The sequence below is a fragment of the Dufourea novaeangliae genome, unplaced genomic scaffold, assembly GCF_001272555.1.
Source record: "Dufourea novaeangliae isolate 0120121106 unplaced genomic scaffold, ASM127255v1 scaffold146, whole genome shotgun sequence".
NCBI lineage: Eukaryota > Metazoa > Arthropoda > Insecta > Hymenoptera > Halictidae > Dufourea > Dufourea novaeangliae.
In genome coordinates this window covers 758,884-830,972 of record NW_015374023.1, presented here as the reverse complement: position 1 = coordinate 830,972, position 72,089 = coordinate 758,884, and the positions used below count along the sequence as shown (strand labels likewise).

General features: G+C 42.5%; 1 protein-coding gene across 1 annotated transcript; it reads left to right on the top strand.

Annotated features, from left to right (window-relative positions):
* Positions 1–40,878: 40,878 nt before the first annotated feature.
* LOC107189156 (alpha-2B adrenergic receptor) lies at positions 40,879–43,638 on the top strand. Its single transcript, XM_015577631.1, has 2 exons — positions 40,879–41,304; positions 43,045–43,638. The coding sequence occupies exons 1-2, from the start codon at positions 40,879–40,881 to the stop codon at positions 43,636–43,638; spliced, it is 1,020 nt and encodes a 339-aa protein (XP_015433117.1).
* The last annotated feature ends 28,451 nt before the right edge of the window (positions 43,639–72,089 follow it).

Below are 72,089 nucleotides of genomic sequence, written 5' to 3'. Positions count from 1 at the left end.
TTTAATTTCAGATTACCGAGCGTATCAGCGTGACGTATATACGATTCGCGCTGGGGAATTGAGTCCCAAATATATACATATATGTGTATATATTCCAGGAAACAGTCCAATTCGGTGATTAACCGAACGTTGGATGAAACGAAACTATATTTCTATGCAATCGCTGTTTCGTGTGTTCCACTTGGCCTTCTGAGAGACTGGGAATTCAGTCAACGGTATTTACCTTGAATTCTTTGTATTAACATTAAGCAGCAAAGGTCCAAGTTTTGATTTTTTAGAATTTTTTATATTCACCACTTAAGGTAGTAAGTGATTAATAGGTGTTAATAACAGATTCATGGACTTGAATTTACCTTGGATTGATCGTAGATATTACTTTCATCAAGATTCGAGGATCTGCAAGTTTATAATAATAAAAATACTACTGTGTCTCCAACGGTGATTAACCGTGAACGTCGCTGAAAAAAATCGTATACAGTATCGAACGATCCACGAGCTAACTGATAGCTAACACGTTAAACGTAGCAATACACCCAAGTATCCACATCATTCCCTCGTCCAAGTATTCACCCCAGCGATTTCGAAACATCTGCTCTCGTATCATTAACTTGCCCGTAATTATACGCAGTTGATCATGACAATTTCCGTCGACTTTCGGTGGGACATGTCAGCATAATAACAAAGTACTCCCGATAGCAAAATTCTCGACGTACGAGGACACAAGCGTGTCCGCGTACACCGGCTCCGAATAATTATAACCGGCTGTCCCACGAAACATTCGCCATCCCCAGGTAATTGTGGAACGGTCGCGGGGCAATTAGAAACTCCGTGAAAAGAGGAAGTTGATTTTGCCGCCAGAGGTGATCCTCGAAGCGAGCGTCAACCGGCGGCTCTCTTTTCGAGTCCCTCGGCTCGTTCCCTTTGTAAACCGGCCGCAGGCAGCCGGCCAGCGGGTATTAAAAGCGGAAACTACAAGCGGAACCGGGGGACGGAAGCAGAGAACCGGGCCGGAAACGACCCGTTTGCCAGTCGCAGCGATGAAACCGACGTCCCTGAATTCCGGTCCGTCCGACGATCCTTGGCGGAGGCTTTAACGCCGCCACCATTCATGGGTTCCTTCCCACTTTGAAAACGCGATCCCAGGTACTGGCGATTGCGTCAGGTTTATTATCGATCCTTTGATCGATGGGATACGTTTTGGAGGAATGATGCGTTGGATTGGTCGAGCTGGCAGATTTCAGACCACTTTAATAGTGGATCTTGCGAATTTCTCGATGCTGGTGTTGAAACGGTGAATATGTGAATTTGTTAGCGATTAGGATAGAATTTCACTTTTAAAATAACTGTTACAACCGGTACAACACTGGGAATTAAAGGGTTCATACACGGTAAATCTAGAGTGAATGAAATCTGAGAATTGCAATATTTATCCAGCACTTTTCATCAGGAATCATTCCTCCCATCCCCTGCAGTTAACAAGTCCCACCCCTCCTACGCCACTCACATTCACGTCAGAATAAATCCTTCCAATTGTTCAACACCCATTAATTCCGTTCCGTGCTCGTGCACGTTGAAGAAAGGCTTCGTCGGTTATTAACCTTCCACCCCGCCGTGCCGTTCAGAAGTATCCCTTAAGCGACGCGAGGTGAGACGAGGGTGGGTTAAAGAAGAAAATGGAAACGGATTACGGTGCAACCGGTCGATCAATCGGGCGGGGATGGATTGCACTTTAACGGTAATCGGAAACCACGAGACGCGACTTCAACGAGAACGGAATCGGTCGGAGGAGTTAGGGGGTTGAGGGAAGAGCAGGGTGGGGGAGATGAAACGGGGGATGAACGGCTGGGGAAGAAGAGGACGAACGCGAGAAGCGTATGACGGGGAAAAAGGTAAATCGATCGAGAAGTTAATTCGATCGCTCCTCGAAGAGAAGCGCCGCGAATAGAAAGGGTTTGGGGGTTGGGGGTGGCGGCGGAAGAAAAGCACAACGGCCTGAGGGTGAAACGGGCGAAGCTGATTTACGAGACTCTTTCCTTCTCGCGGTGAATCGTAACGTCACGACTGCCACTTCTCGTTCTCGCCCGGGGCCGACGAAGTCGACTTTTCTTCGACCGTGCTTTCCCTCCGGTGTTTTTCCCCACCGCGACCACTGCTGCGTTTACACGTCGCCCGGCGGGCTGAAATGTTTCACGCGCGAACGCTCGAGTCGTTCGTTGAGATTTTGCGATCGTTCGGAGAATTATTAACCCCCGTACAGAGCGAATGCAGGGCGATTTTGACCTTCCTGTTGTTATTGACGGATTCGTTGCAGTTATACAGGGTGAGTCAATAAAAAATAATATTTAAAGTAACTTGTTACCTATTGATTGGAGCAGGAAACGTTTTAATTAATTATGTAGCGTTTTAAGGGATGCATCGGAATGATTAAATTTGATTTTTTTTGTATCTTATTTTTCTATTAGACATCGGGTGACCTTCAGTTGTTTCAAGGTCAATGTATCTCTTTTTTTTAATAGAACGTTGTTGCCAATAGAAAGACGAATTGAACGACCTATAGAATGATGATGTTACAAAAATAAATGCATTAACCTGTAGACGTCAAGAAAATTGTAAGACATAATTTCAATAATGTATTCGGAAATCGTGAATTCTGTCTGTCCGAAAAATCGAACGTCAAGCTATTAAAAAGACTTCATCTTTTACGAATATCTCCTGTTAAAGCCACATTGAAGGAACTTCCTTATAGTTAGTAAAACTTTGTTCATTTATTTCGTATGTTCATTCAAAACGTTGAAACGTCCCGCCGAACTTTCAAGTTTGTAATTACGTCGATAAATCATGCAATAAACAATACTGACAAGAATAATAAAGTTTTTAAATTACAACCAAGCGATAAATGCACGACCGCGTCACGGCAGCACGGTCGATTTAAAAATCTGGCAGAGATTTATGAGCAGAGAGCTTAATATTAATTTCTCATCGCGACAGACAAAGGGGCGAGTTAAACGATGGGCCGTCGCGGTTTCCACGGGGGTGCAATAATAATAAAAAAAAAAAAAAAAATGAAAAAACTCCCATTCAGCTCGCCTGGACGAATATTTCTGTAACTTTTTTAATAACAGACAAGCCGCTAATAAAGTTGCCCGTTCCCTCACTTTTTTTCTCCCTCTCTCTCTCTCTCTCTGCCTTCAAAACTTCCTAGGGGCGTTCGCGGTATCGGAGGCTCACGCAATTAATCGCGCAACAGCGTCGGGGTAAACTTGACGAGTTTCAAGCAACGATCCTCGCAACTTCCGATCGTGCACGAGACCGAGCAAAAAGGCGAACGGCATTTAGCGGTCCACCTCAGCGTAAAGAACGGAAAGAACGATTCGAACGGTGAACTTTGAGATTCTTCCGTTTCCAATTTTCTTTTTCCTAATTTTCTTTTTATTTCGAACTTTCGAAAAGCTCGCGGGACCGGAGCTACATTCCACGTGGAAAGTTTCCTCTCCGCGGACGGGGCACCGGAAACGGGAAAAAGTTCCAACGCGTCCCGCGGGCCGGCTGAATCAATTTCTCGCGAGACGTCCGGGTATTCGACAAACATCCATTAACTTCCATCGTGGGGACGGTCAACCCCGTCGAACTTAAATTAACAGAGAACGAGACTCGATTCGTTTCATTTAACGCTGCGTGCTGTTCCTCTCTAGTCTCTGGGACGTATCAGTTCGTCGTGTATCGTCTCTCGCCGCGATCCAGAGGATCGATACTGTATCAGAAAGTTTTAATGAATTATGTAGCATTTTAAGGGATACACTGGATGGAAATAATTTGATGGTTTTATATTCATTTTATTTCAGACATCAAGGTGATCTTGAGTTTCTTTGAGGTTAATGTATCTTATTTTTTAATACCACATTGTTACCAATAGAAAGAAAAATTCAACTACCTAGGGTATGGTGGTATTAAAACAAAGATGTATTGACCTTGAAAAAACTGAAGGTGACCACTATATCTAAAAAAGAAATAGGATATAATGAAATAAAATTGCATCCATCCGATGCATCCCTTAAAATGCTATATAATTCATCGAAACGTTTTTCGATACAACCAATAGGTAATGAATTATTTTACATAGTAGTTCTCATAATAATGTAACGTCTATGTGACACTCGTTAGCCCAGTGAAATTTCTCGAATGCCGATGATTTTCCTTTTCGGTCACGTCATTTGTATTTTTCCTCTCCCACCACTTCGCCGGTATTACACTCGGCCAATTAGAGTAATTGAAGGAGGAATAAACGCGCCTGCTGGCTGTGACCCGCGAGCCAACGGGACCGTGAAACCCCACGGTGACGACGAAGCAACCTTCCCCTGTTGAATTGCGAGAGCAGCTCGTCGCAATCTAATTTCGTGCATTTTCATAGAACCGGCTCGGGCGCATTGGGACAGTCCCGAGTAAGCCTGCGTCAGCGTTAATTCCTGGACAACGTCCCTGTGGGACGAGCGTGCACAGGACACACGTTTGGTCGTCAAAAAAGTGAAGATAAAAAAGAAACACATCCGGTGAGACGTCGTCGGTGCACTTTTCGCGATACGGATTCTACTCGACTCGTGAAATTAAGGGGTTCAAGAAATTATGGTCAGACACGGGCGTAAAAAGAGACTAGGGACAGGCGTGGAATAACCTTACTTTTTTGATGTTTATTTATAAACGAATAATAAGTACTGCATTTGTAGATAAACGTTGAATGTAGAATGCATTGCTAGCTTTATTTATTTTATAGCTTCGAGTAAGCGTTCCTGATCTTTTTACAAGGAAACCTTTATTTTCGTTTCGAAATTTTTTTCGAACGTTTAAGTAACGCAATTTTTTCGGTTTTTCAATGTGTATTCTTCGGATTCTCCGCGAAACAGAGGCTCAAGAGGAGCATCCTCGTTAAATCTGACGCGATTCATTAGAGAGAAACCGCCGGTTTTACGAGAAACGTGTAGGCTGGATACCAGCTCCGAGAACTTTCAAGGTATTCTTCCCTGGATTGTTGATTACAAGGAAGTCGTGAGAAAAAGAAAAACAAAGAAGACTACGGCGGCGCTTCGACGCTCGCGGGGCGAATTATTCACTAGTTAACTAACTCTTCAACGACGTCGTAAAGTTTTGCCCGCGTGGATAAGGGAGCGGCTACGATAAGAACGGAACGGGAGAAGAACGGAAGGATCTCGAAGTACCATAATTCCCAGCTGGATGGTTTCTCCGAGACATCAGACGAAAGTTATTCCGCGCCGATCCAAAAATCGATCAGTTGTTAAGACACCTGAAGGGGTCTCTCGTCACTTCGAATTTTCCCAGGATCATCTAGGACCTCGAAGAATTTCTACGAGTTGATTTTAATCACTTCCATTTTTCTCGAGTCGGTATTCTTCTCAAAAACGATTACCACGAGATTGGTCACTTTTGTCTTTCGACTAGGAAAGGTGCTAGGCAACTGCTAAGTATTATTTTTTAATCGAATCACTTTGGATTGTTCCGTGGAATACGTTATTTACGTCTGTTCCCATTTGAAAATCTTTACACTTAAGTAGGCTCACTGGCTAAATTACAGGTGGGCGCATGTGGTCTTCAGTGACCTCAACTTCCGTTCTAAAATGTAAGTAAACCAAGAGGTATTAAAAAATAAGAACAAATCAGTTTGTGAATTAATAATAAACGACATAATAAATAAATTGGAGTGGCTGTGACCCCATGCGCCTATTTAATGGTCGATTTAACAGGGATGTTGTTTCATTACGTTTTTTTTTTCAACATTTTCAAATTCATCCTTGAAGAAACGTCAATGCCATCCGTCAGCCTGACTCCATACTGTCCCAAAAAGAAAAATTGCGATAGTTAGTAACATTATTCTTCTGTACCAATCCCAAGTAACTCGGGGGGCGTAAATTGAAACGTACAAGCTTGATGTTTACTTTTCAATTGAAAATTGGATGACGGCACGAGAGACAGAGCCTCTTTTCAACGGGTCCCGTCTATTGTTTCGAGCATTTCCAGTTATCTTGATTCACGTAGTCGCCGCGAACACGCCGGTTTCTTCGTTATCTCTCCTTTATCATCGGTCCTCCCCCTCTTCGTTTCCTCACTCCCATCCGCGGTTCGTCGGTGTCGTTCCACGGAATCGCGACCTATCTGTCCAACGAGCAGCTTCCTTTATTCACTTTTATATCCTTTGAAAATCCCCCGCGGGAGTGCTCGCCATGTAATTACTCGGCCCAACTACCCCCTCCAACCCCTCGAGCCACCGATGCCGGAGATTGTGGGAAGCGTGAAATATTCCGTTCGGTAGACAAATCAGACTCCTGCGGAACAGCGAAACTTTGTCTTGCCTGTTTGGTCCACAGAGTTCACTTATCTTCCTTCCACGAAGCACGGTGGTACATAATGAATTTTTCATTCAAATCAATTTTTTTGAAATTTTTTTTCAATAATTCATTTGAAGGAAATATGTTATTTCCTCCTTCTGTTATTGTTTAACGTGTCCCTCCCGATGGAGCATTAACCCATTAGTTGTTAAATAGGTAAATGTTGCTTATACGACAGGGAAATTACTCACACGAGAACATCGATAACCAGAAAATTTGTTGAAACTGCAGATGTGTAGGAAACCTTGATGGAAGTATTAGACAATTTTTCCTTTTTACTAGTTTTTGCTTTTTCAGGGTGGAAACAACCCTTATTGGTTAATGTGACAAGAAATAATGCAATTTGTTGGTGGAGCTTGTTAAACAATATCATTCTTTCCTCCACGCTTTTTTTTCTAATTTCACTCGGAACATAACTCCAGCCAGGCCCAGTCAGTAGAGTCAGCCTGTACAAGAAAGACGGTAAAGGGAAAACCTCGGAGCAAGAAACGCGGAGCAAGATCGCGGTCTACCGATAAGGGGGGAGGCTGGGGGTGTATTTGTTGCGAGGCGAACGGTGAAAGGAGGTTGCTCGAGAACCGAATCGATTTCGCTTGGCGGCGGCCACTTGGAAACGATTCTGCTCCCCGAGATCCCTAACCATGTTAAATGGTAATGCAGGCAATAATTCCGCCATGAATAACGGAACACTCGAAGGGGTGGGGGGGGAGGAACTTTTAAATCGTGACCGGAAAAATTCTCGGATATCCTCCACCACCCCTCTTTTGCCTGGTTTTCTCGATGAATGTGGAGGCCACACCTTTCTCCTCGTCCCGCTGGTAGGACAACGATTCATCCTGAGGAAATTTCTTCGTCGTCCCCCTACTCTTCCCATCGTGTTCTGTTTATTAATCCGAGGAATCGATGCGAGCGTGGTCCTCGACGCTAGTCTCCACTGAGTCGAGTCGGGAACAGAGTGAGTAGAGTGAAATAGAGGAGGAAAGGGTACACTTCTGTAAGAAATGTTATAATTATTCGTGGTTCAGAAAAGAATAAGATAAATAATAAGGCAGATAGAACACACTAAATTTAAGGAAGGACTTTGGATTGAGCACAATGTAAAAGATATTGCAACACATGTCTGTCCACTATACGTCACGTGGAACTGTGCCTTTAACACCAGACAAGACAAAAAAAAACGTCTCCTTTAGACATAAATTATAGGTTATACAGAAGGTATAACATTACGTTTTTTTAGAAAACGAAAGAAGATACGTAGCGGAAACGGTCACGATTATTTTTAGCCCTTTAATCGGTTCCCGTTCGATCAACATTTTCCCTGTCGGTGATTTATTTCGCGAGTAAATTGAATCACCGTGCCCGGGTGTGCACACGTCAATTATAATTCTCTCTATGTCTCTGGCGGGCTCACCTTTCTTTCCCGCCTTCGGTGAACGATGAAAATGCCTCGAGTAGAGGATGAGGATCGGTTTAATGTCACCAGGGCCGATAACGAAACGGGAGTGACGCGGACAAAAACCCGCACCGTGTATTAATCACGCAGCTGCGTTATTTTAGCCCATGGATTCTGTAATTTTATCGTTGTTTACGATCGGGCCCTGCGAATCGTCACCCCCATCTGCCCTCATGCAGCCCTCGAGCGTTCGTTAATTAGTATTAAAAGGAAATTTATGTTTTATCGTATCATGTTGCAGGTAGTACGAATTTTTCGACATTCATTGTGTTGGCCCAAATGATTCGTACGATTTCTTAGGGTGATCTGTAAACGCAAGTCACTTTAGTTCAATCTTGATAGCACGTATGATTGTTCGATAGCTAACATTTAATTGTACATTTCAACCAAAGACCTTGAAGATTCGGTTTGGTTCGTAATCTTGGCAGAATTTCAATAATGAACATCATCCAACAGAAGGTATCTTACACATCAAACAAATAATCGATGATGCGAATAGTATTTCAAGGTTTGTGTGGATTCAAAATTTTAGCTATAGAACACAAAACTACAAACTAACTGCTCCGTTTGAATTTTTAGTCATTAGTAGACTGCGGATTCTATGCATTTATAGTCAATAGAGCTTTGTGTAATACAGGAGAGAAAAAACTTTCGTCAGATGCAATATGTTTTCTGCTTTATGAAGAAAAAGATTCCTATCTTTGCTGTTGTTTTAAAAAATTACTTTAAAATTCTGCAGTTTCGTTATTAGTATTGAATATCGCGCGATTGCACAAACTTTCGTAGACTAATGATCGCATTGAATTCTATTGTTTCAAGCTCAACCGTCAGACAAAACAACGCATAACTCATGGCCCCAATGGTAATTCGTTTCGTCAACGATTTCGCCATTATCCACACGTGCGTATCTGTATCTGTGTCGTCAGCTCGGTCGAAAGGAGAAAATGCAAAACCGCCGGCCGGCGTGTGGCGTGCTGGCCTGAAAAGTTCGCGGCCCGTTTTTCCCAGTTTAACCCCGAGAAAATTGCCGTAGTCTCCGTAGCGTCGCTCGGCCGACGGCACAAATACTTAATGGAGTGTGAGAACTTTTACCCGCGCGGCACTTCGTGTACACGGTGCAACGGCTCTCTAATTTCTGTCGTCATTATGGCCGCGATATTTTCCAACGCTCGGTGAAAAGAACACGATCCCGAGCGCACAAGCTACGAGGACATACGCCTCGTCCCTGGAAGGTATAATGCATATTTAGGAATAATCTACGGCGAACGTTTTCAACCTTGCTCACGGTCAATGCTTTCCTTCACCATGGAAATGTTTCACTACGCGATTCTGCGCGTCACTAGACACTTTGCAGTTGTAATAGAAATTTCATGGTGGTTCGAAGCAGTCAAATTTGACGAGAAACAACGAATTTTCAACGTGTCTATTACCGAAGAAATTTAATCTTTTGCAGCTTTGAGAGATTTACTTGGAACTTGTTCCATCGAAAGTAATTACGAAAGTCGAATGAACGAAATTTTGTATCAGGCCGTTGTTGACTTTTTTTTCATAGTAAATGTTTAGAAGATTATGAAGACGGTAGATTCGTGCCTTTATTCTGGAAATCTTTCGATTGGAATACGAGGGTTGCTCGGATTATGAATATTTTGACAGGATGCTGATATAAATGAAACATTGACACTTTTCTGACTTTTTTTTCATAATAAATATTTAGAAGATTATGAAGACTACTTTAGATTTGTTCCCTTATTCTGTAAATCTTTCGATTGGAATACGAGGGTTGCCCGAATTATGAATATTTTGACAGGATGCTGATATTAATGAAACATTGACACTTTTCTGACTTTTTTTTCTTAATAAATATTTAGAAGATTATGAAAACTACTTTAGATTTGTTCCCTTATTCTGTAAATCTTTCGATTGGAATACGAGGGTTGCCCGAATTATGAATATTTTGACAGGATGTTGGTATGAATGAAACATTGACACTTTTCTAAGTTCGGTTTTGTTCGAGTTGTGTAAATATTCTATCTGCGTAAACATTGTACATTCCTGTGCTAACTTTGTCTGTTTCAACAGGTCTCTGCAGAAACTGCAGTACTTTCTCATCTTTCATCCGTTATCCGAAACTCTTTATCTAAATAATGAATTTTCCCATCCAGTTAAAATACATTATATTTATAAAATAAAGGAACTTTCTATTAATTTCCTTTCGATACAAATATTTATCGATACTTTCGATGCAATACTAAATAGATATCGATACTTTTTTTAGTTACAACTTATCAGTAAAGGAATCGATATCCCTACCATAATCAGAGCTGATTTACCACACCTGTCATTGGTCCGAGGGTAAGCACCGTTCGTTTCGCCGCGCCTTTTTATCGCGACGTTTTTTTCTTCTCTCACCCCCACCAATAAGATCTACGAATCATTAAGGATCGCCGCACGGGGCGAATGAAAAGCGGTCACGAGTGGTCGCGTGCACGCGATTGATATTTATAACGTCGCGCGCAGAACCCGTCACGCTTTTTTCCTCCGTTTCCGTACTTATAAATGTCGCCTCTGGTGGACGAGAATTCGTTCCGCGTATACGCGTGCACAAACTCCGAGAGAGGGCCGCGTTTATAATTATTGCCCACTCACGGCGAATTGTTATCGCGAATAGACTCATGCAAATTCAACGTGTGTGTGTGTGTGTGTGTGGAAAGGGTGACGTAGTTCCGAGTTGAACCGTGGAAAATTTTCATACATCTGCATAGGATAAATATTAAAGAAAACGGAGGGGGGGGTGGTAGGGAAAAAAAAACGTTCCGGCGATACCGACCGCCACCTGCCGCCGCAGCGTTTTCCCTACTTTGTATTCCGGAAGTTACACGATCCGTGCAACCCGAGGCGAGCAGTCTTTGCAGAAACCTTTCGGAAATCTAGGACAGTTTGATTCGCTGGGTAGAATGTCCCTTTGGTTTTTCCCTGTGTGGAAAAATTTTTTCTTGATATTATTGTCGCGTTCTTGCATCGGGCCAGATGTGACAATTAATTTCGACAGTATATAGTAATACGTAAAATAATTGTTTTGGATTTTTTTTTTATAGAACTTTGTTGAAATATTTCTGTTATAGGTATATGTATATTTCCGTCGCAAGGATAAATACTAAATCCCCAAACTCCCCCAGCAAACATCGGTTGTGGGTCGCCGGCTACCCATGTCCCCGTAATGGAACACCTTGAAACAACAACGTGAGTATCCTCCTCCACCGCTAAATCCCTTCCCCTCGACTTCGTGTCCCAAGAGGGAAGGGGATCTCTCTCCCCTCGCAAGTTGATCCTCTTTGATCGAAATTTTCGTGTCCTGCAAAGAAAACGAAAAAGAAAAATTTTGAATTCCCCTGGAATCAATGCTGTATTACACGGAAAGAGGAATCGATCCTTCTCCGCACGGAAGAACGATCCGTAGGGGGGTGCAGGGAGGGGATGGAAAAGGTGTTTCAATCTAACCGAAAAAAAAACTCTGACAAAGCCTCCGAGGTGGACGTTCTGCGCATCGCGGCACGAACGTTTCTCCCGGAAAGAAGCTCTGGCTCGTTCGTTCGGTCGTTCGAACAAAGGCGCTTCTTTAATTGTCGCCCCGGATAAAGGGTGTTCCGCTGGCGGTGGCCACGCTTTTCACGGACGCACTCGACGACTAAAAATCGGACGCTGAGTGCTTCTATCCTTTCGTTTCGACCGTTTCGTTTCATCTTTGTTCAAGTATGTAACATCTTCTTTTTTGTTAATTTTTTATATATTACGTAGCTAAGTATGCTTATAACATCGCGTAGGTACGCCCCATTTCGCGGTTTGGGTTCGTTATTCATTAGGCGGCCCCGTGATTAATCGTCCAGCGCTTGGGAACACCACCAAACGACCGTTTCACGGGGGTTCACACTCTATGACGCCATGTAACGTTGTTATCATATACTGGTTTCGTCGTTATTAAGCTAATGAGGATGTGTTCTTTCCACGGGTGATCTATATCATTTCTGATTTTTTTTCATGTAAAGGTCGTGCTATCATAAGTCATTTTATTGGGCTTGAATCAGACCTGGTAGAATTTTATTTGAAATCAAAATAAGAAGTAATTAGTTGAAATGATTTATTTCAGAACTTTATTTTCAATACTGTTGACTGATAATAAAAATGTTATCGATTCATTTGAGATAATAGCTATTTCGAATGATGAATTACTTTGTTATTTTTGAATTTCAAATTTGGCGAAAGAAGTAATACTTAAATTAATATGCAACGAACGAATTTTATTTTAGAAAATCGTCACCTGATATAATTCCGAAGAACAACTTCACAATTATTTCAAATTATTAAAAAGTAGAATAACATGTTATTTAAAATAATATTGCAAATAATGTTATTTTAGACGTGATCACAAGCATAGAAATAACTATGAAATAAAGTAACATGTTGTGTGAAATAACATTTCAAGTAATATTATTCCAGAAGTGCCCCAGAGTTAGAAAGCAACAAACTTCGGTGCCGATCTCTGGAAAAAATTGTCCCGAAACATTTACCGTCAACAGAGCATTCCCACTGCTTCTGAAAACCTACATTTCCGTGGATTGCGCGCGAAAAGCAAACTGAATCGACAATACTTATTCGCGTGGATCCATTCGCGTCAGTCTGAGACAAGAAACTCGGATGAGTGGCTCATGAGAGAGAGCTAACGGAGAAAAAGAAGTCGAATGATCGACGTGCCGCGTGGAGGATCGCTGAAGCATGAGAGACAACCGCGACGAGAAAACGCGTGGTTCCATTGAAGTCGACGGAAATGGTACTGTCATTATAACAAAACGTGCCCGGAAAGAACAACGGAAGCGTCGCTGGGATTCCCTGAGACGCCTCGGAGTTTTTGGGAATCGCCACCGAATCCGTCTTAACGTTAGAACTACCGAAACAGTCAAAATGGTTGGTAAACTTTTATAACAATGATGAAAATGTTATAATACATTTTCATAGACTTTAGAGAAAATTTAAGAAATTTTTTGTATATGCAGAATTATTGTACATACATATTATATGTTACTTTCTTAGCAATTTCTTAAAAATTAAACCCTTTAAGTGGTCACTTCTTCAGGAATTTACATTTATGTATCTTCAAAAATTAATGCGATATTGAAGGTGTTCTCGTTAGGTAGGACACCCTGTACAATATATGTGAACTCATTATTACTCATAGGTGTATCTGGTTATAATCTCCTTCACATAATGCAGTACTGTTTTATGATACTCAAACGGTTTGAAAAGTACTGGAAAACAAGTGGTACCGAATGATAAAGTGAACAGTCTCTTGGAGCAAAACGTGAAAATTAGAACGAAGGATTTATGTAGAATGACGGGAATTACAAGGCAGAAGCGGGTAACGCGGTTATTTTCATTAACTTCGTAGCAAAAACACGACGAACGCTACTCCAATTCACGACCATGGAACAGAACGGCGGCCCCGTTCTCCATCCGGCAAATGGTTACACACGTACAACGAGGGCAGTTTCGTTTTCGAGGATCCTCCTGCCCCGACTGAAGAGACATTCAAGATTAAATCGGCTTTGCTCGTATTCACGTGTTTCCGGTTTTTCACAAAGACTCGTATTTACCGACGGATTACGGAACATCGAGCGTATCCGGGGACCTCAAACCGGGCTAAGGTCGGCAGAAAGGGTTTAAACGGCGGAGACATTGATCAACGTAACCTCGGATGCTGCGAGTGTCTGATAGAAGACGATCTATCGATTACAGAAAACGAAAGCAGCACTGAAATCCTCCTCGACAATTATTATTTTGTAAAATGATACGGTCTCTCTGGAGATGACAGAGGCTAGCAAGAAGATTTTACCTCACGAAGGTATTCTACTAAAATATTTTCGAGTCTTTAGAAGGTATCCACCCGAGGTCCTGAAATTTCAAGGGAACTAGCGTCTCACCTTTAGTATACAGTGAGTGTTTCACAAAGGAGGATCAAACATTTACAGAACAAAAAAAACAACACAGAACTCCTGAATATCTAATTGTTATTTTATAAAATGAGGTGGTCCCTCCAAGGATGAAAGAGGTTAGCAAATAGATTGTACCTCACGAAGGTATTCTACTAAAATATTTTCGAGTCTTTAGAAGGTATCCACCCGAGGTCCTGAAATTTCAAGGGATCTAGCGTCTCACCTTTAGTATACAGTGAGTGTTTCACAAAGGAGGATCAAACATTTACAGAATAAAAAAACAACACAGAACTGCTCAGTATGTAATTTTTATTTTATAAAATGAGGTGATCCCTCCAAGGATGAAAGGGGTTAGCAAAAAGATTGTACCTCACGAAGGTATTCTACTAAAATATTTTCGAGTCTTTCGAAAGTATCTACGTGAGGTCCTGAGATTCCAAGGGGGCCAGGCGTTTCGCGTTCCAAAGTGAACTCGACTGTCTCGTCGACTGACAGGACCGAGGCCGCCACGAGGACGACGCTCCTATCCGCCCCAGGAAATTCTCACCTCGCGCAGGGAAATCCGATTTGCTAGTCGCCTGTCTGAATGCCACGGAGGAGAGACCCGTCACTTCGTTATTTATACGGAAGGGAACGGGACGTCGATGGGTCCCGGGCACAAAGGGAGTCGGAGATTCAGTTTGGAATATTCTCTGTTCATTAGGACGACTGCTCACCTGTTAGACGACCGATGAAGCGTCTGTGAAACGATCTTGAGGAATACGAACAGCCAGTACTCCGACAACTGTATTCATGTTATTACTTTAAAGGGTCCTGCCACTGAGGCCCTGAAAAATTGCCATTCTTGGGGGATTTTTTTCAGTCAACGAAATGTTCAATTATGTATAAACACCACACCTTTGCGAATTGAGATTTCGAATTTTTGAATGATTAAGTACTTGAAGAGAATAAAACCGCATTGAATTCATAGTTCAGGTTAAAATTTCCTGAAAAATTTAATGGTAATAATTGAGAAAATGAGAAATAAGTTTTTGAATATAACAATTTGGAACGTTTCAACTGTGCACTAGTGTGGTGTTCGAGGGTTAATAGAATTTCAAACGGTGTAATTTGTAATAGTTGTTGATTAGTAACCAAATTCCGATGTACGAATTGAGGGTGGGTCAGGATTTTCCTGAAATATTCGCGACAAAAAGGTGAAACAAAACGGTTTCCTGGTTTCTTTCCGCGGCGAGGAACCGCGGTCGTCGGGAAAAAATGCAATTACCGTGATTCAAGTTCATTGTTCCTTAGAGATCGTCCGCCTGGAAGTGGAACGGCTGCTCCCTTTGTCCAACTAATTTCCTTTGGGCCGAGTATCTATTCGCGCGAAGAACCCTGCTACCTCCCTTTGCAAGCTCGAGCAGCCTCGAGCTCAATAAAGATCCGTGTGCTTGCCATTAAACACTTTGACTACGACTACCAACTCCTGACTACACCATGGAGAATTTGGATTCGGGATGTCTGGTGATTATACGACTCGTAATAATTCCTCTGTTTCGGTTAAAGATGTATCAGAGGTACAGTTTTCGACAAAACTGCATGAAATTTGAAATACCTGATAGTTAGAGTCTTATTTTTACTCCTGGAATTTATTTTTCAGTTTACAAATGTTTTTTCCAGAATTATTTGCGGTTTGTTCATTTATGACCCTGAACTTTTGACAGTGAGAATGCTCTGAATTCAATTTCGTAATGTCAAATTCTTTCAAAATTAAAAACATTAGTCAGCAGTGTAGGTAAAAAATTATAAACAATATTAAACGACTGTCCCAAAAGAATTATACGTGATACCACTGTATTATTTGATCGCCTCGTTCCATAAGGGTACGTGTAAAATCGGTGAACATTAAAATCGTTGTAACTCAGCAACCGTTCAGTGGACTAGTGTAAAAATATTTACAGCATATCAGGGAGAGCAAAAGAACAATCTCGTAAATTTTGATTGACTTCGTACTATTTCGAAGACAGGTCCGATACGTCCTTAATCCTTGTTACGAATTGGACTGGCGGATTTCCAAACTTTCGGGGAAATTTTTAGCAGAACGTTTATTCAGTGACGTTCTTCGTCATTCGCCTGTTTTCCATGCATATGATCGACACGATCCACGTTGACGCACGGTGCTTCGTTTTATACTCATGCGGCATACTTTTTACAGCTCGATCAATGTCCTGCGCGCGGATTAATCGGATCATATTGCTAAACGAAACGTGTTTATCAGCGGGAGGCAGACGCGTTCGCGCCGCGGTGTGAAGCATCGACGTTTTATGGTCTTCATAAAAACGGTATTATGGTGATTCTAATAAAAATAATCGTGCAATTCACACCGAAATTGCACGATCTATCGTCCAGAACACAATTTTGTTCGAGACGTACAAAATTCATCTAATACATCTGGATTCTCGCTTCTAGTAAGTAGAATGTGTCGGTAGTGGACAGACACGTTGGCCATTTGCATTACACATTTTTGATCTGTTTTGTGCGGTATTAATTTCCCGAAAAAGTATTTTTAAAAATACAACGTTACTATCACTACTGGTTCGTTATTTACCGTGAACGAATTGTTCATAAAAATATATATATTGCCTATAAAGAAAATATTAAAAAAAATGTTTTATATATTCTCAAAATGACTATTGATTCTTTCCGAAAAAAATACATTTTCACAATCACCTACTTTTCCCTCTAGAGAGGGCACAGAATCCGTGGAAAATTCGATCACCGTAAATACCCCAGGTCGAAATCATCAAGATCGCCGGCTGGCGAGCGGAACTGTTCCGTCGATTCACAAGCAGCGAGAAAGATTGATGAGTGGGGCCGAGTATAATCGTCCCGTAGGCCCGTGACCGTGGCGGGTAACACGCCGTGCCAGGTAACAGCATAATGGGCATAATTGAATAGACCCCGCGAGCACATAATTATTCTCGCGGTACACTAGGCCGCGATTACGAAGCAAAACGCGTATTATGCTGCGTGTGTTTGTACCGTACGGAAACGTTCGGTTCGCCCTCGTGTTCCCTCGTTCCCCACCCTTCCACCCTATCCCTCCCCCGCCGCCATTTACACCCGAGGAACGGTGAATGGCTCAGCCCCGTAATTTATCAACTGACCCATTTCCCAAAGTCACGCCGAAAGATCGGAATACCACGGCGAGAGCGTTTCGATTGTTTCCGTACCGGAGCCGCGTTACTCGGATTCTCACTCAACTATTACGCATTCCGCGAGCTCATCCACGCCCCCTTTCGCCCTCTCCAGCCCCGTCATTCTTTCGATCCTCGCGGGGCCAATTAAACGATCGATGTTACCGCGATCGAATGAGAATTTTTACCAGGGGAGTTCTCTGTTCTTTTTTTTTTAACTTCTGTGCGTTTTTCTGACGGAACGGTGAATTCCTCGACGGTGAAATGAAATGGAAATTGTGGATGTTAGTCTTGTGTGTTTACGTGGTTTGGTGAGGTTTGTGTTATTGTTGGGGAGTGTAACTCGGGACGGATGGTGAAATTCGGGAGTGAATTTAAAAGTGATTGTTATTTTAGTGTTTTTATGAGTGTTGATTGCAGTTAATATTTGGACTACCGAGGTTTAGTGTTGCTACACGAAATTGTGTTGAAGCCATTAAATTACAGAAGATTACACAAGTGACAGACCTGTAAAGATACAGTTGTGTAGAGTATGTATGAATAACTAATTTACAATTTCAAATCCTTTATTTTAACGAGTTTGGTTGGACTAGTTGTTAATTATCCAGCAATCGAAATAAATTCGTTTCACTTCTAAGACCTTCTTCGACCGTTTCTCAGATCTTGTTCTCGAAGTCTCTACACTTTTCAGTTTCGATCAATAACTTTTATCACAGACTTTGTCTCTGTATATCTTGCTAGTCATTAAACGATTTTAATTAACTCGTAGGATGCAGTAATGCTAAACGTCGCCCATTCGTCACTGCAAGGGTGCAATAAAGGTCATTAGTCCAATTACAGTGGTGTAGTGTCATTACATTCCGCTATAATTTCATGTAAATTGACGGCGAGGTAATTAGAAATAGAAAATAACAGCCAGACTCATTAGCTGTATCCGAAAGCGCCAGGATGCACTTGATTTTCCCGAAAAACGAAGCCTCCATGGAATATTTTGTTCCACATTTTCAGCTTATTTCTACCACCACTCGTTTCTCCATTACATAATAATCTAGCGAACCGGGTACGTTTCATATTTTTCACGAAATATACACGCCATTATACTAATTACAAATTTCAGATACTAATACATAAAAAGTAAAGTTGAACAGAATATTACAGTACAGAAATTTCAATCTTAACGGAGATATTTAGGTGTTCCGTTTCACGTGAATCACCCGGTATTTCTACGTAAGAAATTACATCCTGCCCTCTCGTAATATCTCTACGGCCGCCAATCAGTGTAAATCAAGCTGTAACGTCCATCGAACCGACGCGACAAACCGATCCGTACCATCAATAGGGATTTCCCAGGGAAAATCGATGGTAGAACGTTGTCCTCGTTCGCGTCCGGACCGCTAATTACCAGTATAATTAGCGCGATCCTTTCCACGGTATGGGGGACGGTAATCCGACACCTGGCTCATGCCGTTCGAAGAACGTGAGATTCTGCTCCTCGTTAATCGGTATTCAAAAATAACGAGGCGGTCGAACGTGTCTCGTGTTTCGAAACGGATACGTTGGCCCGCTTTGAAATCCAACGCAACGCGAGTCGACGGTCTCGTGTTATTGACGGAAAGGTATCCTGGCTTCGTAAATTCCCACGTAAAATCGCTGATCCCCTCGAAACCCTGCTGATTATGGAGACGATCGAAGGTGCGTTAACCCTAGAATGTGGGAGTATTGTACTAACTTGAATATTTATTCTTATTGTTAGATTTCTTGTAGGGGAGACTGGGGACAAAGGTAACAATTTTTCACCTTGAGTCTGTAACTTTTAAATTCTGTCGAATTTAAGGAAAATTTGTACGCAGTGACAAACCTTGATTATTGGATGACATAGTCAAACCTAGAAACATGGGATATTCAAACACTAGTTTTTTGAAATAAGAGTCTTTAAAATGACTCCTTTGTTACTTATGTCTCTACAATTTTGTTTGCATGAACGAATTTAAATATCCCCTACGGCGTGTTATTGGATTTGGCGTGGCTAAGCCGTCTGTCCATTGTCTACTCATTCCGACAAAGTGTCAAAGTATGTAAGCTTCCTTCAAAACAAAACCTTCTACTTTACATAAAATCACGTGTATATCGTTTTCTCGATTAATTTCAGCAGCAGTCACTCTTCCGTAATCCGTTCGAATATTCCGTATAACCGTTTATCCGGTTGAAGCTTCTTTATGAAAAAAGGAACGTTTCGGAATTGGAAGATGGAAATCATGGGATCTCGAAGGTGCTCTGCGAAGATTCCGAAACGATTACGCCCCCGCGGTCTGCGGAAGCCAATTCGATGGTATTTCCATTGTACAAAGGGCTTGGTAGGGATCCATAACTTAGTCAGTCTGTTCGTTGCTTACACGGGGCCATTTCGGTTTAGCTTCTGAAGCAACCGAGCTGCGGGGAGACTCGGAATTCAATCGAGTTCCGGCTGATTCGGAAACACCTCGACCAGCCGCTTGAGGGCAATCGGCTTCGAAATCACGGGGATGAATCAATCGAATCCCATTGCGCCACCTGTTTCCAAAGAATTCGTTGCTTCGACCTTCCCCCTCCCTGGGTTGTGTATTTATTCCGTCGTTCTTCGTAAAATGGCGATATAAACTGTAACAATAAAGTTTTAAGAACGATTTATTTTTAATATTTTATTTTAATTTTTTTAGTAACTTCACTTGTGAAGGTAGGAACAGATGTCAGGTCATTACCTTCGTCGATCGTAACATTTCTGATCTTCACTTTAGGGTATATCTGTATTGAGTACTAATATGCGATATTGAAATTTTAAATATCTCGGAAACTAATGTTTTCTGCCATAAGTAGTTTAGTAGTTCTTTTATAGGGAATGTCCAGCTGCAATAAAACATATTATTCCATTTACTGGAAAGAAGTTGATGTTCATATTTTCGTCTGAAGTACTTCTTTAGTATCATTAATAGTTTCCAAGATATTCGAGTAGATCGATTTAAATTTAACACCCTGTAAGATTAGTGTATTCACTACTCAATATCATTTATCATTTCTGTAACTTCTAGAAGCATCTTGCGCCCTTCCTGTCATTAGATAAAGGACTCAATAGTCATTGGAACAGTCATCGAAGTAATATTCGTGACTGTTGCTTCATCCCATTCTTCGCCAATTGTCCAGGAAATTCGTTTTACGAGGGAAACAAAGTAACTCAAATTCACGATTTCAATCAACTGTTAATTACACAGCGGGGGATAACGTTAGCTTATTCAATTGTTCGGCGCTCCGTATTGAACGTGACCAGTGAAACAGCGATGCGTTAGTGCGTTTATTATACGAAAACGACGGTTGATTACACACCGGAAGCACCGGGCCACGACAAATATTAACCAGAAGAATGATGTTGCGAGTGCATTCCGCGTGGAAATCAGGAATAACGGCCGATGCTTTTACCGTGGTTACCGTCATTATCATGGTCCACAGTGTCGCCAACACAAGCCACAAATTCTGGTCCCTCTCTTTTATAGTGCAAACGTATTAAATTAATTAATACGCTGCACTCCGTGTCGCCACATCAAGCAATGGCAACGTAAATGTTATATAACCAACATACGATTCAACAGACTAGATTCGATTAACTATTATCAGTACAGTTCAGGCCCATTTCACCCTAATCCAGTAATTACTTCTTACCTTGATCATATGTATGTAAACTATTGCTGTGAAATTAATTTACAATAATTTTTTTAAATCCCATTACATATCTTCACCTTCGTAGTATTAAAGCTGATGTCAAGAGTTCCACCACCTAGTACACTGTGACATAGAAACGACCTTGAATTCAAATTTTTGAATTTTATTCTTGTATAGCCGATTAAAAACTGATTAACTTCTGTTTAAACACTTTTTCGTTGCATCGTCGGAAATGCTTGAAAAATCGTGGTAATTGTTACGTGGGACACCCTGTATAATGTTCGTGTAACAACGTCCAGTATGAATTACACGACCGTACGGAATAGTGACCGTCAGCACGGTACACCTTGGAGGAACGTCGTTTGACTTTTGCGCGCACGAACAGCACCGTCAACGAATCGAGCTACCAAACGCTGCTGGAAGTTACGCCGCGTCACGTACCGATACGTATGTACACGAGCACCCAACAAGATTACCGATGTTATTGCGCACGAAACGAAGTTTGCACAATTCCGCCGGGCATAAGTTACGTACCCCGTTCAGTTTAATCGGGGGGAGGAGCAGTTACTTCGGTCAGGGTCGTTTGACTTGGAGATTAGTGGAAAACACAACAGCACCCCTCTTCCCCCTTGCTCTCGCAGCTCGGTGAATGTCCCACTATTTGCCTATCCGCCGATAAACCGTGAATTTTTGATCGACCTGTCTCTGAATGATCGAATTCTGTATCATTTATACAGTATTAATTTCGTAACACTTCAAATAACTCCTAAATTATTTTCTGTAGCAAGAAAATGTTTGACGAATAAAGAATGCATGGTTCCCACGGGAATATACAGTACGGTGATCAGTTTTTGTTAATTTGACTTTTTATCGACATACGGGAGCTATACAACCTAACTGTTTATATTTTAGAGTAACAGCGGTAAAAAAAGCTTGGTAGGATAATAGTTGGAAAGATTCGAAATTCGTGAAGTAGTCGAACAATAAGGATTGGAAGATGAGACACGTCTGAGACCGAGTGAGACGGAATACTAGTCCATACATCGAAGGAGAATTTGTAAGATATTAAAGAATCAAATTCTATCCATTAAAATGCTACATAATTCATTAAAACATTTTCTTATAGAATCAATAGGTAACGAGTTTTAGATAGTAGTTCTTATTGATTCACCTTGTATACTATTATTTGTATATACTGTATTTTTCATTATAAAATCATAAAAGAGCCTCAGAGGCTCCTCTATCAGTATAAAGGTTAAAATTGCCCGATCACGTACTCAGACCTTATTGCCATAATTCAAAGCCCACGTAGACCTGGTAAAGTGTATCCAAATCCTGTGCGTGACCTTGCTTGTAATAAGAAGTTTACAAGCCCCTTTAATCGATTCGATTTATCCCCGCCCATCGCGGTCATCGTTAAAGATTTCGATTAAGATAACTGGTATACATAATAATGTAGCCTCGATACGATAGCATTACGCGAAATTTAGTATCGAACGGTCTATAATAACGAAAATTCTACTGCAGCGACTCGAGGAATGCAGGAGATTGGCCCTGGCAGTCAACACGTTGATAAATCTCAATTGTTCTGGCAAATGCCGGTACTGCACGGTTAAATAACAGGCCTCGGTATCTCGTTTCAAGCTTTAACCATTCTCCCTCTCGATCTTCTAAATAAAGAACGGAGGAACTGATGGCCAATTGGTGCCAGCCTCGATACGATTTCTCCGCGTATGATTTATTACTAATCGAACAACTGTTGATACCAGTGTATGAAACAAAAGAACCTTGGATTTCTGTTGACAGACAATCGTATGATTTAAAGGCTTCTAAAAATTGGAAATCTCACAATATTGATCGAGACAGAACCGTTAAACGGTGAACGCCACCGTCGCGAATTAATCTATCGGCGGTTAGCGAACGACTTCTTTCTGCCTGTCCGACGACAACTGACTTTTCAAGGGAAACGTCGACGGGACCGAGAGAATTAAAAGAACACCGCCATTCATACGGCTCGTAGCACGAGGAACGTTACACCCGACGGACGCATTGTCCGGCCCCCTTTGTCGCTGATAAAAACGAGTCATCTTATACCAAAGCCTGTGTCGCTGTTATACACGACGGTCCACGTAATTACGTTCTCTAAAATGTTTGATATTCATTGTGGAGATCAGTCAGAAGAAAAAAAGAATTGTTCTGAAAATGGTAGATTTTCATTTAATATTTTGAATATCACTTTGATCAATAAATTTTGCAGGATACAGTTTATTCACCAGATATTGTTCCAACAGAATTGTTGATGTGGAATGCAGGCAATGTTGTCCTGAAAAAAAGGAAATTTTCATTGAATATTTTGAATATCACTTTGATCAATAAATTTTGCAGCATTCAGTTTATTTATCAGATATTATTCCATCGAAATTGTTGGCCTGGAATAGACATGACGTTGTCCTGAAAAAGATAGTTGTTTCTATTTTTCCAGTATTTTAATCTATTTGCCATGACATTGTTCCATAGAAATAATCGTTCGGATCGCCGAAGTTTTTCGTGTCATGGAAAAAGTGTCGAGAACGTAGAAGTCGGTCGGGATCACGTGAAAGAATTGTTTGCACGGATGTATCAGAATTTTATGTGACCGCTGTAATTTCTGCGAAGGAAAATAAGAGAAGCCGTAGAAAGAAGTGGAAACTACATTTGTTCATAAAGTAAGATAGAAATTGAAAATCGTGGAAACTGGAAGTTTTATTTTCTTGAAACGGAACGAACTTTCCCGGTGACCTGGATATAGAAATCTATTGAAGAACGAAGGACAATGTTAAGTTGGTGGAGACGAAACGTCAAGTTTATTAATGCGGCAGGATATTGCATTGTTATCTTGATATTTGAGACGAATGTCAGAGTCGAAGTCACAATTGTCTTCTATCTCCGATACAGAAACTTTTGAAAGTAGTTTCGTGAGTTCGAAGCTGATATTAGAACCTTGAATTGAAGTTTATATATATTTTTTTCATATTGTTTTTTAACACGTTCGATTTCATTATTTCTTTCATTACACGAGTAATTATAGACTGTCAATAGGATATGTAGGTAAAAGGTAACACTCTGAGAACCACATGGTGTCGAATCGTGAAAAAAAAAAGGGTTAATATTTCATAATCTATATCATATAATCAGCAGTTACGATCGTATGTCCACTAAACAGTAAAGTATCTCTAATATCCCAACGCAAAGCATTTCCTTTCACGCGATCATTGTGACAACTATCCATAATCTTCGTTCCGTGCAGCCATTTCCGAATACAGTAATCAGGAACACCCATATTTCGCGAGTACCAACCTAACGGTACATAAAAATTCACGATCACGAAAGAGAGGCTGTGCCGCGCGGTGGAGATAGAATTTAATAGCGTTGAACAGATACACCGGGTCCCGATTGATTACCCATCATCCCTCGAGAATATCCCCCGGAAGCATCGAGTAAATTCCAGCCCCGAGGGATCCGATTTGTCGAGCCGCGATATAAAAGCGATCGCTGGGATCCCAGCGATTCGTTCGGACGTAAACCGGTAGCGGCCGGGGCGAAGTCAGTGAACAGAGAGTCAGTCTGTCTACGAAATTCATCCGAGATCCCCTTTCACGTTTCCTACAACTGCAGCCCTGTGGAAGCCCGGAAATCCATCAAAAAGACTAGCAGAAGGGAATGGGTGAAAAGGGGTTGGGGGGGGGTAGAGTCTATCGCGGCCGTATCCGCCACGGATGGTGGAGGGGGATGGGAAACGAACGAAGAAACAAAACCCACCGAAGATGAATCCGCGCCGACTGGATTCCTCTTATTGTTTGCCTTTCGTTTTTCATCCGTGAGAACCAGTGGGAAGGGCAGGGGGGTGGAGAATCTCTGAGCAGAGGCGAGAAAAGAGAGCTGTCCGAGAGCTGACAAAGCGGAAAGCGGGAGCTTCGAGTCGAAGGAGGAAGTCCGTTCGATGGAGAGAGGTCTGGTGAGGGGAGGGAATGGGAAATGGAAGGTGAAGGGGAACGAAGGATTAGATGGAGAGAAAGGGGGGGTTGGAGTGGAGCTGCGGACCAACGGAAGATATCTCGAATGCAACAGCGGCGGTATGAAAAAGGGGTGGAAAACGGCTGTCGATTCGGAGATATTGTCGGGACGGAGGCGAAGCCGACGCTTTTCCCTTTTGAGAGGGAAACGAAGAAGAGGGATTTGAGATGGTTGGGTATTAAAGGGTGAAAATACACACCGTGTGTATTTGAAGCTGTGCGATGGGACGGAACCGTGAGTGAGTCGAGTAGAAAGTTGGGTTTTTTTATCTGCGATGGGTTATCGTTATGGGTTGTGTTGTTTTATTAATTTAAAGTATTATGAAAAATGACCTGACAAAGGAATATTTAACCCCTTTGCTTTATGACACCGAGTCACACACGTGATGACGATTTCAAACTGCATTTAGAACTAACCCGTTTCGAACGTTGCGATTGACTAGAGAAAATGTTTACAGATACAGTATCGATTAATCGCAAACGTGGTTTGCAGCATTTCTTTAAAGAAAAATATGTTAAATAATTCAAATGATTGTGAAGAAAGTAGTGATTTACAATATATAATCATTAGTCTGTTCAGCAAAGTCCGTTTCTACTCAAAGTCATTTAAGTAGAATTATCGCGTATATAGTCGGACACAGTCACCCGACAAGATCAAAGACTTTTGGTCCACACTTTACGTTGTTTGCACAGTGTCTGTTACAATTATAACACGGTGAGCTGAAAAGCAACGACGTGAAAAATTTCCACCTTTCCATAAATTTGCATAACTAACTGAAATCAGTAAAATTATACATTCCTCCAGCTGAATCGCAATGATGTCGAAGCAGCCGGTGCATCGATCGATCGGTACCTATACTCGTAATATGTACAACAGGATACGAGACTCGACTTCGACGTAAAACTCTAAGAGTCTCGAAGATCAGGCGAAGTTTCGAGAGTCATCCAAACGAGAAAATAAGTCTCGTGTCTGTTCATGGTTCTTTCAGGGCGAACTCTGTTACTATCGATGCTCGACAAAAGCAGTTGACATCCGTCGACCTGTTATCTCCCCTCAGCGAACGAATGCACGGTTTTGAAAATACCTGCTCCTTAAATTGTCGATCTATTTCTGTGCACCTATACACCCGTCAGTACATATTTATCAGTAATGGTTCACTGTAAATTCCATTCAGTTACGGCAGGGTTGTCTGAAATCAAATACAGCATAAAGTATAATGAAGTTTCACGTAACTATCATTTATTATTTGAAACTCGACGAAAAAATATTCAGCATACAGGATCAGAGGAAACTGCGAAAAAAAGGTGAAAGGTTGAAATATTTGTGTCTGACCTATGACGACCGCGACCCCTTTGCCTATCATCGTAGAAGAAATCTGTGAACGGGGTCGATCGCTACGCTTTTATTAGACCTGAAAATCAAAAGGATTCCCGAGCGTCGACTTTCAAAGAGTAATATTTTTAATGTCTTCTTTGTGACGGAAAAAATTCGCTTCCCGCGACGCAAACCGGTCCGTTGGACTCGCGCGCACGTTAGACTGACAACGGAACACGCAACCACGGTTTCCCTAACAGGCGCACACGGCTTTATTACCGCGAAAAACTTTGCGCATTGAATTATACGCGCACCGTGGACTAGTGGGATTTACGTTGGATCGGTTCCACGTTCGTTCTAGCGTTCAGTGGCGCGTTATATGAGGAGGAAAACGTAGTTACAGAGACTGGAAAGTTGAAATTCGTAAAACTTTCGTCTAATGCCTCTTTCTCAATTTAAGAAATTTGAACCGGATTTTTGTGATGCATTTTGAAATTTCAACGTTTTTATCCTCTTCGTTATTTCAGCATTGTCGAAAAGATAGTGAGTTGGAACGTTCAACGTACAAATATTATTGATTAAATTTATCCAGGCCGAGTCGTGTTTGTTGAAAAGCTTCGTGGATTAGTTCGAAGTGGTGGTCGAATCGTGAATCCGTTTAACTTTCAAAAGTCGGACGGTTTTGATGGTAACGCAGAGATCGGATCGTGGCGAAAAAAAAAAAAATAAAAATTCATCTTTTTCTGAAATATGTATTTTCAAATTTTTCAGTCCTTCTGTTGAGGGTTGAAATTTTCAACACTTCCTATAATTAAATTTTGATAACGAAACATAATCCACCGTCTTTTATGGACTAGTATGGAATTTCGAGTGGTTTTTCGGTCAGTTCGATGGCCGCCAATTTCCGCCCTGTCTACTATATGCCGTGGCACGTACCGTCGAAGTATCGCTAAAAAAAAAAAAAAAATAGGGCACAGTCCTTTATTTTCCTATACGATTCACGCGTTCGCGAACAGCTCACATTGCGTGCAACTCGCGTATAACATTGAACAAAGCCTGGAAAATTATCTGTAGAGGTCGGTAGCTGAAAGGGAACGGCTGCGCTTTTTAAAATGCGAAGGGGACGGTGTATTGTTTCGCGATTCCGTAAAGTACATCCCTCGACGATTCAATTTCCAACGCGTTAAGGGAGGCTCGAAATAAAAACCTGGAGGGCGGGGGAGGGGGAGTGTCCCGTTCAGTTGCCCGAGAAGAATGGCCGTTGGGCTGGACTGTTTCCACGTCGAGAAATTCGATAAATCGAACAACGATGGTTCCAGGAGGGAACAGAGTTTCGGAGGACACGGATGATTTAAGGGTGTATTCTACTGTAACATGCGACTTTTTATACTATTTTCTGGAATTTTTTTTCAAGGGCATAATGAAAGGCTTTCGTGATGAAACATTCTCTTGTATATTTATTATACCTTGAAGTATAAATAAAAATTTCGTTTGGTTGGAAATATGAAGTAAAGATGACGCTGCAGTCCATGAAGGTCGACCCGTATCGAAAAAAAATTGCTCCATTGGTTGTCATTATTCTGGTCGTTCTGTTCGTCTGACCGTGTCCAGTCGGAAAAATTCGGCGACGCGATACGTGGCGCGAGACATTTTTACGCGGCGACCCATGCCAGAAACAGGGGAAACGAGGCTGAAAGCTCTTACGTTACGCAATCTTGAAGCGCAACGCAACCCCCCAGCTCTTGGGGATAAAAACCGGCTGGCTGAGTAATCCGAGATAAAAGCTCGTCGTCGGTGTGTTCGACCGACCAAAAATCTGGCGTTTCGGTTAGCCGTGGAATTTTTCACCGTGCCGCAAGACTAACGAGGGAAGATATTGGTAGATATTATATATTAGTTGATGTTAAATTATTTTTGTAAAAATGATGATTGAAAATGGGCTGAATCTTTAAAGTTTTCTTAACCCTTTGCTCTAGATTGTCCCGTTTGAAGGGACAAAATATATGGGGAGTTAGGAAATTTCGAGTGCAAAGGGTTAATACGAGCTAAACTGAAATTTTCTTCAAGTTTTCCAAGCACTCGGCTGGACCGATCGATCATTATTTGACTCAAAAATTCGAGTACTCACACACCTCTATTTCCAACAAAGATCGTTTCTAAATCTACTAATTGAATAACCACCCCAGACATAATCGGCTAATCCTTATCCCACGATGTCTGACTTATGGCGGACCTGATTCACTGCCCACCAAAACTCACTCCAGAAATTTCCATATCTCCGGTCTCGTGTTTCCACACACGAGGTATCCCTCTTTTAATATCACGTTCACGAACATATCCAGCGTTTCCCACGCGGATATACATTCTCGTTCGTTTCTTTTCCAGGTTTTTTCACCCTCGCGGAACGTTTCGATCCCGCGAGCGCATTTTTGTTTTCCATTTCTGCGTGGAAATTTCACACACCGTGCACGTATAGTGTTACCACGGCCCCTCTCCCCGCGGCCGACTCTTTTTCGCGTTTTTCAACGGTTCGGATATCACGCGCGAGGCACCGCCGCCGAACGTGTGTACTTCCCTATTCCCAACGCGCGATCCTCCGCCTGGCAACCAGCAGACCGGCCGTAATCGCATGCGAGCCTCGTCGATTGAAATTAAATCGACAAGAAAATAATTCAAAGCGATCCCGCGCGACTACGCCCCCTTCCCGTTCAGCAAAAGAGGATCTCATCGACGTTACACGAAAATCCCGGCGAGAGACGGGCCGGGGGGGGCGAAATGAAATTTCCGCGGAACGAGCTGCCGCGAAATGGATGGCGCGGTCGTGGAGGAATTTCGAATGGGGTCGAGCCACGAAAAAAAGCTCCATCGAACGCGATTTACGCCGTTCCTCTATGATGAAACTTCCATTCCGTGTACTTTACTCCTCGATTCTTCGACGATCCCTGTTCTTCCGGGAGAAAAATCATTTTCAGGTTACGCTTACTGGTTTACAGAGTGCTACGAATGAATCAGAAGATGCAAGAATAAGTCGAATATTGAAGAGTAAAATTGTCTCATCTGAGGTTTCGTTTCAGCGATAATCGAATTTGAATTGGGTAACGTGTCTGTTCATTGCAGACCGTTTCTACTGACTCCCAGAGCGAAAATGATCGAAATCGATTTTCGCGGACTCTAAGCCGGGGTGAAGCAATTTTATTCTACACTTTTGATTGATTTTTGTATAGAAAGCTTACCTTCTGCCCGTTTATTCCCTCCTAGTAGAATCAATGGTATGCAGACTCTGCGTAGCAATTTCGTGCAGAAACGTGACCCCTGCTTTCTAGTAGGAGAACATTTTTCTGTTCATTCCGTTTGCAAGTTTATAATATATCCCACTCAATTACACAGTATTTTTTTTTGTAGACTTTCTGATCTATAGTCCCTTTTCTAGCGTATTAAGAGTACCGTTCCAATTCACACCGACGTGAAAGCGCGGAAAGAGGATTAACAGAGGTGATATCTGAGAGGGTGTTAGCAGAAGGTGCTAGAATTGTAATTAAAAGAACCGGCGAACGTGTCCGTGGAACGGAAACGTGGACGAGAGGTCGGTCGGTGAAATATTTTACTTACTTTATTCCTTTTACGTTTCACCAGGAACGTCTCGAATGGCTTTGTCCCAGTTACCGCGGTTTACATCGTCTTTGAAGATTAATTACCTTTAACATTCATTCCACCCCGACCATTCTTAATATTGATACAGTAACTGAATCCCATCGTACTGTTTCCTGTCGTTTATAAAGAAAGCATTAAGAATTCCATTATCAGAACGAACATCCAAAAACACGAGCACATAAAGAAGTAATCCGAAACTTTTGCCACGATCCACTGAATTTTTTCGTGATCGATCCCACACTACTTTTGTTCGCTTTTCCAGGTAAAAGGGGCGGGGTTTCGGAAAGGTGGACGGCTCATGGACTGGGAACGCGCGTTTTCGAGAAAGAAATGTCCTGTCGAGGGGATAATTAGCTCGCCCCGTGGATACTCCAGGCCGTTTGTGTGACGGACAGCATGAAATATGAACGATACTCGCCTCCAGCGTAATTATCGGACGCAATTCGACCGACGAACGAAGTCGAGCCGCTGGGTAATACACGGCATATGCACCGGGTTTCACAAAGGAAGCGGGGATTTTTATGCGTCGTTTGATACACATTCGAGTGAATTAAACGTTTCCGATTAAACGTTCCTCTCGTCCCATTTGCGCTACGTTTCCCTACGCCCGACGATGAAGTAAAAAGATCCCCCGTGTAATCTAACACGCCTCGCTTCGTTGGGAACCGGCGCGCCTCTTTTTTTTTCATTGTAATTAAATGTCCTTGTTCGTATGGAAAGTCGTTCAGAATGGACAGCGGAGAGTCGAGGTGAAACGTGGTTCTGTGTGTAAAAATAAATTAAAGACCCGAGGGAAGGTTAGCCCATGTCTGACAATTACTGGTTACTACTACTTGCTTCAATTTTTCATAGATGGTTGTCCATTGTTGTTGCTGCAATTATTCACGAGAGAATACCACAATGGTTCACAATAAATCCTTTTCAAAAAGGGGTTTAACTTTCCAGAGACATGATTGTATGGACGTCTTGCTATTCAATAAGAATCTGTTACCATGTCTTCTTATTCCTCGGTATTTCTACTTATCGCTAGCAAAGAATACATTCGTATCGGATCAATTACGAGAGGCGATTTTCTCGTGAATGGAGACCCGTATGAACATATTTTATTCGAGACGTAGGACCCACATCTGCCATAAGAATCACCTCCTTATCGTTTATACCGTCAATAACGAGCCACCCTATATAGACTAGCCGTGATAAGGTATTATTTATCGTCCATGATAGACTGACATATACTGACCACTAAAAGATGATAATAGACGACGTGGGTGGAAAACAACCGTGAAACTTTATTGCAAGTAGAAACAGCTAGTAACGGTCAGACGTGACAGGCATACGTCAGAATCCATTAAAAATCTCTATCCCCCGAGGGTAACTGATTTTACCCCACACAGCCAGTATTCGTCCATACGAGTTTTTTATTCTGAAACTCTCTGAACAACAGAATTACCCCTTTGGTTACGCTTCTGGCCATCGCGTCAATTTAACGTCGTTGGTACACCATAAACTCTCTCGTTGGATATTTCTATACCCGGGATTTTTTCTTTCATTAAATGGATAATCCCAATCGGAGGGGTCAAAAAATTGATATTGTTAAAATTCTATTTTCTTAAAATGTAACACCTTCGAAATGTATTCCCAAAGTGATATGCTTCTAATCATTCAAATGACGAAGTTATAATGATTTTAAGAGAAGGATACACCGGAAAACGGTGAACCGCTGCACCAATAAACGCGTTTTTCTCGGAACCGTATTTTCCAAATTGGCTGCCATGATATCTCAATAATGAGTTAATGAATCTACTTCAGCTTTCACTTACATATAAAATAGACTTCTCTTTACCTTCTGAACTACTATTATGTTAATATCTAAAATAGTTTTTTTTATCGCCTGAAGAAGATTCAAATTTAATGAATTTCTGTTTTACATTTTGTCACAAAATTTGTTCTCTGCTTCATAGTAGTTCACAACATAACTTTTACATAGATTAAGATTATCTTTGACTTCTCTTTTCAATGAATACAACCACGTGAATCGTGGCAGCCATTCAGAACGATACACTGCAATATACATGTAATAATTGCACAAAAATTGTTTGTACTACTTACACAAATTTTATCTAGCTTTGTGTTAGCAATAGGTAGTGTTAACTTTTGTTACGGATAATTTCGTGAATGTATCGATGATAAATGTAATGACAGCAGAAAAAAACGACAGTAGAGGAAGAGGGGGTGAAAGAAACTCACTCTGAACTGCCATCAATGAGTCTGTCAAGCGCAGATGAAAATGTGTTCGATATTGGAGTCGGTATTGGGATGAAAAAGATGATTCAAGGCGGAAAAGGCGGACTGCGGAACGCTTCAAACAAATCCGTGCGTGGAATGACCTGGATTTCGACTTTTTTGCTCCTTCTCTCTCTGGCTTTCTCTACTTTTCCCGTTTCGACGCTTTGTGCAAAAAGATGTTTCGCCTTTTCGACGTGTGCCACGCTGTTACTCCTTTTTTTTCACGTTTCGGTCATGGATTGGCCACGCGTGAAGCGTATTACCACGAGGAAAATTTTAGACGCAAATCTGTCGACATTCTGACATCTTCGTTTTACGCTTCGGTGAATTAATCTTGGTCCAGATTCTTTGCCTGAATAGACGGTACAGATCGAAACGGATAAAGTATCGTCCAACCTTTACGTCGTGTGCGTGATACAAAAATTGTAATAAATCACGGAAATGTCGGCGGTTTGGAGAGGAAAAACCACGCTTTGCAAAATAGATTCACTATAGCCCAGCTTGTCTCCTCGGATCAATACGACCCGAAATGAAGAATCCGTTTCAATAGATATCATATTTCAAATATTTCTTTTTAGTACTCAATGTATTCCAATTTTCCCCCTTTTGTGTACTTAGCATTTCTTCGGAACAAATTCTTTTCATGTTTGGGTGTCTGAGTCATTACTTGACAAGAATGATACATTTATCTACGAAGATTAAGTGATGTACTTAACCCGTTGACTAGCACAGTGAAAAAGGCCGTACGTAGTCAGACACAATTTATTTCGTATTATAAGTCATAAATCGTCGAAAATATATGCATTTAATTAATAGAGTCTGTTTGTCTTGTTTCAAATTATACAAATTATATTCACCCGATGGTAAATTTTCCTGTTTAGAAATTCAATATTTCTTTACATAATTTAACGACTCTAATCACCGGTGACCATCATTGCAGTTGTTCGCGACTTCTCATAATTTTCTTGATATTCCCCGCGTCTGGTAGCCACCAGGCCGCGAAAACATCAAGCTTTCGGGTTGGCTGAGCAAGAATTCAAATTGCTCGCCCGTGTAACGCGACCGTTGCGTCGGTATGGTACACGGTACGGTGAATTATTTTTTAATAAGATGCAAATTCACGGATTTCCAAGTGGTACTGGGAATCTTACCGAATTGTTCGGCGGTTGCTCAAGGCACTGGAAGGTATTATGCCCGAGGAAAGTTTGGAGATTCGATTACTTCCATTAAGTGTGAATACTCCTGTTAGCAAACGGTGTTCCTATCGCCCAATAATTCGGCCTTCCGTATTGTAAAGTGTTCATTACTACGATTAGTTGCTGAGATTAAATGGTGGTCTGTATTCTTCTCTTAGATATTGAGGCGACCTTGAGTTGTTTCAAGGTCAATGCATCTTTTTTTGAATACGACGTTCTTGTCAATGGGATGTTGAATTCACCTATAGCACGATGGTATTAAAAACAAAGATGCATTGACAAATGTAATTATTAGTAATGTCATTAGACGATCCAACCCCGTTCACAGTCGATACTTCCTCTCCCCTGATTTTTCCACCAATTCTATATCCATCACGTCGATCAGCCTCGAAACGAAAAAGTAGCCGTGGGCATCCTGTTAAAATAATATTCCCTTGCCGCGAACACGGCTCGGAGTACACACAGGAGAGAGGATTTTAATGCTACAATTTGTACGGCAAACAGCCGTTAACTTCGCCGACTTACTTACGGAGCCTTCTTCGAACGGTTCTCCAAGGGGGTGGAAGAGGGTGGAAGGGGGTGGAAGGGGATGGAAGGGGGTGAAGGGAATATTTGGAAGTCAAGGTGTCTGGTTTTTCTTGATACCTTGGCCGGAAATGAATTTCACCGCAATCCATTGCGATGACAAAGGGAATATCAATCGGCGATGTCAAAGGGGCCCCGGAAATCGTGGCTGGTAAAGACGATGGAAAGCCGTCGGTGATGAATTTCTAATCTCTGACGGGTCTGAACGACGCCAATGGCGCGGTATATAGGTATATATATATATATATAGGTAGGTACTCGTTCGTTGGTAAGTGTGACAGATTCTTATTGGAAAGGATCCAGGGTGGATCTCGGTAACCAATAACTCGGATTTCACTCCTTCGCGGGAATAATCCCCGGCATCGGTTCCTTCCATTCCTGCTCGTCGACTTTTTACCCCGATTTCCTTTCTGTGGCTTCTCCATTCCGAGCGAAATTATTAGTATTAGACGGGATGCCGAATACGCGTGTAGAAATAAGTTCCCGTCGATGTGATTTAACGTTCGATTCTCTTTTGTACTGAGAACCTTTTGTTTGTGGCTGTAGGTAGTCTGTATTGGGGTTAGTTCACTGTATTTAGTAAAAATGATGAAACTTCATTTTACAGAAAATGGGATGTCTAGTGACGTAGAATCGAATTTTCATATAATTAATAAGAAATCAGATTAATGATTCTGATGGAAATACAGAAGTGTTTCTGTTGTTCAGGGGAGCAGTGGTGTCTAAGTCGACTTGGAACCCTGTACAGCATTTTTTTGTGGATATATCGAATTAGCTTTGTGAGGTCAGTGGGTCTTTCTAGGTCGGTACGGCACTGGCAGTTACCGACAGAGCTCGTGAAACAGCTGAGGACCGCAGCTCTCAAGTAGAATTACCCATCGCGTCAAACATATTTTACCGATATTTCACGTCTATCTTGAACGATTAATAACTCAGAAACTACTGCAATCTTATCTGACCTGGAGTAAACAATTTCCAGCACGAATTAATTAATATTAATGAACTAATCAGAAATGTAGTATGAGAAATTTTTCCGCTACCATAAATTTTGTTCAAACAAAGAAAATGTAGGTGCACCGTCGACAAATATTTACATGGATTTCTATAGATCTCATACATATAATTTCGCGAAAGCTAACGATCGCGGTGCAACTCCTTCAAACGTAAAAATTTCTTTGCGCCCCGATTAAAAGTATTTCAGGCGAACGCGAGCTTTTGGTGAATACACGGCGTGAGGAATGCAATTATATCGCGGCCGGGAGATATAATTGTTTTCCCCACGGGTTTTACGCTGACGCCGCGGTTAAAGAGCATGATTTTCCCGAATCTAGATGAAAAGAAGCAAACGGGACGCCGGGCAGAAAGAAATTTAATTGGGTCGGACGAAAACCGTGGTCAGGGGTGGCGTTCGGTGCACGGCCGAACGGGGCCAGCTTGCGTCTGCCTTTTTCGGCTTCGTTGAGCTTAATTGAAGCGGTTACGCGAATCCCAGGGCGGCATTACACTCGACACGCTCCACGGAGCAAACATACAATACCGTTTCTGATCCCGTCGAACGGCGTCCTGGACAATGGAATTTCTTACGTACTGGTGTGAAAATGATCGGGGAAATTGAACAGCAGCCGTAAGTTTTATACTGTACACACTATATCGACCCTAAATAAATAAAAAAAAATGTTTCCTTTTTGTTAAAATGTTAAGTACAACATTCCAACAGTTTCGACGAAAGTCCATTTAATAGTTTCTTTAGAAAAAAATCCCCAAAATACCTGCACTTCTGGTGTCGTTACAGTGTCCTGTCTCTTCAAAGAAAAGCTCACAGCACGAATCGCTACTTATTCCACCGTCCCTTCGGCGAATCGAACGGCGCGACATTTATCAGCGACGCATAATTGAAATCGTTGGCAAGCACTCTGCCCGTCCCGCGGAAACGAGTTCAGGAACGCTAGACGGCGTCGTTCGGTCGAAAATGGCTGGGGTTTTCCATCCTCCCCACTCTTATTCGCCGGATGTCCGCCGGTGACGTCGTTCCGCGTGCTACTTCGGCTCATTGCACACCGATCGCCGCGGCGATCGACTTAATTCATCGGCCGTTCCGTAAATCCTCGAAATCGAAACGGGGAAACGGGCTAAACTGGACCTCGACCAGCACCAACGGAGTGCAAACGTTTCTTATTATATTATTCATGTTTTCATGAATTTTCATTCCCAGGATTATCACCGGTTATCGCGGTGTTACACGGGAGCACTTGTCCCTCCCTCGTCTAGACCCACTTCCGGCCAGTCAGAAAAAAAAACAAAATGAATTTTTCATTAAGAATGGCCGCGAGTGTGAACCCTGTGCGCGCAAGAAGGACAGAAAAATGGAAAGCCAGCGGTCGTGAACCGTGAAATTTTCCGAGGGAGGAGAGAACGGGTTGGGCGGTGGTCGAGTCGAGCTTGACGTCAGCGGACAGGCCGTTCTTGCACACCGTTCTGACGTCGCAAGGAAGAAAATGGGGACGAAATATGACGGAACTGTGATTGGATGAACGATAGTGCGACAGCATGTGTTGCAGGATTGTGAAAAATTTCGCTATTCTACTGGTAGATATGTTTAAAATTTCTTTTTAATTCGGATTACCTTCGTGGAGAATTCTTGGTTTTTATATTTCAAATTGACAATATTCGAAACATTAGGGGGGTTCCAATTTACAGTTCTGGACACTGGTAGGGTGGATACACCAGTAAATGAACATAGACCAGTGAATGAACATTATATATAAGATCGAGTAAATTAAGTTATTAAAATAAGCAAATTATTAAACATTGACTTTTTTCATATTCGAAAAATTTTTGTGCCACTGGTTGCAAATCATTATGCAGTTAATATTGTTCATTCGCTGACGAAATCTGCATTTTTTTCTTTTTAATTTAATTAATTACGTTATTTAGTTACAATTGCACAAAATTTTGTTTTCTGTACTACGGATTTTAATGTGTTAATTACTTAATATCGTGAGTGGCTTCCCAACCCTTCGAATGTAAACAGAAACACACATATTGATTGGGTTTACAAGTACATTAATTCAAGGTCGTTCATTCACAAAATATTGATTGGTCTACAAGTGCATAATCAAGGTTGCACCTATACAAATGATCATTTGTAAATAAGTGTACGTCGATCTATGATTCACAGATATGAGTTTAGCATGAAAGTAACACGAAACATATTTAATAAATCAGAAAATAAGCTTTCGTTCTATCATTTGAAAGGGTTGATTTCTGGGCCTCCGTTAATTAGACATTTTTTACTCCTCTCGGTACTTACTTAAGCCCCTAAAGTCCTCGACCCTCTTTTATCACCCTGTACATTATCACCGACATAATAAAACCTCCCCCAGAAAACATATAAATTTCTGTCGAGCGTTCTCATATTCATAAATAAGTGTCTAAAATTTCGAATTTGCTGACGCTCTCTTTAAGTTTCCTCTCTCTTTCTCTATTATCCCCCGCAAGTCGCCAGAAGATTAAGGACGCCTCTCCATAAATCGCGACGATTTTCCACGAGCCGGGCTCGTTAAAAGCGGCCAACGTGGGGGATGTTTTGCAGTCCACGGGTGCCACGCAACGGCTTTTTCCCGCGCTTTCATAAATCCCCGTCCGAACCGCCGCTCGTTATTCCGTGTGTTTGCATGGCGAACGGTTCTAACGGCCGCGCACCCTTCCGTTCCCTTTCCAATCTTCTTGGCTAACACGGAGAAAAAAAGTGAGGTCCAGCAAAAGGGCAGAGATTAAACGAGAAACAGAAAGAGAAATGGAACTTCGTTGAGCGTTAATTGTTTCACGAGTAACTCTCCGAGTTAAGGACCACCTGCTCGATATAACTAGACGTTTAATAGGTCTGATTACGGTGTTTGATCGTCTCCAGGTGCGCAAGAAATATACGGGCCTTTGACCCTCGCGCGATGGAACAAGGGGCGAGGATAAAGTGGAGTAGAAGATTTTTACGGGCGGAGGCTTCCGGTCCCGTGGAATGCGCCAGGTCCAATTTTCTTGAGAGCAGACACCCCTATCCACGTACGAAATTGTGTTTGATTTATTTGTTTCGGGGAGGATCGATGGCTTTCTGGATTCTTCCGGAAACGCAGGTGTGACTGATCCGTGTGGAAATAGAACTGACGGAACTGTGGGTGTTTACAACTGTTTTCAATATAATAAACTAAATAATATCTGAATGTTATTAATAGACTGCGGATGTTTATGCAATTATACAAGTTTTGACAGTAATATAAAAAAAACTGTATTTTACAGAAATTTCTTTTCTATACGATGGGATTGAATATCCATTTTAAAAACATAACGGTGTCCTTGAAATGTCGGGAAATAGAATGATTGAGGGAGAATTCTCTTCGTCGTTACGTGTGCCCCTTGAAATGGAGCAACTTTGTCCTGAAAAGCTTTTTCATACAACGATATATAAGGCAGGTATTTAAGTGATCCTGTGTAACTGGTCCAGTCTGTATAGAACACGAAGGAAATACTTTGTAAAAAATTAACAAGGTGTAAGAAACACGCAATAAAAGCGTCGATTGCTTTATATGAAGCTTTCTAGAGAATTATAGCGTATTCCCAGTCCACCAACCAACGTGTTGAATCTCAAGCTTCTTCCATCGCATGCTGCTGACTGGCAAGTTCCGAGGTATTATAGAATCCCGTATAGATATTGATAATCTCGGGAACAGTGGAGGAGTCACGTCGCTGCCATAAACTCGATCCACGCCGACCTCTTTAATCCCGTCCGTTACCTCCACGTGGATTCATTATTTCTCCAGTAGACAGTCCAGAGACGCCGCAAATAGGAGTCTCTGAAACAGAAGACGATGGAATCTAACGCGATACCGGTGGATTATGATTCATTAGAATAGTATGTACCTGGTTTATCACGAGCTAACTTGGTATTCTACCCATGACGGATTCCATTGTGATGGAATCTGCTGTGATCGTAGAACTGTTACAAGAGAAGATCGCTTCGAATTTAACGTCCACTTCCTGCCTAAAATCTTAGTACCTAACTATTTAATAGTAGAATATTAGAAGTAGTACAAAATCATGGAATTGAACAACGTTATCACTAGACTACGGAAGTTTGCGCAAATTCACAATCCCAAATACTAATACTTAAAAATAAAAATGTGACAGAATTCTGGATTCTGTGGTAGATGCTTTACTACGTTCATAGTACCACACAAATAGTATTATACATCATTGATATCCTAATTTCATTGCATTTTCCAATTATTCAATTCGAAATATTCGAGTACAGCATACTATTCGAAGTATTCTAATTCTCTGAGTAAATTATTCGCATTCGAAATATTCGAGTACACCGTACTATTCGAAGTATTCTAATTCTCTGAGTAAATTATTCGCATTCGACATATTCGAGTACACCGTATTATTCGAAGTATTCTAATTCTCTGAGTAAATTATTCGCATTCGAAATATTCGAGTTCACCGTACTATTCGAAGTATTCTAATTCTCTGAGTAAATTATTCGCATTCGAAATATTCGAGTACACCGTACTATTCGAATTATTCTAATTCTCTGAGTAAATTATTCGCATTCGAAATATTCGAGTACACCGTACTATTCGAATTATTCTATTTCTCTGAGTAAATTATTCGCATTCGAAATATTCGAGTACACCGTACTATTCGAAGTATTCTAATTCTCTGAGTAAATTATTCGCATTCGAAATATTCGAGTACACCGTACCATTCGAAGTATTCTAATTCTCTGAGTAAATTATTCGTATTCGAATATTTCGAATATCCGAATACATACAATTCTACTTACGCCACTATTTCAGAAACACCTTATACATTTAGTACACTTTCTACACGATCTTGCAGTCATCGAATTTAGGCGTTACGAAGATCTCGTTCGCAATGGCGTCCCGTAAACGAATCAACGCCGCCGCAGTCGTCCCGTCGACATCATCGTTAACGTTACCAACTGTCGTTCATAATTCGAATGCAAATGGGGAATATGAAACGCGCGCCAGGAGTTACCATCGCGAAATCGAACATTTCCGTGTTCAGGGGCGGCGGCCCGTTCAGTTCCAAGAGTGAATTCGCGTGGGGAGCTGGCCGGCCATAAATTAAATTGAATTAAACTCTAACGTGCGCGCACACGTATCCAACGTTCGCGGTCGTGTGCACCGCCCCTCGATCGGAGCCACGCTGTCACGTACACACGAGGCGCAGCGCAACCCAGTTCCACCCTGGCCCCTCTTGCTTCGTGTCGTCCGTGTCCGCGCGTGACCGTAAAAGTATTACGGCTCCTCGGCCCCTCTGGGAATCTCGAACTTTCGCGCGGGGCTACAGTTCGTTCAGAAATCGGCTCCGCCTGGTCTCCAGGCGACACCAGCTTCCAAACGAACTTCATGGAAAATTCCTAATAAAACTACCTTGAACCGAATGATCATCAATTGATTCCAAGTCTATCGTACCTTGTCCTTCCATACGGATTCCACGTAGAACTTGTAATTTCGAACTTGGATCATAACTTTCGAATCCATGGAACTAGAGAATAATTTACTGGGGCTCGAAGGTCCAGGTACGGTCTATCAATTCCGATTCTCGTCCCTTCAGGAATTAGAGTAACTTCGACAGGCAGCTATCGCAGGCAATATTCTCATATAGAGGAAATAGAACCAGTTGATAATTTGCAGAGGAATACAGTAAATCATCCATGAGTGTTCGAAGGCTTCTCGGTAGTAACAAGTACAGGTCCTCAGGCGTAACGTTGATTTTTTAATAAGCTGTCGCGCAGTAATAGACCGTAGAACACTCATCAATCATTTACTACAGATACAACTGCTAAACTGTGCGTCAAAAGACTAGGAAAATAGGGTACAGTTCTGGTTAGCTCGTTCGTAAGGTGAAAATACACGACCTTCGCGCGGTTTTTAATCATCAGGGCCGAAATAGACGTCAGATGTATTAGATCGTCCGTCCCCTGAAGCCGAGTATCGCGACAAAATATCAAACGATAAATTGTTTCGATTCCCCTCCCCCCAAACGGGGCAGAAAACAATAGGGACCGGCATGACAAAGGGTCCATTCAACGCGCGTGTTTCCTTTCTGTTCCAGCTTTCAGAGGACATCGGCTACGTCCTTTATTCCGCCCTCGGCAGCTTCTACATACCATCGTGCATCATGGTGTTCGTGTACATACGCATATACTTCGCGGCGAAGGCACGGGCGCGTCGCGGCATCAGGAAACAGCCGCGGCGACGGCCGCCTGTGCAACCGGAATCGCCGGACGTCAGACAGACCAGCTTCACCCACAGCACACCGGCGATCGAGACGAAGAAACCGGCCAGCTCGGTTATGGAGAACGTCGCCACCATCGAGAACCAGCCCGTTCAGATACCAATCGTCACTTGCGACTTCGCCAGTGACGTCAGCACGTCCGAGGCCGATCCTGGCGGAGGGAACAGCATACCAATGGAAGAGAAGGATACATTGAAGGTTCGTCACACGATTATTTCGTCCAATATCGATGGTCGACCATTTTTAAAAAATCTACTTTTTTGTTCATGTTTATCTGTATGTGTTGACGCCTTAATGCAAGCGTCAGTTTATCCTAATAATTTTTTGTTTGTACGTGAGAACCGTATTTGTGTCGTGCGGAACGTCATTCCTTGTGGTTTAGGGGGTTCGTGGACATTAAAATATCTAAGTGTCTGCTAATTGTGGTAACGTGGGACAAACAGCATCTTGTTTAGCAAAGAACAAGCTACAATTACTCTCGTATACACTTTCATCTCAACCCTAATTTTAGTAGCCAAATTTTGAGTATAGTTAGCAGGGGTGATTATTAAGTGACACTTTGAACGATACGCCACTATTGTCGATCAATTGTTTATCTTGTGTCAGAAATCTTGTACATTATTTACTTTCATATATGGCTTTTGAAAGAGCTTATCCTTGGACAAACATACAGAATTTTATTTTTCCTCTCTTTCTAAGAAATTGATACAGGAATCTATAGTGTACGTAACGTTTTTGGATCAGAATATCCTTCGACGTCTACCAAAGAATTTCGTCGAATAAAAGATTCCAATTTAAAGTAAGTCCATAGACATAGTAACACACCCGTCGCCTCATTGCCATACCGAACATGGTTCGCCAAATGACTTCAGTTCTCCCTTCGGAATCCGTAATATATCTCGTTCGGCGAAACTCTCCCGAGTCCCACACGTACGTGGTCGCGGACGCATAAGAATGACGCCGGTAAATCTCTCGCCGAAACCAGAAATTCGCTATTGGATTTCAGTTTTCCCCGTTGTACAATACCGCGCGAGCGTCGTTCCTCTTTGCTACCTCGAGCATCGAGAATCGAATCGATCATAAGCGAGGAACGACGGTTCCCCCTTGAAATTGCTACTTTCGATAGTCGCTCCCGTAAACTACCTTCGATGCGCCCGATAAGATTAGAGTACGTTCGGAGTGCTTTTCCATCCGGAAAAGGACGTACCATTTTTACCATCGCGAAATGGTCACGTCGGGGACGAACGGGGGCGGGAAACTGCACGTGTCTCCTTTCCTCGTAAATGAACATTTATGAGATCCCATTCTGGGAGGGCACGCGTGATACTATATGAAATCATGGGGATCGGTAGTTTCTAGGATCCGCGAATCACCGGAGAAATGTATATCCTTGTCTTTGCTGGGCTCTTTTAGATATCCCTGTAGTATGTTTTCAACCCTACGTTCGACGGTGCTCCTCCATTTTCTTGGAAATATTGTTCAGCTCTGCTCGTAATTCATTGGATCACGGATAACCTTCTATGATTACTTTTCGAAGTATCAATCGAACATTATCGATGCGATATTTTCCGTTCGGATGACAGATTTTGCTCCGGGACTACTTACTAAATCTTGTATAATGGATGTACCACGGAATGTGATCATCTCAGATTATTCTTCTGCTAGCTGTTCGATCGTAAATTTTATCAGCTAGAATACCATGATTCAAAAAGAGCTTTCAGAGGATTGTACCAAATTGAAGGTACTCAAATGCTAGAGCTTTCAAAATTCTCCACAAAGTAACCATTCAGACACGTTTCTGACACAAGTGATCTGTATTTAAGGGTTAAACAGACGCTGATCCTTTCCCCCAGTACTCTTGAATCGCACGTAGCATTCTAAAACTCTCACAAGAACGGTCCAACCACTAATCGATTCCTCCCTGTTTCGTCTCGCCAGGTGGCGGTTCCCATGCCCATGCAGAAGACTTCCCTGAAGGCGACCCTCTCGGTGAACGGTGACGGTCAATCGAGCGTGCCGTCCCGTTGCCGTGCGCCCAGCGTCGGGATCGACGTCGACATGGTCTCCGAGTTCGATCCATCCTCATCGGACAGCGGCGTGGTGTCCAGATGCGCTGTGGTGAAGCCGTTGAAGTTGCGTCTCTGCCAGCCGATCTTCGGTCGTCGTCACTTGGGCAAACTACGAAAAGAGCACGGCGACGTTGGTCGTCCGTCGTCGAAAGAAGAGGCAGCGATCGAGGCGAAATCGTCGAAGTCACGTGACCCGGAGAGAGAGAAGAGGAGACTGGCGCGAAAGAAGGAGAAACGAGCAACTTTGATCCTCGGTTTCATAATGGGCAGCTTCATCGCCTGTTGGCTACCATTCTTCGTCCTCTACATCGTGAAACCGTTGTTCCCCGACGTGGACATACCCACTCAGGCATTCGTTATCGCCTTCTGGCTGGGCTACATGAACTCCGCTCTGAACCCGTTCATCTACACCGTTTTCAACAAGGACTTTCGACGCGCGTTCCGTAGGATACTGTTCAAATGAACCCGGCCGACGCGTCTACAGTCCTCGAATCCGTGATAGATTCTAGGGGTGTGGGAGGGGGGGGGGGGGAAGTTCGAACGGAAAAACCGAACGTACTAGGAAGTGGAATACGTGAACGTGAACACGATGAATCCAACACCTGGACGTCTTCTTAGAATATATAAACTCGACGAGACTCGAGTCGAAAGATCGAGTGTCTATACGCGTTCAATCGGAGGTGGTTTCCGGATGGCGAACGTTGTCGACCAATGGGGGGACGCGAAGAATTTACACGGGAAAGAAACGGGGATTCGATGAGTATACATCCTTCCGAACGGAACGGATGCGCGGAATCGATTCTCCTACACGCCAGAGAGAGAAAGAGAGAGATAGAGAGAGAGCTCGTCGTAACGAAACTCGACGGACGACGCTCATGAATCGTCTACGAGCCGTCCCGCACAGCTGTGTCACACGTGACGACAGCTGCCGTGGGGTTTCTCCGCGTTCGATCACGCGAAACTTTCGAGCGGTTGCCGATTCGAGGCGACATCCTCGAAGACAAATGGAATCTCGCGGTCGGGACACGTCGTCGATGGGAATCGAGGGAATTGCTGGGTCGTTAATTGTACAAGGGGCGGAAAAACGGGACACTTTCGTCGGGAATAGCGACGGAGAGCTATTCCGTCGTGTGGAGAATACTTCACCGTTCCTATACAGTAAACTCGCGATAATTACCCGCCTTTGGGTCTCTGGAGGCGCGCAGTTATCGAGACGGGTAATTATCGAGAGTGAATAGCATGCGAGATTTCCTCGCAGCTCGGTCGAATGGACGTCATCCGACCAATTATTGGCTACAGAAGGCGACAGATATACACGCTTAAGTAAAGGTTCCCATAGACTATACGATTTTTCGTCAGAGAAGTTACACAGGGGGGGCCAGAAACATTGCAACTGTCGTTCAGACGGTCGAAGTGACCTAGGTTGATAGTTGTACGATGAGAAGTTACACAGGGGGGGCCAGAAACATTGCAACTGTCGTTCAGACGGTCGAAGTGACCTAGATTGATAGTTGTACGACAAACGTATCGTCTATGGGTCGTTTAATGCGTCTGAGCAAGGCCCACGTCTGAAGGGTCTTTATCCAGCGACCAGTTATCGCTCTTCTCTCTCTCCCTTCTTCTGCGTGAGCCCCACCCCCCTCCCAACCCAAACAATCCCCTCCCTAACTTCTTCGTTACGCGTAGAAACGTAGCCGATGAGTGGCCGCGGCATTCTTCCTCCTCAGAGTTCCTCGGACAGATGGCGCGCGCGGTCCGATTGTACATTAAACGTCGCGACAATCCATTATTATCTGTGTGTGCGTACGTGATTGTAGATATGTATAGTGACGCGTGAACGGGCGTGTGACTTTGTGTGCGTGTGTGTACATAATACGTGGCATCGATCCGTGGAGTGTTCTATCCACGAGGACGAGACTTTCTCGGGACGGTGTGGTTTTGTTTCCGGGGAAAATTGCCGTGAAGAAGGCGAAGGAAGTTTCGGAATATTCTGCGGTAGTACGCGGGTGTCGGATCGCAAGTTTCGTCGTCGCGTGGGGCCCGCCTGGGATTGTATACGACAACAACGGCGCGGTGGAATAATGATTCCGGCAGGCACAGAGACGACCTCTGTGCTGTGGAGGTTTCGCGAGACGAAAACTTTCGGATACGGCTCGCGTACGACCTCGTGTGCTTGTAATAATGTGTATCGTGGTGCGATATTATATACGCACACTGGGGACAGAGATACACAAAGAACACGGTGCGACGAGCACCGTAGGAGGACGACGGATTAAAATGAAATTGCGTAAATCAGACGGATCATGTTTCCTATTAAATAGGCACCGTAACGTAGGGTCGACACCGTTCAATCGTGTTGCGTTTTAAATCACGATGCTTTTTCCACGACTCGATCGAGCGATGGGTATGACACGTAATACAGTAGACTCGCGGTAATTACACGCGATTCTGGGGCTCTAACGGCGGACAGTTCTAGGGAGTATTTATCGAGAGCCAATAGCATGTGGGATCTCCTTGTAACGAGGTCTAAGGACGTCCATCTGACCCATTATTGACCACAGAAGACGACAGAGAATTTGAGCACGGAGAAATTTTAATGAAGATTTATCCAGCGGGCAGTTATCCCGAGTCTACTTTCATAAGAGTATACAGGGTAAGTCAATAAGAACAACTGTCTAATATATAACTCATTATCTATTGGTTGGTATCAAAAAATATTTTAATGAATTGTGTAGCGTTTTAAGTGACGCATCGGATGGATATTATTTGATCCTTTTGTATCTTATTTCTTTTATATCTTAAGTCAGTGCATCTTTTTTTAAATTCCATGTCGTTTACAAACACGAATTCAACGACCTATAGCGTGATGAGCTTGAGTTGACTTTGACCCTCAAAATCGAACAAAATCTCAAAACGGTATTATAGTAATTTCGCTGCGCGTTTGTCGAAATCAATATGTAATAAGGTCAACTCAACGTCGTTATTCTATAGGTCGCTGAATTCGTCCTTCCATCGACAACAGCGTGGCATTAAAAGAAAGATGCATTGACCTAAAAAAAACTCAAGGTCATCCTTGATATCTAAAAAAGAAAGGGTTCCTTAAAATACCACATAATTCACTGAAACGTTTTCTGATACAGCCAATAGGTAACGTGTTATTTTGGATAGTACTTCACATTTACTCATCCTATATAATAACATGAAACCGTTGGGAGTTTCTCGAGTCGAACGAATAAAAAGCAGGTGCTCAGTGGGAGATTTCGAAGAGGATCACTTCAAGCGGGATTAATGAATGGAAAATATTTGATCCTCGATAGGTTGCGTTTACGGTCACCAGTGGGTTTTTAAACGAGCTTAACGCGACGAGTTTGAAGGTGAAACGAGTCAACCGTGTTTTGATGTCGCCACGCGTGAGAACGAGCACCAAGTGCACGGAACCCCGACCGCGGTTTCAATTATTACGCGGCGTTACCCAATGTTTGCCCGGCGAGGCACCAATTCGCGATCGGTCGCTTTATAATTCAACGCCTCCTCGACAAATCGTTCATCAGAGGCTTCACCGATCACCCTAAAACCAAACTGGTCCGCCCCTGAACTTGCTCACGCTGTCCCTTTGATCCAGCCAGTGCTCTCACACTTAATCGATTATCACGTGCGCGTCACCTTCCGCGCGAGCGTATCATACACGCTTCGAAATATGGGCCGAAAGTGGATTCACCAAGGTCAGTTGTGAGCCTCGAGTAATTTTTTTTTTTTTACTTATCCCCTGGGTAATTTACAATTTATTTTTTACAAACATTAGGTAAATTGTTCTGTCGTTTTGGTAGAGTTAGTATCTGAGTTTGAATAAGATTCCCTTTGGTACGATTCGTCAGGTTTTGCTTCTAAACAAACGACTAACTCGTGACCAAACCTGGGACAATTGTATTTGTAATGAAAATAAGAAATAACTGTTTGAAATAATTTATTTCCTTCACTTGGAAATAAAAGTATCACTGTTTAACTCGGTCAGGGTAACTTTGTTCCTAATCAGAAAATAATCATTACTGAATTTGCAACTCTGAGAATAGTTAAATTGACACTTTACTGGCGGGAGGGTTTTTCTGGTTGCAAATGTAGGTACAACTTGAGGTGTTCTAAAAATACATTATTTAAAAACCACTATTTAAGTTTTATTTGTCAAACTTTTCATGTAGGAAAAGCGATTGTTCCGTATTTTTTACTGTTCTGGTTCTTATTTAAAAAGGACGTATTACGTCATCCGACATCAAAGTGTTAAAGTGATTTCTACGTGAAAACACCTGCAAAAGAGCTACAAAATCAAACATGATGGTTGCTTCACTTTCGGACAAAGTTACCCTCGAGTCAAAATTACCCCAACTTACGGTACGTAAAATAATTAATGCTCTGAAATTTTCGCGGTACACCAACATCAAAGACACCTATCTGGAATTCCATTTACGAGAAAAGTATCCTTAAAAAGCGCACCTTAACGTCCAGTTTAAATTAATTAAAGAAGCAACTGAGGTTTCAGTTAAGTCGTTAATGAAATATAAATGCTTGCGCTGAGTGGACTAACTGCAACACGAACTTTAAAGTCGACCGGAACGACTGAACTGTGTCCTGTCGCACTGAATTCGAGATACAACAGTAAGAATGTTACAGTTGAATTGGAAAAAAAAGTAGGGACTTAAAGAAGATGCAATGGAAATTATTATCACTTAAAGTGAAATTTTAAACGAAAATTAGAAGCAAAACGTGACACCCTTTCAAATATGTACGTGTGTGTATGCCCTAAAATGTTGTCCAAACAAGAGGGAAACGTTGCTTGCGATTCGAGAGCGGAACGTGCATCGAAATGAATTTTGGAAAACAATTTCCTCGCCTCGATACTTTTTCATCGTCGTATTCAATCTGGCCTCTCCATAAACCAAATTGACGTTCATCCCCACAGCTCCGAATTCCCGAGGAATTCGAATAAAAAATTTCAACGGGTCTCTGCGCCCCGTCCTCCGACCGAAATCTCTGGTAGTTTTCGCGGAGGATTAGAGGACAACCTGAACCACGCACACATTTTTTTTCGGTTTCGGAACAGCGAGATTCTTCAATAGAACGATTTCTTTCTGAATTTTCCAATTCAACGGGAGTACTTGGATGGCTTCGATCGAGAATGTAAGAGGATTTTCCCCTTTTCTTCTCATTCGAATTTTTTTTTTTTTTGGAAACGTACGATTCGTTGAAGATTCGTTCAAGTATGAATATGCATCGTGGAAAGTGGATTGGACAAAATGAACCATTGTTACATATACAGACGCACGAAAGTACTTTACTGCAGGTATACATATATTCCCGATTGAAGTGCATACAAATTGTATAATACAGCAAATATTTTTGGGTGTACGATATGGATTTTTTGAGGGTATGATAGAGTATTGGAATATTACCGATTTCACCGCGAGGGGTCCCGACATCACCTGTCAATCAGATGATTTTTCGATCGTGAATATCTACGTGGCTGCACTTCGGGATGTATAAAGTCAACATAACGAAAATTCTACTCGAATAAACGCGAACGCAACGTAGTATTATACTGGTACTGTGGTGCAGTAAAATATAAAGTCCATTAACAATTCACTAGAGTGAATCAATTTAGCTTCCAGAGGAGAGATTCACATAATGAATAGAGAGCACTTCGAAAATGTTCGCTGTTACGTGATTTCTGTGCATTCCAATGGCAAGTGCCGGTTAATAAATATTTTCCAGCGTTTCGAGTGACACCAGAGGGTAATCCAGAATCAAAATTCAACAGCTGCGTACGCTTATTTAACTGAAATAATCAAAAACTTTGAAATGTATTTAATTTTATTTACACCTTCAACCGTCCCTCATTTTTCCAACTTATTTGGTCCCTCGGTGTCAAGTTAACAGAGTGGTCAAAATTAATATAATAAAGGCATAAATAGTAAAATTTACACATGACAGAATATCATAATTTCATGGAGAAAAATGTGTTAAATTGACACGAGGGACAGATGAGGGTTAAATAGAAGTGGATACGTGTATGCAGCACATTTTATACCTTGTAACGAGTCTATCTAACATTTAGAAACGAAATTATAGAAATTGTTGCAACTAGGTATTCTCTACCAGGTCCGAAGTGACACCCTACAAGCACGTCCACCCTGTACTCTTTTACTTAAAATCTTCTAAATCGAACGCCAGCCACTCCGAATACTTTCCCCGGTTACGAGCGTATTACGGAGCATACCTCGTAGCATGGCATCCTCCGTTATACGGCCGACCGGATTCCAGAAAATTTATCGTCCACGAAATAAAAGATCGCCGACGTGGACCACGTACTCGCGGTGGTATTACGTTCGCGAGCGCATAAAAGAAGCTCGTGCAGCCGTGGATAGACGTAACCGAGCGGAATTTACATTCTAACCTCGCTGGGCCCTGGATGCGTGGTAATATTTTCAGACGATCGACCAATCGATGCAAGGTGTGTCCACTTCACTTCCGTTTCTCCATATCCTACCTTTCAAGAAGATTCGCATTACCTTTCGTCGATTCTCAAAATCTACGGGATCCTCGATTGGAGATATCGCGCAGATCACCCGAAAGAAATCGTCTTGTCGACGGTTACAGAAATCCCGTGTGAACGTTCCATCGAGAAACTCGAAAAGGTAACATCGATTCACGTGGTAATTCCCATCGTTGCACGATCAGTAACGTATGCCCGCGAAACGGATGGATCGATCGATCCACGGAAACTCGAAGCTCGGTGTCGACGGATCAGAGAGCAATAGAAAGGAAATTTGGTTTCCGGTCTTAATCGGATCGCTGCAACGAATCGCACGAAGTATGTTTACCTGCCGTGAGATTCGATTTTTTTCCGGTGAAACGAGTCGGTTTTTCGTGTGTGTACGTTAAACGAATCGAAAACTAAATAATCGAAGTCGGAACAAGGGGAACACCGACGATGAATCCGTGAAATAAAACGTACTAATTAACGTAACTCGCTACCGTTTTACCATTTAAATACCTAATAATAATTAACGAGAATTTACGTGTGATCGCGTCGATCGCCTTAGGCGGTCGCCGAGCAGTTTTTCCAAAGCAAACGTTTTTTCCAAAAATCTCTGTGTGTGCGAGTGAGTGCGTGTGTGTAACTAATTATTTTAAACTGACACACTATGTTACTTATTCTAAGGGAACTGTAAGAGGAACGAATACGCAGTCGTGAGAAAGAATTGGTAATCACTCGGTGAACAATGAGAAACGGTGTTTAACGATCATTCGAATTAATATGTACGCTCGGTACCGTCTCCCGAACCCTTAAGCGATATAAACACGAAATCACCAAATGGATTGACGAACGACACGATACTTTGTATTTATACACATTGTACACAGATATGTATATTATTACTGTTATCAATATTATTCTAATTAATTATTCACAGATTATTCTTATTATCGCCGTTATCATTCACGTTCTTATCGCCGTTCATCATTCTTATAATATACAATATATATATATTATATATGTATATACACATATACATATTGAATAATCAAACGTCGTCGTAGGGAACCAACGATCGAAATTAATTATTTATTTCGATCTGTCGAACGGCGCCGTCCCGTTGCACGATCGTTCAAACAATGGGTGACGCGAGATCGTCCGCCATGTTGACAAAATTTCATCCCCATTTCCGTACATCTCGACGACAAAGAAATTTCAAACGTTCTCGACCGGAAACTCAATTAACTCACTGCAACTTTTTCGTATGTCGTACAAAAATTTTTCCTTTCGTTAAAATTAAGGAAATTTTCTTTCATTAATAATGTATTTACTCGCGATAAATAACGAACCAATAGTCACGCAAACACCGTTTTTCGTCATGTTTGGCAGTGCGAACGTTCTCCACCAGGAACCTGATTAAAAACGCCTCGTTTCATTTTCATTAATTAATAAAACACGATTATATATATTCGATCGTTAATCTGTTTTTCGAAGCTCGACGAGAAATTAATCGCGTACGATCGTGCGCGAACTTACACATACAACCTCGCCTCGATTCGTCGGTTGCAAAAATGAAATTAACTCTCCCGTTAGCTTCGACTGACAACGAGCTTTCATCGCGGAAATTTATGCAAAGTTGTCGGCACGTTAATCGATAATCCGGAAAATGAATCACCGATGAAAATAATTAGAGAAGCATAGAGGGTGGGGTAACTTCGAACAGAGAAAATTGCAGGATGACCTCCGATCCTTCGTTACGGATAACCGAATCGAAACACGAAACCCCATTAATTACCTGATATTTTCAGAACAACGATAATCGCACATGTTATTTTTTTTCCTCCATTTCTACGCCTCTTTTATACACTCCCAACGACTCAAGATTGTTCAAATACGCGCGTTCGATCATCATTCTGCTCCGTCAACGGTACGTGAAACTGATCGTTTTGCCACCGTCATCGTTAAATCGGTCGTGTCAGCTGCCGCTTCGATTCGAAACCGGCAGGAATATTTCTTGTTTTTTCGTTTTTTCAATTATCAGCGAACAACGATCCAACCGTTCAGAATTCGATTCCCCGACACCGTCACGCCTGCCGGTTGTTTTGTTTATGATCCTCGCACCTCCAGCCCGGCCAACAACGATTATTAACACGGACGATCTCGCGCCGAGCGTCGCCGCGATAACGATCTCTATCGATAATATTGGAGCAATGAAATCACTGTGATATCACTAAAACGCTTTCAAACGTGTGTGTGTCGTCGGGATCGACGATGACAAGCCACGCCCTGCAGGGCCGGGCGTGGCGGCGAGGATTCAAATGAGTTAGAAAAAAAAGAAACAGAATACGGCTGAAACGGGACTAGATACTTCAATGGGAGAGAGTGAGAGTATGTATATAAGAGAGAGAGAGAGAGAGAGAGCAACTAATGTAATTTATGGTATGGATTATCGTTAGAAAAATGAATTCTACGATAAATGCTATTATCACTAAAGACTATTGTCATCGTATTACTACCGTACAGTCCGATCGAAATCGCCTGGAATCTCGAGCCTATGGGATCTTATGTTAAATCATAGCTTCCATTCTCAGTCTACAGCACCTCGAAATAAAAAAAAAAAATTCTCGAAATGATCAGTCGATTTCGATCAGACTATAATCATCTCTATTACCGACGCAACAAGTCCTATTGTCAAAGTAGCGTCGATATTGTCTATCACGGGATAGAACGAGCGAGAGAGAGAGAGAGAGAGAGAGAGAGAGAGAGAGAGAGAGAGAGAGTGTGGTGGAGATCAAAATACTATCGCGGAACACACAGAGTCAACACACGTGGTGTTTGGCAAGCGGCGCGTTTAGTGTACATAGGGAAGCCCGTCGACCGGAAGCGTTTCCGTTTCGAGCCGTTAATCCGGTCGCGGGACACCATCGCCTCTCCGGGTATCGTTTCCGACGAGTATTTTCCTTCGACTTTTAGTAGGCCCTTAGACGTAAGTGAACGATTCTCCTCCCCTGAAATTGCCCCGCGAAACGAAACTAAATGGGAAAGAGAGACTTGTCAATGACCAGGAAAGGGCGATAATTGCGAGGCCGTGACGATTATTAACGTGACCGTTAATCGGGGAAACGCAACGACGTGGCTCGCGATACTCTTTAATCCGATCTGGCCGTATTGAAACTGTGTAATCGTTGGGCTAACACTCTTACTCGTAATTGCAATTTTCATCACGGTATTTTTCACCGATTTACGTATTTCGAAACGCTAGGATATTTCGAACGATATGAACCGTTTCGATTTTTCGGAGTAGTAGAAAAAAGGGGGGGGTGGGTGTGACTCTAGACATCGAAGCAATTTTACAGCGTCGTTTAACGCGATATTCGATTACCATGTTGAAGAAATTGTACAATTAGTGTTTTATTGTCGAATGAAGAGAACGCGGTTTTAAAACCGTTCCGTTTCTCTTTCATAAGAACTGTCTCCGTTTACAATCGCGGAGAACGGATGCACGGTACAGCAAGAGAACGTACGGAATTTTATTTAAGGGGCAAACAACTGTCGACCATTTTGCTTTCCGTTTCGGCGATATTAGGGGGTTGTCCGAATAAACGAAATAAATCCCCGCGATTGCTCCTCACGTCGGCACGTTGAGACCTTGATTCCCCGGAAAATTATTGTAAATCGCGTACGCAAACGGAATCGCCGTGGCGTTCGAGAGGATAATTAACAAATTCGGCCCGCCTGCGGTAATGGAACCTTTAATATCGTTACGGGACGATATTAAACGTCGCTCTGTTTTAATTACTTTCCATCGAGGCTTGGCGATGAAATTTTCAGCAAACAATCTCCCGTGCTCATTATGATTGTCGAACGAAAGGTTTTTCCGGGTCGTTTGCGATCAGGACGGAGAGCGCGTGGCGTTCGTGAACGCATCGCTTTCGATCCACCTCCCGACAACGTTCGCGAACGCATCGCTTTCGGTCATCGCGCACACACTGAATAAAAAATGCTTGAACAATCAGACAGAGAAAGACACACGACGAAGACTCTCGTTATCCCCCGATTCAGCATTTCCGTGTTAAACGCGAGCGCCTCGCCTCGAAGCAACGTCTGAACAGGTGCCTCGATTCCCCCGTTCCACGTAAACACTAATTAACGCGTCGTACGTGGTGGCTAGACTGTGTACCGATAATCCATTTGTCACTCGAGAACGGAGTCCTCTCTTAATCGAAATTCCGTTCTAGTTCACAAACGATACAGGCGTTTAGGTTCTATGCATCGGTATTTTTCTTTTTCGATCTATCGCGTGCGAACGAACACACCGTTCCGTCGACTCAGACGATTAAACTCGCCCTGCCCGACTCGTCGCGATGATACTTACACCTAATGATTAATTACCGTAACGATAAAAGTAAAATATGCGCGTTCTATGGCTTAACAAATCGCCTTGAACACGCTTGAAGAACACCAGAGACAACAGGCTGCACACGGGTTCCAGTAAAATCGTGTTAACTGCGCGATCCTCAGGATCGCATTCGTGCAATAAGCGTGGATGATCGCCATTTCAATCACTCATAACTGATAACCTTTGTAAATACAATCTAATACCAGCAGCGACGACCGCAGAAAAGAACAGCGAACGAAAAAGAAAGACGAACTAAGACTCGATGCAGCTGAAAGTTGCATTAGTGTTGTCGCACCGTCGGCGTTTAATTTTTTTTTATTCTCCTCGTTCAGCCGTCGGCTCGTGAAGGGGAAGTCGCACATAAATTATAGGCTTGACTGGTTCCAGGGGGGGTCCCCCAGGGTTAGCGATAACGCGTAAACAGTTAACGCAGAGGCCTTCACGCGCAGTTAACGCGACTTTACTCTATACTCGACTCGCGGCGGGTCGATTTTATACTTTTTCGTTTTCTCTTAGCCTATTCTTCTCCGCCACCTCGCAGCCGATGTGGGGACACCATTCGTGCGACGACAAACCAGCAATAACCAGAATTCCGTAAAATCCGCCGACCAAGCTACGACGTTCCGTCTGGAAACACGCGTGTGCACAGAATCTCGTCGTACTTCGTCGTTCCGTTCGAACGATCTTTGCTCGTAAGAATCCGTGACGGATCAAATTGGGAACAGACAGAGATCGAAGTTCTTGATCGGGAAAATGGGATTCCAGGAAATCTCACGGATTCTTATGGTGAGAACGCACGAGACACACACATGTAAACACAACGACAACACACACACACACAGCCGCCGAGCGGAGCGACGCGGAACGCTCCCGCGCGTTTTCACCGCACGAACAACGAGAACGCGCACAGTCTCGATGGCCGACGAATTCGTTTTCACGTCAAGTTTAATCTATAAAAGTCTTCCATTCCTTCCTCAACGTGTCATTCGCCTATGTATTCGGCTGAAATGGTTGCGGGCGTGGAACGTGCACGGCAACGGGACGAGAGACGGTCCCTCGACGTATCAGCCGACACTGATCGATTGCCAACCACGGCTGTGGTTCTTTTTTTTTCCGCTATTTTACTGTTAACAATCAACGGGCAAATGTTTGTTCCTTTAATTCGGCGAATCGTTGCGGCCGCGTTGGTCAATTTTCACCGAAAGCGCTCGGTCGAATGCGAAGCGCGCCGCGAGGAACGAGGGGGTGGAGGTTTGCACGCGTTAATTACGTTTTCACGATTAAATATTTTCGTTCGTTAAACAGATGGAACGCTGGCTGAAACAGCGCGATTCAGATCGATCGCGGTCCCGGTTTCACCGTGACATAAATGGGCGAATAAATTACTTAAATACAAAAATTACGAATGAAAAAAGTACTTCGCCATTTTTTTTTTTTCATTAAACGTGGAATTTCGAATTTTTGTAATGAAGTTATAGTTCTTCTTGAATGAGTGGACAGTTGACAAACAAACAGTTAATCTCAATACCTGTTTGAAGAATAAAATGACGCTTTTTAACGTGTTAACCGCCACAGTAGAAAAGTCCGTACGTAGTCAGACACATTTTATTACGATTTTTAAGACATAAATTGTCATTTAATTTACCCTCGAATGGTAAGATGGGTTTTAGCCTTTTAAGTGTTTTAATTGTGAAAACGTTCACCTGGGCGCTTAATTATTTTTAAGCTATGCCAAGTACGCTCGACAAAAACAGATTAAATGCGTGTGCTATGAACAATTGAGGGATAGCGGTACTCGATCTAACCCAAGATGTTTCGTTTATTCATCGATTCTTCGTTCTAATTCGATGTTACCGAGCAGAACTCTTAATTTGCGTGCTCACGCAACCCTCCACGTCCGTCGACCACCAGCGTCGAGGCCCCTCGACGATCTCGAGGCGCCATTTACGGGCCGAATTTTCAGCACCGTGGGTGTCGAACAACAACGACGGAGCAATTAAATTCGCGAACTAGCTCGTTGAAGTTTTCGAAAAACAAAGGCAACTTGTTGCTTCGCCAGTGTTTCCGCGGCCGCCGCGACGCCCCGAACGGCAGCGTAATAAAATTCCCGGAGTTTGGACTTAACATTCCTCCTCGCCGTGAAATTTTTTCGACATCGCCCGAGTATACAGCAACGGAGACGATAGTTTCAAAATTTCTCCTGGCATCGTTAATCGGATGATCGATGTGTGCAGTCGTTAGTCGATTAGTACGTCGAGGACCAGGAACTCGGTTGTGATTTGGAACTAAAGCTGCGTCTACACTACATAACATTTATGTAACAAAGTTATAAAACTTGTTAGAGGAACAGAGAGAAACGTGCTATACAATATGATGTTATATAACTTTTCTCGTGTTATATAGCAAGTTATATGTTATCCATCAAGAGTGACGCCATTATGAATAATGAGATATGAAATGTTATAGAAACTTGTTACAGACTTGTCCAAATATTGTATACTCTTGTAACAAGTTATAAAAATATGTTATATAGCAAGGTTATATAACAATTTGTTCTGTAACACTGGTTTACTGGATAGTGTAGACGCAGCTTAACGATACATCCTCCCCCAGGCGAGGACGATGTTGTCAGAGGAACGACGAGGGGCAAACGTGGCAAGAGAAACCGTGAAGCATTGCGCTCTCCGCCTATTTGTTTGACCTCTTTGGAGAAATATATCGAATCGAGGTGTCGGGGATCTCTCTCGATTTGTTGACCAGTCGCGATGGAAACTGCGTGTGGAATGTTACGAAGAAATGATGGAGAACGCGGAGGAAAGTAAAGAACGAAACGTGTGTGTCGATGACAAACGTGTCGTTTGATAATATTAACACTGACGCAATCGACAGAGTCGAACCGAACCCTGCGAACAATCAAGTGATCCACGATTCACGCGAAATTGAACGTTCAATTATGACATTGTGTAATACCGATATCACGATCGATCCACGAAATAGATTCATTTTTTTTATTGGGGTAGAAAGAGAATAATTGACCGACCGGTTGCTTAAGTGTTAATACCAACCGAATCGTATGATCGAGAGAGTGTGTGTGTCTTTCAAAGAGTCTGTTATGCGTCTTACGTGTGTAATAATTTTATGATTGTTATCGATCTCACCGATGCGTTTGTTCCAGTTCCGACGTAGCGAATCACTTGTAAGATTTTATTGTGAGTTACGCCTAGGTGAGCAATTTCGGGGTCGAGAGATTAAATCTTGTTGAAATTTGTTCTAGTGTATATTACGGATGTTACGGGGCGTTTCTGATTGCGAAATAATTTGTTTTGGGTGCCTCGAGGAGTGGCAGAGAGATCCAGAAAGGAAACGATCCGTTCTCCAAAATGTAGCCAGTGAAAGCAGGCACTTTTTCGAGCACGGGGAGAGCTCGTTTCGTTTGGAAATACGTGGGAGGTAATGGCGAACGTGAGAACTGTATGAAGCAATTGAAATAGGGGAAGAGATATGAAGAAAGGGATTAGGTGAAATAATTAAAATGTCCACGTTCGCCGTGACGTTGTGCACGAATTGCCTGTTTTCACAGCAACCCCGGGATTCGGTCTATCGAGTGACCCAGATCGATCGATCATGCGTCAGGATCGAGATCGAGCGATCGATCATTCGTTGGTGAAGGTCAAGGAACACGAGTACTATGATGTATACTGACATTAAACGAACAAAAAAGGAACTATCGGTACGGTACGACTTTGTTTTATAAAAGAACGACGAAAAGAAACGAATCGACCGTATTGTTATTTCTTCGATCTACCCCTCAGCGAATCCCTCAGTTTTCGGTTTCGTTCGTTCGATTTGCATTTTTTATATTTCGTTGGAGATAGATTTTATTTATATATTTATAAACAGGTGACCCTCTTTTTCCATAATTTCTTTACACTGCCATGTTTACAGGTTGCCTAAATGCCTAGTCCGCCTGGGAGAGCTTTCTGGTACATTTGATTTAAAGGACGATTTGGAATCCGTGTAATTTCTGTTCGCAATAAATTTTGGAACTCGTGTAATTTCTGTTTGCGATAGAATCGGGTAAACATCGAGAATTTCACTTGGATAATTCGGAGGCAGGTAGGTGCTTGTATTATTCTACTACAAACTCGAACATTATACCGAATACCCAACGGATTTATAAAAGCTCGCCCAAAGCTGCTTATAGTAAATAACTTATTACAGAGTTCGAAGCCGGCTGAACTTCGGTAAGTCGGACAATTTCGTGGGAAATTTCGTGCACGTCCGTCGAAGTAGCGCCGGTAAGTTTTAAACAATGGTCCCGCCTGCGAAATTGGGGAATAGCTGTTTCTGATAAGCTATCGGTCTACGTAGCCAGCGATTAGAACGTCGTGCCCTGCTTAAACATTTTGGATCGATAACTCTACCAGTACGTTCTATCAATCTCTTTCGTATACATGCACGATTGCTTAAAAATGGATACAGAAATCCCACGATAAATCCAAGAAAGTCTTCTTTAATAGTATTTTAAAACATTAACAAAGTCAGATTACTCTTCATTATATTTTTAAACAGATGAACCAATTAACACCCGAAGCAAAATTTCTATTCTAATTGCCGATTTCCGTAATTTTCCCGCGAAGTCTATGAATCCCCATAATTGCCCATAATCTACTTAGAACTCTCGAGACTTCAAGGAGATCGTGAACTTTCTCAAAAGGAAATTAATCCCTGGCCCATCCGGGAACGGTTTCCTCGATGGTCCATGGTGGACGTCTAATAAATAAATGACAAAAGTGGGGGAGCCACGATTCACGATACGCGCGGCTGTATATAAGGATCAGAGAATTGGAAGGGTAAAGATACCCATCCGGATGGTTCGTGGCGGATCCCACGCCGGAATAGAATTCAATTCCGCGCTTCGATTTCCCTGGACCCATTGTGGCGATAATTGCCTCGAACAGTTTCCACTGCGTAACCAAGCATCAATCCGATTTTGGCGCGAAATGAGTTTCGACTTAGCCCCACAATCTATCGCGGTATCCAAAGCTCCAAAAGTGCCTAGAATACCTTGTGGTTAGGACTACTTTTTTGATTCATTCGGTAACCAACCACCGTTATCATAAATTCTATAGCAAGGATGGAGGGTCTGATCAAAAAGTTCGAGAATTTTATGTGTACATAATTTATTATTAATCTTAACAATAATTACAGGAAGTTGATTTATCTGATCTTATTTATCTTATTATGGAAATCTTGTTTCCAAGTTTTTTTAGACTAGCTCCATTGTTGCTTCGTCTCCAAATAGTAACCATAGAACCATGTACCCAGTTATGATTAACTTTAGCAAATTGTCACCTTCTTCCCTCGCCTTCAATGGGTGTTAAACGAACGATGTTACGGTATGCAAGAATTCAAACAATTAAGAAATTGTAGAAGGAGCTGGGCTTGTTTCCCAGCGTCCGTTTATCACGACGCTTTCCAATCCTGGAACAGAAAATTTCAAAGATATATAAAGGATTATATTACTTCATAATAGGACAATCGTTATTCATCGAGCTTCAACATCCCCTAAACAATATTAATTTTAGACTTTCATCAATTTTGTAATAATGAACTGCTTATTGGTACATCATAGGGGTTGATTTAAATCCACCCCTATTCCAAAAATCCACTCGACGCACGTTTAGAGTTGAAATAATCGTACGAAACGATTAATTGTACCGTATATTTCGTCGTGGAACGTCCGTACGTCAGAATCTCCGGGGTAACAGCCCCTCTTAAATCGATTTACGCCTGGTACCCGACAATTCGGCCGCACCGATGCCCCTTGTGAATGCACAGCAATGCCATTCGAGCAATAACAATTTAGCTCATGAAAGCCGAAACTACGATCCACGTCGGTATTCACTTCCTCCGATTGATTCAACCGCTTTGATTCTCGTGTCTGCCCACAGGCCACGCAGGCAGGCTGATCTATATATCCCCGAACACGCACGTTTCAAATTAGACACAGAGGGTGCGGCGAGGACGAACGGGGGGTAAGAGGCAAGGAGCTGAAATGGATACCTTCCGAGAGACGGGGCCTCGTAATCGGTATCGATCCCACGGTCATTAACAACAAGACACCGCGTGCACGATTTGGGAAATGGACCGGGAATGATCGATGAAACATCTGCGTCTGACAAAAGTAGAATACCATCCCTGGCAAAAAGGTGTCCGAGCAAACGTGGCTGACGGGATCTTTGCAGAAATTATTACGCGCTTAATGAAGCATCGGGAAATTACTGAAGGTTCGAAGAAAATATTGTTTAAGAGGATATTGAAGCTCGATAGACAACGCTTGTGGTATTATAATTTAATTAAAATGGCTCAATATGTGTAATGTTTATGAAACATCACATTTTCTTTATACAGAACTGGTGCCTTACATGAAAACTTTTAATAGACGAGGTTTGCGGTTTTTTATGTAGAATAATATGGTACTAACAAATTGTCCGAAATATAATTTGTTTCACCCTTTAAAGTCACGTTCCAGCCGATAAAAAAAATACGTATCCCTCATTTTTAACTGTTTAACAGACATACGAAGTTTCATTAAAATCGGAGGGGGACATTTCCGTACCTTCCCTTGTCAGTCGAATACATTTTTGCCAGTGGTACCAAGGGAGGCGACAAACCGATAGAAAACGAACGGATCCTTCGATCCCACAGCCCATATGGAATGGCCCCACCACCGATCGAGAATCATATCATCGAAACTATGATTAATACAGGTCCGAATACTGTCGGTGATCATCGGAACGGGGCGCAGTTAAATACTGAATTAATGGAAACATATTGCCCGCGAATAGCCCCGTCGTAATTGTATTCGCGTGTGTAATTGGACACGGACGCGATGATACCGAGAGTACATACGCATCGCACTGGGATTATTAACCATATACAGTTTCGAGCGTGAGTTCGTTTCGCTGTAACGTTCCAATTAAATTCCGTTCCCCCATTGTTCGACGCGTTAAAAAAGAAAAAAAAAATAGAAAACTCTGCTCTATAAGATTCGAACATTTCGCGCGGACACGGGTGGGTATGGACGAACAAAAAAAAAGAATCGTTGATAAAAAGAAGTCGGTTAACCGAGGGTGGGGGATGGAACGATCGTTCGACAAAACAATTTCATTTTCCCCTGCTAGTATCGAACACCGTTCCTCCCCACCCTCTCCTCGATCAAAGTGTTCCGTGAAGAGTGTTTCGCAATTAATCCTCGTCGGGATAGCGCGATCGTTTGAACAGTGGGAAGAGGGAGGGGGAGGGTGTGGAATTCCTCCCTTCTCCCGTTTGGACCCGAACGGGGGTGAATACTAATCGGCGAAGAACGTGGTTCGGAATGTCGGACGAACGCGAATTCCTTTCGTGCAAATGAGATTCGTTCTGACGCGAGTCGTCGAGAACGGGGTTGGGTGGGAATGGGGCGTGTTATTGGAAAGGATTCTAACGACGATCGACGGAATCCCGATTCGAGGAACGACCGGTCAAAGAAGGATTGGATAAAGGACAAACGAATATCGGACCAAATCGAATACGGTTCCTGTTAGGAAAACAGAGTGGCATAATAAGGAGATGTGTACTCGATAAAAGATGGGAGAAAATGGCGATGGAGAGTTTCGTGGAGAGGCGTCGATTCGGTTTCAACGAACGAAGGGGTTTAACTGGTTCGGTCGCCGGATAACGGGGAACGTCGTCGCGAAACGTCGTGGACGATACGGTAATTAGGCGGGACGAGGACCTCGGGACAGTTAAATGAAATTCGCTTGGAAGTCAATGCAATCAGCCGAGTTGCAGGAGTGATATTGAACGGGACCTGGGAGCCTTACGACTGGAACGTGGCTTGGATATTTAAAAATGCCACGCGACACTGTGCGATGATTCACACTTCGATTGACGGAATTGGGTGGGATTGTTTTGGAAATCCTGCTTCCCGTTTCAGTGGGAGGATTATCATTTTCGTCGAGAATCGAGGGAAATTTGTTTGGTAGTGTGATTCAGAGTCTGGTTTTAATACAGTGAATACCTAATCGTGTTAAACATGGTGCTCGATAACAGGTGCTAGATACATATTTTAAGGGTTAAATCCACGGGGAGGATGCTTCAATATTAAATGACGGAATAGCGTTTCGAACGGCCTCTATATATCATGAAAACTTTAATCGAAACTGAGATTCAATATGACGACCAAATACAGCACAAATATTTCGTGTCGAGATCATGGTACCATAGATCAAAATCGGCCCGTTATCCACCATGTCCACAACTCTTTCTCAACATGCTAAGCTACCCGAGACAGCAACATCCATCGAACGATAATTCCTAGTAAATGACGACGACGCGTACGACCTACATCTCTAGCACTGATCCCGCGAATTACATTTATTACATGCACCAGCGCCGGATTTTCACACACACATGTACACGCATACATTACACGACATTCGCTTCCTGTAGGAAGAGCGCTAACAGCCTCTTCGGCGTGAAGAGGCTGATTCTCGGCGCCGACACGAGCCCGCAACTCCGACGAACCAGAACCGCCCGACCCACACGACGTGTACCATCGTACCTGTGCATAATGCATGCACACGGTGTTGTGCAGTCGACGGGGACCCCGGTGTATTGTTCAATTTTCGACGTTCCGAAGTCTACGTTAAAACGATTTCTGAACGACCGAACCCGACCCTATTGCAATTTGGGGGAAGTTTGCGGTTCGCGAGAGGGGGATACTGTTAGGAATCCAATGGGGGGAAGAAATTTCAGTTTGGCGAGTCGAGTGGGATCGAACTGCTATTTAAAGTTGATTCTTGGGGGAGATTGGTTTCTTATAGGAAATAGTGTTTCAATTCAGGAAGAGGGAAACGTGATCTTAGGTGGATCCGACTGTGCTTTGGCGACCACAATGTGTACAATTGTTTTTTTAAAGTCTCTTGAAGGTGTCTAGGGGATCTAGATTTTAGAATAGTTAAAATACTGCTTCAGGTTTTGAGAATAGGAGAAGTATTGGTCGTGTGGGAGGGAAGAAGTTATCGGAAGATCGAGCACCAGGGTACTGCTTTGTTCGACTTAGCTACCTTGATTGTTGGCCATTCTTCACTTCCTAATTCGTGTGACCTGAACGATGATGGGTGTTCCGCTTTACTATTTATAGTAATATAGAGTTTGACGATTGGGTTGAGGGTTCACAATTGATACTAGCTAATGTCCCATGAGTATTGAGATAGAATTGAATATAGGAACTGAAGTCCAGATTCCATGATAGTTGAGGCGCTGTTACAGGGATTAAGAAATGAATCGTGTTAGTAAGATTTAATTCGACGATAGGATTGGGAGTCTGCATACAATAGTTAAAGGATCGAGGAAAGGATCAAGGTGGTAATGTAATAGAATTCTATGGGATTTCGCAACGAAGAAAGAACTTTACGAAGAACTGTTACGATTAGTCATACGATGAATTGTACAATTTTTTCCTAACCTTTTACTCGCAGCAGTTGCTTTGAAGACAGGAAGATTATCATCAGTCAGCCAAGCGTAATATACTTTATTCTCTTTTCTGTTAAGATCTTCTCGTACAAATTCCCTGCTCTTTAATTCTCTTTCAGTTCTTTAGTCTTTTACTCAGGAGGAAACTTCTTTACAAAAATATATACAAGTGCTGCCATCGTAAATGTAAATGCAGAGCGGAATTATGACGCAACGAAGGGGGTACCGATGAAAAAATATCATTTGGAATACGATGTCTTGAGTCACAAGCAGAAATTGAGAACATGTTGAATATAATACTTCTTAGCATAGAATAAAAGGTAACCTACATTAGGTCAATTGTCAGAGAAACTGAACATTCACCGGTGAATGAGTTAACATCAGAAGAAACATAGAAATCTGTAACCGTTTCGAAACATTTATCTCGCGGTGCATTATAAGTAGACTGCAAATGTTTCTGCATTTATAGCAAATTTTAACATAGTAATTTTAAATTATATCTATATATTTCTGTCAACATAATAAGACAATAGTACAAGAAATAAATTTCTATCTGATTTTTATGTTTGTAAATAATTGTCTAAAATTCTGAATTGTGATAAACATCCGCAGTCTAATTATAAATGTATTAAAACTTCGAAACAATTGGTTGTAGTCACCAATAGAAGCTAAACAAATAGAAAAATTGAAAGCCATCACAAAATGACGGTGAAACAGAAACAACTCAATTCTTCTTCAAGCACAAACACAGTAAACATCAGAAACTGATCCAAAGTGCTTCAGCATTCACTAAAGCGATCGTTAATTTTCTTCCACTTCGCAACTCCGTATACGATCCAGATAAACCAGCACAATTACGGATCCTCGTCTGTCTCCGTCGAGAAACAAATTTCCTGGTAGTTTAATATCCCGTCCCGCATCACGACAATAACGCTCATACGGGATGCGCCGTAAAATGTGGAAGATAAAGTCCCCGTAAAGACGTCAAGTAAGCGGCGTGGAGTGTCTTGAAGCCGAAACAACCGGCACGAGACACCATCTCTCTTCGCTGCGGTCTACGACGACTCGATAACGCTTATCGCCTCGAGAGCTGGCTACATTCTTCGAAATTATTACCGTCGCTGTAAGTTAAAATACCGGACCGAAAGATCGATGGATCTCGCACATATAATTTGCGCCGTTGGGTTCAAACGAAGAGCCGTTTTGTATTTACTACGACTTTCAGTTTGAACTACTTGCTACGACTAGACTCCGTTTGGACGGTTCAAACTTTTGCGCTCATAGAAGATCAAACATTTTCTTGAACGTTCAAACTTCTTGTACTCAGGGAGGACCAAACATTTTTCGAACGTTCAAACTTTTTGTACATAGGGAGGACCAAACGTTTTCTTGAACGTCCAAATTTCTAATGCTCATAGAAGACCAAACATTTTTGGAACGTGAAGACTTTCTGTTGTCATAGAAGACCAAACATTTCTTTGAACGTTCAAATATCTTTCGTTTGAACCTGTGTGCTTGATTTTCAGCTATTCGGAGGAAGGCAATCAGTTTCTCGTTTTCCCGACGAAAATTCGACCCAGCCCGAAGAGAAACGACTTTCATGCCCGGAATCGGTGCACGGTCACAGGTGCGCGAAACTACGCCGCGTATTTACCTGGAATCGTTACTTCAGATTTAACGAGTTATTTCGTAAATTGCGCGCGAAAGGCGCCGATAAATAATCAACACGTGGGACTTAACGGTCGGCAACTACGACGAACCGAGGCACGCGGGAAAGTTCGACGTTGCTCCTCTGGTGACACGGTTTTAGACGAGTTTTCGCACGGTTCTGGAAACGATCCCATCGAGACCCGAATAAAGTCTGGGATGACGCTAATATTCGGCTAAACGCGTCGAACCGAAAGACACAAAATTCCAAAGCTAATAGGAGATGACACACCTGATCGATCGTGATATGAATGCTAATGCTTCGTTAAATGAACGAAGAAAATTCCTTTTTACGGCGTCCACGTGAAAAAAGTGTTTTTTCTGCCTTCCTAGGTGTAACGAAACAAACTCCAATCCACTATACCTTCAACAATAATGGAATTTTTTTCCAAACAATGATACGAAGATTAGAAGCAAGATACAGATTTAAGTTTAAGAGACAAGTAAGGTTCCATTTTTTTTAAGTGAATTCCTATAATTTAATTTTAAAGTCGTGATAAATGACCAAAAAATGCCCACAGATGCTGATCACCATAAAAATTTGCATGTCTCGCTAAATATAATCAAATCAGCAACGAAATTTAAATAATTCTAAAATACAATAATTGTCGTACTTTATTACCATTCCTGTAAATAAATGCTAACGTCTTAGTAAGACAGTAATGGTGTTTTAGAATTATTTAAATTGAAATATCTCCTGAACTACTAACTTTTCGACATACATAAGTTAGTACTTTTTTATAACGAATGTCCAACTCATCGATTGATGTATTAAAAAATACCTCATTCCATTTAAGAAAACAAAATTGACCTTTACATTTTTTGCTACGAGTAATAATAGGGAGAAAATCAAGATGTCCAAATCGGGCGAGACACCCTGTATACCATTACATTTACCACTGTATGTCGTCTGTCACGAAGAGCTCCAGGAACGTTCCTCCGTCCTTGGAAGGTACGAGACTAAGATCAGTGATGGTCATATACGAGGTCCCAGTCGAAAATCCCCGATATTTTCCCATAAGCCTCAGCTAGCTTTCAGATTTGCACGACCAGCGGACACCGTATGCTCCGGCGATTCTTATCCGAGACGGCGTGGTCGTTCGCGAACGATATCCGCAGCTGTCCGCGCCCTCGGTGGCCACTTTTATTCATGAAAACATTTTAAATTCCGATGGCAAAATTGCGGAGAGGGTACACCTTCACGGCCCCGCTCCACCGGAATCGTTCTCTGTTCCAAAAGTGCCGCGATCGTTTCTCCATCTCCGCGAGAAGATTGGATATCGACTACCTTCCGCCCACCCTACCTTTTCCCCAACCCCGTGGCGTCGTACGTGGAACACGTAACAGAGAGAATCGCGGGAGGCAAAGCGTTCCTCGACGACGCACGGTACACGAAAGTCGTTTGTCTTGCGAAATGGTTGAATTTCATCGGGTGAAGGGTAACCGATCGGCAATGGATCCCCTTCGATCGTCTCCTCCTGAGGAATTCAACGGAGAGTGGGTGTTATCGAGGCCAGGTAGGTTCTTCGGTTCATGGACTGCCTGCGTAGCGAGTGTTTGGATACTCGATGGGTATACGATTGGATGCTTGGGTGGTATTATTATTACGTGAACGATTCTGAATTGGAATTTGTAAGAGTGGATGTAATCGTATTATATTTATTATGAGAACAATAATGATTTCGGTGGAATGCTTCGAAATTGTGCGCTGATGAAATTGAATCTCGTCCGAATGGTTCTTTGAGAGAATAACTGTTTAATTTAAGACTCATTGAAGTGGTAATCCTCTTATGTGATTACTGTTATTTATGGTGCGATTGTATTGTTGTAATTTCGACACATACACCAAATAGAAACATATCCAGATTATGAATCTATAGCAATCACGCAGAAACCACGATTATCATCATGCCAATCCGAAACAATAATCCCAGAACAGTGTTTCCTCAGCGACGTTAAAGATTCACAAATATTCAGCACCCTCGAATATCGATGGCTCTCGCCCCAGTCGCGCGAAACACGATGGGGTCCGTGTCGCGAGAACTCCTACCCGGGGGGATCCTTAAAAAAGTGATAACAACGTCGCGAGTGGATCGCTCTATCAACGGGGCACGGCTCGTTTGCCCGATGAAACATGCCCCGAGCGTAACGATCCGTGGGTTGGCTGGCTGGGGGAACTTGGGGGTGGTCGACGGTCATTAAAATTAATTGACCCGCCGGGGACGGCTTCTTGTCGGATAATCTCGCGATGCCGGACGATATCGGACGTCCCGCCATTAGAAAGAATCGCGATCGAGTTACGGTCACGCAGTTTGCTGGTGGGGGTGGGGGGTGGCTGGACCATTTGTATTCGCGGGGGTGGAGGAAATTCCGCGAATTCACGAGCGGCGGGTGTCGCGTTTTCGACGGTCGAAAAGGTTAATTAAGCGGCGGCCGCAAAGCATATCACGCAATTAAACGACTCGCCGCCACGATACCACCCTCCAACCACCCACCTGCCGTTAATATAACAAGTGCTCGGGCGTGATGTATAATGAAAGCCGACCGAAAATTTCAGAAGCCCCCGGCGAACGTCGAAATTCGCTATTTCAATTACCCGAACACAAGGGGGCTGGGAGTTTGGGAAGGGGGTGGCGGATGAACTTTTAACGCTTGGGGAAAGAAAAGGTTAATTAAGCGGTCGGCTTGACCGTATCATGGGCATTACGCATTTCCTATTGGCTTGGTTGGACACGGGAAAACAACCGCTGATACAACGGGATATTCGTGACGTGTAATACACTCGAGGCCGTGTGCATAAATGGTCGGTTTCATTTACCGGCGTAATTTCGGTCGGGTCGACAAAACGGGTCCGTTTTCGAGCGATTTAATAGGCAACCGTTAACGCCGCCAGGGAATATTATGCTCGAAATGGGATCTCTCTCGGTACGTGGCGGAATGATTTTCGAACGAGGCGTTCGACGCTTGGCTGTGCGTGGAAAGTCGTCAGGCTGGGTAGTGGAATGGGTTCGTCATTGCTCAGACCATAACGGAAAATTCAGTATACGCGACAGATGGAACCTAATGGGAAACAGTTTCCTTAGTCTCACATCAAAGTATGTTAGAATGAACAGTTTTTATGTTAAACTTGACTGGGATGATTGTCAGACCACGTGTAATGCGTAACACTACGTGGAAAGTTATTAGTCGAACTAGTGGATGGGGTTCGTCATTAGTCAGACCATATTTGAAAATTCAGGATAAGCAATAACAGATGGAACATTGTGGGAAGCACTCTGCTCTGTCACACATAAAATAGCACAAAAATGAACTTCCTTATTAAATGTGTAAACAATAAAATACTAACGAATCATGTAATCCAAAACAAATGCCCAAATGAAATGTGAGTAGTAGAGCTAACAAAAATGCCCCAGGGATCACGAAACAAAAGCATCCAGAATACAAAATTAAATTAACGATAAATTGAATGATTTTCAAAGGACGTCCATGTGGCTCTACGTAGAAAGTTATTAGTCGTACTAGTAGAATAGGTTCGTCATCGTCAGACCATACGACAGATGGAACCTAATTAGAAGCACTCTACTCAGTCTTACATAAAAAATTGCGTTCAAATGACCCTTTTTATATTATACCAGACTAGAATTCAGCACGTAGCACCATATGGAAAATTATTATTCGGTCTAGTAGAATAGGTTCATTATTGATCAGACCATACCTGAATATTCAAAATCTGCAACGACAGACAGTACGTACGTTCGTAGGGAAGCATTCCTCTCAGTCTTACATCAAATTACTTTAAAACGAACATCGTTAGATTAAACCTGACTGGGAGTTAAGGTTTCAATCTAGAAGCCACTCAGAAATTACACAGGGAGCAAAGGCAAAATATTACGTTCCCCGTGTTACCAGCGACCGAGCCGGAGGCTGTCTCGTTCGTAATAACCTGGAAAGTAGAAACATTAACCCGACAGGGGAGATAAATCTTGGTACAACCACGGAAAAGGAGGAATATGTTCAAGCGTGCTTCTTATTGAGGCCCCCATCCCCCCGTTCGGTTATTGCGTTCCGTGGACGATGCTATCGACGGGGTTATAAAAGAACAGCACAATAATGCAGGAGTACTCAATGGCGCTGTAACGGATTTTCATTTTACCTCTGGCAAGGTAGCATATTCTCGCAGTTCCGTCCGCAGTAATTCTTTATTCGTGACGGTTTCCCGATCGATGGTATCCATGGTAGTGGAAGAAGGGTGAAAGAAGGAGGTAAAGATCCGTCAAGAGAAAAGATAAAAAGAAACGGTGTAACGGGTTTTACACGTAACACGATTATCTCGACGCTCGTTTCCGGAATCGTCGCGTGTACCTCCTTTCGTTCCCCTTCTTTTCACCCCCAGCCAAGGTGTACATCGCGTGTCCGTCGACCTTACGCCTGGGCGAACTTATACCCCCTTTTTTTTTGCTTCCTCGACCCCAGTGGATACTTTTACGGTTAATCAGATACCGATGGTCTTCGCCAGAACACACATTTCGAGAGTTTCTCCGCGCGAAACACGAGATACCATTAGCGACCGACCGCGGGAGGACGGACTCGAATTCTCCGCGACGGATGCACTAATTAAATACGCGACAATTATGTGTAAACACGCGAGGACTGGCCACATTTGCGGTGCCACGAGTCCTGGATTCATACAGCGCACCACCGCTCGCGGTTGCGTCACTTCGTGCCGAGTACTCTGTTTCGCGTCGCGACTATGCTAGCACACATTTCTCGACGAACGTGTCTGTGTATATTAAGCTTCGCAGAGGTAATTAAGATTTAATTGAATTTACTCCGGAACATATTTCTTCCACATACGTAGATGTCTTTTTTTATGGAATTGTCGGGTTAAAAGTGTATTCCCACTCGGAGGGATGATTTTTAAACGATTTTTAGAACTAAGAATTAATGGATCAAGGAACTTGTAGTTAAATTGGCTTTCTATTATTTTCTTGCGCCGTCTATTGGTTCGACAATGCTCACGATCGTACGGATAATTAACGTGCCGTTGGGATCCCAATAATCGGTGGTTGCCGGTGAAACGTCACGATTGCAGGCTCGTGATCGAGTTAAGAGGCGTCCCCTCCTCTTTGTGCAAGCACGCGTTCGTACCTGTTACCGAGCAAACGATAACGTTTTACACGAGGGGAATGCCTACCGGGTGCCTTTATCGAAATTGACACTTTGATCGACGCCGTTGTTTCTACATCGGGTAATTTATGCCCGCGTAGGAGCTGGTGATCTATGGGGATATCCTAGCCCTCGGGTTGGTTGACAATTTCTACGATGTATAGATATATAGATATACGTTCGGGTCACGGGGCTTTATTATTATGTAAAATCGATTGTTCGGGCATCGATGGGATAACGTTATAAATAATGGACGACGTTTATCTCCTTCGCGAGATTACGCCGCGTAATCCTTGTATCTCGATCGTCGTTAAAATCACCGTGGAGCCTCGACGTTTTTTAGTAATAAATTACTGACCAATTCTATGACGATAAACGATATACAAAAGCAGGAGGACACGAATGACAGACTGACAATCTACATTTTCTGAATATATGGCATTATTGGACTGTGGACATTTATGCAAACATTTTATCCAGTAACTTACACAAGCAGAATTAAAAATAAAAACTTCTTTTTGTTCCTAGGGAGTTTAGTGCGTTAGGAATAAAATGGGAAATATATTGAACCTCATGGAAGTTTCATCTTCTATTGCATTTCATATATGTGTGCTATAAATGCATAAAATCTGCTGTCTAGCAATTATGCAGAGTATTTCTGAACTGCCGGTACAACCTGAGAAAGTGCGATTCTACATGAAAAAATAAGTCGAAAATGGGGAATAAATTATTTCGTGCAATGCTTCGGTTCCAAGATTCCAAATTTTGAAAATTTCTCCGATAATAAGTAGAAGCGGAATGTAATGAAGAGGCGCGTTAACCGAGCCCTATTTCATTGCACGCGTATCCAGCAGATATTGAAATTCCATTATCTACAAAACGAAGAATTAAACGAAAGAATTTTATTCCACATTTTCGACATATTTTCGCATGTAGAATCGCAATCTTTCGGATTGTACCAACTGTTCAGAAACACCCTGCGTATAAATTATTCGATTAACTCGAATAACAGTCGAATTTAATCGCAAGATTCACGACAAATTTGTCATTGGCCACTGATTTCAAATTGAATTGCATAAATCCTTCTACTAATACTGTTTACACAGCCAACAAAATCCTGTGGTTTGGAGGATTATTTACAACTGACTTCCATGACGAATTACCTCAGCGAATTAACACATTAAACGCCGTGTCGATCACCTCGATCATAAACATTCCGCGCAGTCTGCGACGATTATGGGTGACCGATTTCATGGAATATGGGCAGTGGTACTATGAATAAACACTTCTAATTTCTTGTATAATTAACGAAATAACTTCCGACGTTCACTTGTGTTCTCATTAATTAAAAGAAGAGTCAACAAAATCAGATCGACGTTTAACTAATTAGGATTAGGTGGGTTAAAAACTGTCCCACCTTTTGCTTAGCCTTTTATGCATGGTAAGATATATTTTAACCCACTTCGAAAAGTCGAAGTTACTCATAGTGATACAGTTTAATATTTTATATTTATATAATTTTTTTTATATTAAAATTATAGCAAATTAATTTTTTTTAATTTTTGTTAATTCACATCTGGGTTGGATCAAT

Excerpts from the sequence above, each read along its gene's own strand:
- LOC107189156 (XM_015577631.1), top strand. The coding sequence starts at position 40,879 with ATGACAAAGGGTCCATTCAACGCGCGTGTTTCCTTTCTGTTCCAGCTT. Across the intron at positions 41,305-43,044 it reads AAGAGAAGGATACATTGAAG|GTGGCGGTTCCCATGCCCAT; the intron begins GTTCGTCACACG and ends TCGTCTCGCCAG.